General features: G+C 51.9%; 6 protein-coding genes across 6 annotated transcripts; 4 read left to right on the plus strand and 2 right to left on the minus strand.

Moving 5' to 3' along the window:
* Window positions 1–1,291: 1,291 nt before the first annotated feature.
* Window positions 1,292–20,285, minus strand: IUM83_01973 (Secreted RxLR effector peptide protein; the record flags this gene model as incomplete). Its single annotated transcript, XM_067925868.1, has 2 exons — window positions 1,292–1,710; window positions 19,895–20,285. 2 exons carry the CDS (start codon window positions 20,283–20,285, stop codon window positions 1,292–1,294), a joined length of 810 nt encoding a protein of 269 aa, XP_067800601.1.
* A 2,977-nt stretch (window positions 20,286–23,262) lies between these two features.
* Window positions 23,263–23,778, plus strand: IUM83_01974 (Cleavage induced conserved protein; the record flags this gene model as incomplete). The annotated part of the gene is made up of 1 exon (XM_067925869.1): window positions 23,263–23,778. The coding sequence occupies one exon, from the start codon at window positions 23,263–23,265 to the stop codon at window positions 23,776–23,778; it is 516 nt and encodes a 171-aa protein (XP_067800596.1).
* Window positions 23,779–25,993: 2,215 nt separating this feature from the next.
* Window positions 25,994–26,470, plus strand: IUM83_01975 (high mobility group (HMG) box protein; the record flags this gene model as incomplete). The annotated part of the gene is made up of 1 exon (XM_067925870.1): window positions 25,994–26,470. One exon carries the CDS (start codon window positions 25,994–25,996, stop codon window positions 26,468–26,470), a length of 477 nt encoding a protein of 158 aa, XP_067800595.1.
* A 192-nt stretch (window positions 26,471–26,662) lies between these two features.
* IUM83_01976 (Serine/threonine-protein phosphatase 2A regulatory subunit B'' subunit gamma) lies at window positions 26,663–27,844 on the plus strand (the record flags this gene model as incomplete). Its single annotated transcript, XM_067925871.1, has 1 exon — window positions 26,663–27,844. The coding sequence occupies one exon, from the start codon at window positions 26,663–26,665 to the stop codon at window positions 27,842–27,844; it is 1,182 nt and encodes a 393-aa protein (XP_067800598.1).
* A 170-nt stretch (window positions 27,845–28,014) lies between these two features.
* Window positions 28,015–30,420, minus strand: IUM83_01977 (uncharacterized protein; the record flags this gene model as incomplete). Its single annotated transcript, XM_067925872.1, has 1 exon — window positions 28,015–30,420. One exon carries the CDS (start codon window positions 30,418–30,420, stop codon window positions 28,015–28,017), a length of 2,406 nt encoding a protein of 801 aa, XP_067800597.1.
* Window positions 30,421–46,064: 15,644 nt separating this feature from the next.
* IUM83_01978 (putative secreted RxLR effector peptide protein) lies at window positions 46,065–46,634 on the plus strand (the record flags this gene model as incomplete). The annotated part of the gene is made up of 1 exon (XM_067925873.1): window positions 46,065–46,634. The coding sequence occupies one exon, from the start codon at window positions 46,065–46,067 to the stop codon at window positions 46,632–46,634; it is 570 nt and encodes a 189-aa protein (XP_067800594.1).
* Window positions 46,635–71,519: the final 24,885 nt, after the last annotated feature.

The raw sequence follows: 71,519 nt of genomic DNA on the forward strand, positions 1-71,519 counted from the left end.
GGGGTAGGGCTGTTTATTGAGACGATTTTTACGTCTCACGAGGTTTATGTCTCGTTATGTCCTGTCATATCTGCTGCATCTATGTTGGGTGCTTTCCCTATTTTTGGTAGGCGTCCAATACCCCCACTGCATATTGCTAAACCAACGATTTGTTTGAGCATGGACGAGCGTTGGGGCTTCTTGCACCCGTGGTGCGCCCCGCTGGCGGGTTCACTCTTGTACGATGATCCAGTGGCAGAAGGCTTGAAGTGGTACCCCAAGTAGCAGGTGTTCAAGTGCTCGTGCTCGAATTATTTGAATCGGCCGGAGACTTCTACGATGGAGACAACGAGTTCCAATTAATCCGTGAACCCCTCGCGCTGCTGGCAGCTAGCTGTCAAACAAATGGACTTCGACGAGTGGAGATACGTACTGCTGTAGAGAAACACTGTGGAGTGCCGTTGCCGAGGATAATTTCGGGTACCCGCACCCTACCCGAAGTTCGGGTATACCCGGCCAGGTAAGCATTTTTACCCGGGCTCGGGTACCCGATTGCGAGCTCTGAGGCGAGAGGGACGTTAAAAATTCGAAGACAAAATCCCCGTTCGCTGTGAGTTAATCCTAGATTTCCGCGCAGAGCACGACCTACTCGACATCCTTGCAGGGAAGCCGAAAACGCAATAAGTACTGATTGTTCATCGAGACATCAAATAAGCAATTATCTTTAGTAAGGTCACCAACAATAATAAATAATTGGATTTTCATGATCAGGCAAATAATGTTTTGAACATGTCCAGCTCAAGGGAAAGGCATTACACACCATGAATCAACAACAGCTATACATCTCGATCGTTGGCGTTCACTTGCATATCACTTGAAAAGCAGTATCTCGAGCATCGTCTAGTGTGCCGGGTTCAACAGTCTCTCAGTGAGGGGGGCCACATTGAAAGTTGGTGAGTAATAAATTACGGGTACGTGTGGTTGGGCGAGATAAATTATTAGATTGGCGCTGGTGTTTCTTGAAAACTCCGCATGCAATTTCTCTCCACAGCCACGATGAGACAGAAGAGTTCACTTCGCACTTGACGTATCCGATTATACTTGGTCAGTAGAAAATTCATCCGCTACGGACAGAATGTCATCCTTGGGCCTACTGATCGCAAAATATCCGCTGGGGCCAGCACGATGAAGTATCAGATTGGGATATCATTTACACTGTCTTTTTCATGATGAGGATTCGTTCGTGTGCGATTGGTTAAGTCCTCACCAGCACCCTTTTTCCTCGAGGGCATCAATTTAGTCGCTTTCTGAACTAGATGGCCATTTGAAAAAAGCGGTAGTTCTCGCGGATGATATCCCGGTGAAAGTACACTCGTCGAATAACTGGATCAGCCGCAAAACCGAAGATCTTGGAGAGCACGAGCTGGTCGAACTCATTAACAGGTCCATTGGCTCGAGGTGATCCTTGCCTGGACCGCTTAGTACTCGTTTCCGTGAACGCCTTACGAACTGACACGACACTCAAGAATGCAGCCTTGTTCTCTAGAGAAAGAGTCTCTCGAGGAGCCCACATGGCCTGGAGATGGTACGCCCGGAACTCATCGAAATACGAGTCGTATTCGAGCGGTGCAACAACCTCAAGATACTCCAAAGTGCGATTGGTCTCCAGTAGTTGAAGCAATGCAGCCACATCTTCTTCTGTACGACACCGGTAATTGGCGGTCTGGTCGTCTGGCACACAGCGATAGAGATGAACCCGCAACTTTTTTAAACATCTCGACAATGGGTTACTCAAGTCAGCAAAGTCCGACAAAGATGCGGCAAGGTTGGCCCAATTGTACGTCAGGGTTGGAAGCTTTCGCTTGCTCTCATGATATTCAGAGAAGTTGAGGCGGGTATCCACGGCACCTTCATACAGTACTAGCTCCTCAAGAAGGGGGCAGCATTGAAGTACGACGTTGTCGTCAAACTGTGCCAGGTCGTGAAGACAATGCATCAGGAGGCAGTTGAATCAACGGAGCGACAACCACCAGCTACACCACCACCAGTTGGAGAAATCGAGCCGGAAGCTGAGCCCTCCAAGAACAAGGGCCAGAACCCGGAAGGGATACCAGAGGAACAAGCCCCCTTCAGTGAACTGGTGGTCGAGATGGAGAGAACATTTGATCAAGGTGAACAGATGAATGAGCAAGAAGAACACACACGCAATCAAGTCATGCAGCAAATGTTCACGATGGCGTTCAAGCAACAAGACCAAAAGGAGCTGTCAGAAGAAAAATCTCATTATCCCATTCTCCAACAAGAAAAACTTCGAGGTCTGATCCAGCTCTTCAAGTTAGAAGTGGTGCAGCACGATGGTACGGCGCAAATATGGCTACGACGACTCAAGGGTCTTGCTGCATCCATTTTCGACAGTAGGCGAACTCTACTGGATGGTATTTCTTTGAAAGAAAGTGAGACCAAGGTACACTACGCACGCAATGAAAAACCATGGTCCAATAACCCGTTGCTCAAAAATACCCACGAAGATGACGACGATCCGATGGGAGAAGAACAACACTCAAATATTGTTCGATTCAAAACCGCTGTATACTCGCCAGAAGATATCGCTGAAATGCGAGTCGTCTACGATACGCCGTACGGATTTCCAACCGAACTGAGAGAGCCAACTTTAACAGAAAAAATAATTATTCAAGACCTGCTAGATGGCACAATTCTAGCTCAAGAGCTACCTCAATTTCTGAAGCGCACATGCAACAACGAGATGCTACGAGTAATTCAAAATACTATCCACGCTCAGGTTGAAGGAGAACTAATGTTTCGACTTCCGGGCCAATTCCCTGTTTACCCGGATTTTCAAAATCGAGATCGGCTATGCAATGCAGTGCTTCAAGGAGCGACTGGCCGAGGGTTCAATATGGAGCAGTTGACACAAATGCTAGGCGAGACAAAGCCGGTGTGCTACAATGCCCAGCAACACTCGGTCCACCTAATTTATTGGACTAGAGAAGCTGCAGACAAGTGGTCAAAAATTTACAAGTCCATCCCATTTCGAAGCAGGTGGTTTGTATTAACAAACGTACACCCTGAAGTCGCTTCTGGAGATGGAACACCAAGTGACAACGCAGCACGAGTTTGGGCGCGCCAGATAGGGAGAGATGGTATCACCAATGAACGTCAACATGATCGCTACAAAATCAAACTACTCAATATCTCGCGATTCATAGATGAAGCAGCCGTTGATGCATTTCTACGATCGAGATTGATGGAGAATGTAGTACGTATCAAGAACCTACCTCGGGACACCAGACACTACAAACCGTAGCGCGGGAAATTTTCTTTCGATCCCCAGGATGCCCGCCCTTTTTGGAGGGGATCAGATTTATTAACTGGTTGGGAACCAAACTATTAGTCCATCGCGTTGGTAGCAGTCCTGCTTCTCCGTGCTACAATTGCAGTAAGCCTGGCCACACGATTGTTCAATGCCGAGCTTCAACAGATCAATGGAAATCTGCAGCAAACTGCATTACAGTAAATGCACAAGATTTCACCACACTTATCATGCAAAAATCAACGATAACTAGCTTCGAAGAGCTTGAAGGTATGTGGACGAGCCTACAGCATCGCCATGATGTAACAGAGCATCCTATTACTCCGCTAGCCACGGACAATAACGACGGAAACAAAGACGAATCTCAAGCGGAAGTCCCAAGTGCGGTACCAGCGCCTATCTCAACGTGGATCACACCGAAGTCGCGAGGAAAATGCAGTAATGCCAGCTACAGTCACATCCAGAGCAAGAGTTTATCATCGTCAGAACTACAAGTGTCCACAGACAACCATCAACAGAACGTGATAGATCTAGTCAGCGAAGACGGATCCCAGCCGGAATCGCACGGTCTACCGGAAAAGGAAGCTGTAAAGCCGACAGATAGTGGCCCTCGACAAATTCGTCGACCAGCAGCACTGTCCAAACAACAGAGATTAATCATGGAAGCGATAAGTCGCAGCAACCCGGAACCGACGTGGAAGGACACTGAACAATTACGCAATCTTGTCATTGGTGACCTGGAATGGGCAACGACAACAGGCCACCAAGTCCTTGAATACTGTGGTCTAAAGGACGTAGCCACACCAGGAACAGGAAATTGCCAATACTATGCTATCGCAATGGCGCTACTCAACACAGATTTCGCCACAGCCGAAAACCAGAAAGCCATCGAGAACTTAACCGCAAAACTAAAGAAAGGTTTGCAAATTGCTATGATGCATGGGTTTGACGAGGAGTACCAGCACGACGAACGTAAGTTACGATTACTAGTTTGCATGAAAAATACGAGTAACTTATCGGAAATGGAATCGAAGCAATTACTGATGGAGTACATGGAAGATATAGCTCAAACGAGCTCAAAGAGCGCAGCTTTCATCGCCAGAAGCTTCTGGGGCTCTGATTTTACGCTACGACTAGCTGCCAAGTTGCTACAACGCCCGATCGTTGTAGTAGTAGCACGGAATGGACTTACAAAGCCAAGCTACCAGATCTTTGATCCGTACACAGCTAAAACAGCGAACTTCATTTGGGAATCAGCTGAAGAAGTAATGGTCCCTGAACCAGAGGCACAGTTGTGGCTGGAACGCCTTCAGGCAGAATGCCTGAATCCCAGAGGAAAAGAGCATCTGCCTATTCTACTAAAGTATGGTTCGGAGCACTACCAGTGGCTACAATTTGGAAACCGTCCGGTTAACCAACCTCAAACAGAGGAGGAGTCATGTCTTGACATGCCCCCAGAACTTGGTGAAGAAGAAAGTAAAACCGAGGACGCAACTCCTCCACAGCTGAACCCACTAGAAAACATTAAAACACCAACGAGCAACACAGATGCCCAGCCAATTGCTGTTTTAAACCAGCCAGGTCTTCCAGAGGGTGGTCGACAAGAGTCGAAGAAAATCAAAGAACCAGGTGGACCACGAACAAAAGAATCGCTAGAGTTCTCGAATATGGGAGCGTTTGGCCTTGCTCCAGTAGTACAAAAGTTACTGCTACAACTTGATTGGAATAACACGTCACAGAGTCAGGCTTTGGAAACAATGACGGGGGCCAACGCTGAAACTTTACAACACTGGCAACAACAACTTCATGCCAACGGAATATCTAGCGTCAGCACGCCAGAGGACAGCAACGTTGAAATGGATGAATCGCAAGAATCATCATGGTCGCCCCCACCGGAGATGGCAAGAAGCGACGCAAAGCACGACCCAGTCCCTCCAGATATACACCGAGACGATTTAACCACTCCAAGAGGAGGAAGATTTACAAGCCATCAGAAAACGGCTTCTGCTGATCGGCGGGGGGAGATTAGCCAACGGGAGCAATGGAATGCGCTGGAACCTGATTGGAAGCAGATAAGCAGCCTGAATGTTCCGGGTCTTCCAGCAGACACTACCACATGGAAGAATGCGGTTAAAGCTCACCCTGTGAAACTATTGCAAAGCTTGCAAGCAGTAGACTCACCCGAATATATTATTCGCTCAATAAATGCAAGCGTTATACAAGACTGGACGAAAGGATTTCGAATCGACTGTCTAATTCAAGGCCTAATCGAGGTTCGCACTGCTCAACATGACGAACTGGCACAGACTGAACTAGACAATGAGATTAATTATCTGAAGACGGAACGCGACGGAATGATAAATGATTTCTATATTCATGGGCGGGACTACTGGATCAAGCTTCGAAAGTATGACGCTGACAAAAATGAACTACTCAAGATCTGCAAAAAAGCTCAGGCAGCACACCTTACTCGATTGATAATTGCAGCCTTCGCTTACGGTCTTGAGCTAGCTAGAATCAGTGGGAGGCCATTCCCTACAAACTCCATGGTAGTACCCTTGATCACAATCTTACAGGGTGCACTCAAACAGGATTCCAGGCTAAAAAAGGCATTCTATGGGCAAGATTCCGACGGTGACCTAGCTAGCTTGGAATCGACGTTAGCGCATAGGTCAGTTGACCCACCGCAACAAACCCCGAACATCCAATAATTATTCCAGCTCAGTCAACCAAGACGGCAACAGAATTATTCCCGGATCTGTATGCAGTCCTGCATAACGTTGCAGAAATGTTTTACACTCCAGGGTATTTGAAGCGAAATGGAATAAAGGGAGAACAGCACTTCAGGTTATTACACAAAATTTACAAGGATTTATTAGCAAGCGTCGGGAGGCATGGTTGCGCGGGTGGACACAACGCCCCGACGTGGCTCCCGCAGAAATTATTTTTGTTCAGGACACACATTTGAAGACGAAGGCAGACATTGTAGAGATGACCGAAATGTGGAATCACGTGTGTGGGGCAAAACAACCGCCTCATCCTCTTAGTTACTGGACAATTACAGCAACCAACTCAGGAGGAGTAGGAATACTATTACTACCACACGCTGCCGCACGAATTCATCCATGGAAACAGAATGATTGGACTGACAGAAGAATTGCGGTACAATTTGATGACTGGTGCTTGGCAAACATATACGCACCGACATATAGAATCAAAAGAAATGATTTCTTCTCTGACTTGAACGATTGGATGGACTCAAATATATCGACATTACTTGGTGGGGACTTCAATGCGGTACTCAATCCTCGGGTGGATCGTCTTGTTGATGGACTACCGAGTTTAGGTGTCTGTGAAAGCAAAGAACTTAATCATCTCATTGATAATCTTAATTTGATGGATGCCGTGACACTTTCATCTCACGCAGATGAAGACAATATTTTAGACCCCTTACTCACTACACATACTGGCGAAAGCGCTCAGCTAGCAGGATCGATCGGTTCTACGTTAGCAGTGATATTGCCGGAACAGTGCAGTGGGTTGAACCACGTGAACCAGTTGGCTACTCCGACCATCAGGAGCTCCGGTTATGGCTAACGATGCAAAATTCACAGACTCGAAAACGCAAAGGGGTTACGCGATATCCATTCAGTAGTTCGAGGACAGAATGGGTGCGAACTCAAATACAAGAGCGACTAAATAGTTTGACCACTGAATTCCAGCGCCAAAGTAGTCCCGCCGTAGACTGGGATACTTTTGCGGGGCAACTTTCGTTAATGATTGGTGAAGTAGGCCGTATGGACCGTGAACACACCGAACATTATTATGACCGTTTACAGACAAATCTCCGATCGCCACCATAAACAAGAACTGAAATACTACTCAAAACACAGCATCACCGGGTACGACAGAGTAGTCGATCTTTTGGTCGATCTATACAACCTACTGCTTCTAATTTGAAGAAGTGTTACAAGAAACACGCTAACTGGCAGCGGGACCAACACGTAACAGGCATTGATCCATCTCCGGGACACTTCTATACTGAGAATATGTCTACAGCAGAAAGAATGGCATCAGAATGGAACGATATATTAGGAGCATCTCATGCAAAAGTTAGCCCCGATAATATTCAAGATGCTCTGAAAAAATTCCACGAAGTACCTGAACAAAACCGACTACAACCAGAGGATCAAACGAAATTGACAAGACCAATTGAAGAACAGGAAGTTCTAACCGCAATAGATCAGCTTCCACGGGATAAATCTGGAGGCTCCCCAGGATTATTTCACGATTTCTTCAAGGATTTCAAAGACGAACTGGTAGGAATCCTCACAGCGGTTTACCAGGATATTCAGAACGGTGCCGCAGTCCCGAAATCGTTCCTGGATGCGGTGGTAGTACCGCTTCGCAAAAAAGGTGATTCAAAAAGCGCAATGGACTATAGACCAATATCTCTGTTGAACACAGCATACAAGATATTGGGAAGAATTTACGCTAATCGAATTCACCCCTTCTTACCACGACTAATTAGTAGTGGGCAACAGGGATTTGTAAGGGGAAGATTACTAACAAGGAGTGTAACAATGGTTCAAGCGCTGTTACGTACAGTAATAGACGATCCTACTATTGATTGGGCAGATTCCCCTGCGATTTTTTGTGTTGATCTCCAGAAGGGATTTGTAGATGACAGTACAATATTTCTTTCGGCAACGAGAGAATTAGCACCTGCCAACGCAATTATAAATCGTTTTGGTCAGCTCTCGGGGTTGAAAGTCCAACCGAGCAAAAGTATATTGATACCGCTCAATACAGCTTGGCATCAGACTAAATGCCACGGATATCCAGTATTGGCTCAAACGGCTACAACACGAATATTGGGGTACCATTTCGGAGTGAAAGATACTACAGACCTTAATTGGGAGCTTCGAGTGGAAAACATTAAAAAACGACTGCAAGTGGCAACACAAGTAACCAACTCTGTTAAACAACGAGTGGTTTTATTTAACACGATAGTACTGCCAGCGATCCAATTTACAGGCCAGCACATTTTGATCACTTCAAAAATGCTTCGCCAATTAGAACAGCTCCAGAAACGATTCATTTGGAAAGGAACAATAGGAGAGGAACAAGCTCGACATAAGTTAGCCCCCGGATTGGTATTTGTTCCTGAAGAACAAGGCGGATTGGGTCTACAAAACATCGAATTGGCGCTTCAAATCACACGTATGAATCTGGCAGAATATTGGATGCAATCTACACCAGATAGCTACACAGCGGCGTGGCACTCCCTTGCTCATCCCGACCAAATCAACTCGCCCGACTGTTGTGTATTTACACCTACGTTGAGGAATCGGATACGTTCTTGTCAAAGAAACAGGAATAAAGGAACTAGAACAACTGTCCAAGAACTGGGACGATATGAGGTTTGGGCAGATCAAACGGAACGGCTGCAACTTCATCCATCTTCAGGAACTGCTGATAGAGTCGCAAGCAACAAAGATACTATGATCTGCTATTGGCATCACAGTGGATCTCTCCAATGTGCGCTACAAGCGCCTACTCCAGGGGAACCGGAAGGCGGGACTGTCGGGCTTCTATAGCAGGAAGCTGGTGCGACAATACGTGTGTTGTTGATCACAAAGGAAAACCACTGCAAGCGAGAGATTTCCCGCTGATATATCCATGATCATTATTACATCTCCAAATATCAAGCTTAGGACCTGGCGAATTTATTCTGATCCCACCTATTCGCTTCCGCCTATTGAAGATACAGCACCATCGTCAAATACGTAAGTGGTGCGCAAGCATAGTTTCGAGTATTCCCGATAAGGTTTGGTCCCAACTGCCAAATCCAGTAACCCCATGGTTTGAAATCAGAGTATCAATGGGTGTCAACGTGGTAACATAAGGTGACTGCATTTTCTCTCACAGTACCACGAGAAGAAGCTTTTCAACTTGATCAACACAACGATGGATGGACATGGAAAATCACAGAGCGACACCATGACACTCGATATGATGAAGATTTCGCAACGCTGCGGTATGTCGAAAGAACTAGCGGGATTGCCTTCCAACACAATCCAAGTCTGTATTCAACACCATGGGCAGCCTCGCCAAAAACCTTGGCACGAAATCTACGTCAAACTATCCGAAAAATCCGAGCTAAACGCCTTCGGCGAAAACCCAATTTCTCTGTACGACATATCCTCAATCGAATGAGAGATGCCGCGAAAAAAAAAAACATGGATAGAAGCTACACAGCGGCAAAGCCCAGCCGCAATTTGGGACCATGATGGTATCTTGACAGACTACCAGTGATGGACGATCTACAGAATTTGCATAAGAACTTTGAACTTCTTTCATGCCGGATGGCCCAGTAATCGACGTTGTTCGTATGAACACTGCACAACATCACCGGAGACTGTCGAACACATCCTCTGGGATGGTGCAAGAGCGCAAAGTGTTTGGCTAGCCTGGATTCCATCATGGCTTGGCCACCATCCAACGCATCAGGAGATGACCGAGTTGCGAAGCTTTACAGCAGATAGATCGACTCCAGCAACCACTCCAGACTTTTTGGCAGCTGCAAGAAGCTCAATCTCTGAATGGTTGCACGAGCTTACCGAGGCGAGGCAAACTCTGTGGCGTATTTGGACGACAAGCACACAATACATGTTATGGAGAATACGTAACAAGGAAATCTTTGAAAATGTCCAGATACATTAGAAAGAAGCCGAAAAGATAGTTTGGAAGGCAGCAGACTTTCAGACAACAGCCGTAATTCTGGCGTGGACATCCAATACGGCAACCTATAATCAAGGATTTAGACTTGCCCGATGCTACAGCGTATTCAAGGGAGTGTCACCTTTGCAGCAAGCGATATTTCTACAAACATGGATCATTCAATATCACATAGTAAAACAGCCGAATGAATATCGCGGGGCCTGGATACTCCTAGGACCCAGCCAAGTGAACAGGATCACAATCGAAGTCATTGGAATACACGAACGACGTGTTTACTGTTCGACTCAGGATTGGATAGGAGAAATCCTTCAAGTAGCCCTGCAGAAGCTCCGTCAAATCACACTCTCCAGCACAGTACATGTCATGATTCAAGGTGCTGCACCGGCGACCCAACGCCCAGATGACCCAAGCATCTTCAACAAGTTCAATTCATATATGTGGGAGACAACCAGAGTTCAAGAGGTGTCAGGCCCGGCGAACTCAATCTAACTGTCGCGACGAGGTACAATTACCCCAGGGATGTATGAGTTCAACAGCTTACCTCCAATGTAACGGGGTTACACGTACAAGTGGCTACAAGCCACTTGTGAATTTAACAGGTAGGATATCTGTTAAAAGTTTTAGATACTTCCTCACATTGGTGTAAGACACACCAATGGATACATTGAAGTGGACCACCACAATTAGTGGTCCACACATACCCAAAGATCCTATTGGTAGAAAGCAGCATCTTTCTACCAATTAGAGACATGTATATTAGCGGGGCTCTGACAGCCAGCCGCTGTCAACCCCTTTCATAGATGATAAACAGTTTTTAGCAGTTCTAGGAGGAAGATCAATTTACAAACAATACAGTTCTCATTTTACCTAATCTAAGTCACTTGGAGTCTTATCTGATTTAAATTATATTTGTGTATTCAAATATAATTAACTCAAGTACTTACTAAGTACTTACGCTTCCTCATACACGTAGCGCGACGTGTAAGCAAAAGTAGTGAGTCAAGTTAGACCAACTACACCTGGTAGCACTTTGTAGTCCGTCCAACGACCGACTGCTTGACGTTCGTACGGGGTGTACGAACGCGGAGCCGAGAACCCCATGAGCACGGAGGTGCCCATGGAGAGCTCCAACACGCCTGCAACGCATGTTGCACGCGCTTACTGCCCCCACCTGTCTGACCCAGAGTGGGAAGCCCTCCAATGACTGTCAACAGTCATTGGAGAAGCGGCGATAGCTACGATGTTGCGTACGCTATCGCCGACGGAGCAACATGGTGTTGCTCCGGGGTTCATCATGAAGGAGCAGCGTGATGCTGCTTCCTCAGTGACGGCATCGTCAGGGACGACACCGCGTGCTCAGTCATTGAAATTGAGCGTAAGCAATTACGTGGGAAGAGAGGACGAGCTTCTCCTCTGGTGGCTTGTCGAGCTCGACACAGCCATAGCGGCTCGACGCATCGTCGACCCGCTGTCGAAGGTCGCGTTCGCCATGTCCTGCCTTGGTGGACTCGCAAGGTGTTGGGCGTATGGACGCCGACTCTCCGATCCTACGTGCTTCAGCACGTACGAAGTGTTCAAAGAGGAGCTCAAACAAGCGTTTGAGCCCCCGCAAAACGTGTTCCGGTCGAGGGCGGAGTTCCTCGACCTACAGCATGACGTCCATGCTTACGCGCAGCGCGCACGATACTTGGTCTCAAATATCGTGACCAATCCAATTGACGAGGCGACTAAGGTCGTCACGTTCATGAAGGGGCTTAGAGATGGGCCTGTGAAGACCTATCTCTTCCGAGAGTACCCGAGTACTCTCGAAGCTGCAATCACCCTTGCCATGCAAGAAGAGTTTAGCCTGCGGCAGGCTAAACTCCATGCGAACGTGCCGAGGTCGCAACCGCGCCCGGTAGTGAGCACAGGAGGTCCGGAACCAATGGACCTCTCGAACGCAACAACTGCTGGTTACCAGCAGCAGGGAGGCAACGTGCGATGCTTCCGTTGCGGAAGGATTGGTCACTTTGCACGGGAGTGCACAGCTCCCATGCCCCCTAGAGGTGGCCGTCGTGGCGATGCTAGGCATCGCCGCGGACCAACAAAAAACGCGAACATCCAGTAGGCGCGGGGCGCCCTACTGGTAATGCAGTCGCGCGTGCCGACATCGGGCACGCGACACTGAGGACTGCAGCCCGTTAGTGAGACTAGCTCTCGCTGCAAGAAGCAACATGACAGGCCGATCCTAGTCATCTTGAAGGTTTACTCGAAGAGAGCGAGTGACTCTCTTCGAGCTTTGGTAGATTCAGGCGCGTCGAGCAACTCGGTTCGACTACGGAGCCTGCCAAAGCTTGACTTCAAGGAGGTAAATGTACCTCGAAAGTCTTCTGGAAGTTCGATTGGCAACAGGTGCCATCGTGAAGACCGAGAAGCGCGTCGTGAACGTGCGCTTCTCGTACCAAACAACGAGTGTTTGTCGAACACTTTATCGTCCTGGACCTGGACGATACGTTCGACGTTGTTATGGGCATGCCGTGGCTTGCGCGGCATGATCCGGTAATTGACTGGAAGAAGCGCACGCTCGTGCGCTTCGGTCGCGACTGCGGAACAGCGAGCGATGGCCCTGTTACCGCAGCGGACGCACCAGCAGGTGCGCGCGGCTCACCAGTCGAGACTGCGCTTAATGCTGCTGTCCCGGAGTGCCCAGGAAGTGCGCGAGGGCGCGCACAAGTGCGACCAACGTCGGCAAGGCTGCCGACGTCAGAAGAAAAAGATGTACTGGTTCCGGGGACCAATACCCACGTTCAAGCGTGTAAGGGACAGTCCCTGACCCGGAGAGGTCAGGTCGACAACGACGCGTCGGCTCCGGGAGCCGACGCACCATCGGTCATGAGGGGCTCCGTCAATGAATGGCGTCGAGGTGACGAAGGCGTGTCAACTCCGGGAGTTGACGCTGCAAACAGTGCGGACGGTTGCAAACGTACCGCACTGACGCAATTTGCATGCTGTCGTGCAGCCGGGCTGCACGACGAAGCGCCATGCGATGAAGCCGAGCTTGATATCGCGCGCCCGCAGACAGGGTCTGCCGGCGAAAGGACACACTACCGTGCAACCGGACTGCACGAAGGAACATACGGTCAAGCTGGGCTTGATACCGCGCGCAGCGGACAGGGTCCGCCGGCGAACAACTGTCCACGGCCGGGCCTGGACCAGAAAAACAACTGTGCGGAGCCGGGCTCCGCCAACAAGAAGACAGCGCATGCGAAGAACGCTGCGCAAGTCTAGGTCCGGGACCGAGACGCAACAAGAACAGTCTGCTGGGCAGACTGAGGCGGCAACGCCGGACGTCGAGACGCTAAGCGTCTTGACGCACACCGATACTGGATTCCAGTATCGTGAGATGGAACGCGCTAATCCTCCGACGACGGCGTCGGGGTTGACTTCGCTTCCAGTCATGAGCTGGAAGCGCTTCACGCGCGACTTGCACGATGGACGCATCGAGCAGGTCTGCGTTCTTTCGAACAGCGAAAGAACGGAGAGCGAGAGCGAAGAGCTGAGACAGCTTTCATGGGAAGTACCACTGAGAGTGAAGACACTCTCAGTGCGAAGACGAAGCGAGAGCGCTTCGAGGAGCAAGGTTGGGACTCGCTGAAGTCGAGTCCCTATTACGAATTATTGAGGGAGTACAAAGACGTACTCCCGGAAGAGATTCCTGCGGAGCTTCCGCAGGATAAGGGCATTCAGCACGAGATTGATCTCGTGCCGGGCACGAAGTACTGTGTCACGCGGCAGTGGCCACTGCCGCGAGAGCAAGTAAAAGCAATCGACGACTTCTTTGAAAGTCGTCGCAAAGCAGGACAAGTGCGGGAATCAAAGTCCCCGCACAGTGCTCCGACGTTCTGTGTCAAAACGCCACAGGGCGGACGGCGCATCGTTCATGCGTATAACAAGCTGAACGATGCGGCGGTACCGGCGCAGACGCCGATACCGCGAAAAGATGTTATCATCGATTCGATGGCTGGGAGCACCGTTTACAGTGCTCTCGACTTGCGAGATGGATTCTATCAGATCCTAATGCATGAGAGCGATATCCCTCTCGCGGCAGTGAGCACGCCAAGCGGCATGCTCTGGGAATGGCTAGTGATGCCACAGGGGCTTAAGAACGCCCCTGCGATTTTCAATAGGTGCGTGACGCACTTGTTGCGCTCGGTGCGCGACTTCGCGCCGAGCTATTTCGATGATGTGTTCATCCACAGCCGGGCTGTGGACGGGAAGACCGACGTAGAGATGCACAGGGTGCATCTCCGGAAGTTCTATGCGAACCTGAAGAAGTGTATCTTCGGGGCGAGCGAGATACCCGTCCTCGGGTGTCTCGTAGGGAGGAATGGTATTCGCCCTGACCCGGAAAAGGTCAGAGTGATCAATGAATGACCAACGCCTTAAAGTGTCAAGGAAGTGAGGCAGTTCCTTGGCTTGGCCACGTACTTGTGCAAGTACGTGGAGGATTACGCGGGCAAGATCCGCCCGCTATCACAACTTCTTAAGAAGGAAGCTGTGTGGAATTGGACAACCGATCGCCAAAAGGCATTCGATGCAGTCAGGCGGGGCTTGACGGAGGCGCCGATCTTGGCAGTAGCTGACCAAGATCGCCCATTTCACGTAGTGTGTGACGCATCCGATTTCGCGATCGGATGTGCGTTGATGCAGCACGATCACGAGGGCCGTGATCGTGTCGTCTACTACCAATCGCGTCAGCTGAAGCCAGCTGAGCGCAACTATCCGGTACATGACAAGGAACTCTTGCCATGAAGTATGCACTCGCAAAGTTCCGAGTGTATCTACTTGGAAGTAGACCATTTGTGGTCTACACCGACCATGCATCACTGCGCACCGCAGTGAAGTCGCCACACATATCACAAAGAATGGCGAGATGGCTCTCATTCTTTGCAGAATATAACTTCCGGGTCGAATACAAACCCGGAAGATTGAATGTGGTGTCCGATGCGTTATCACGTCGGCCTGATTATGCAGAAGCTGCTGACGTCAATGCCATTGACGCCATGCGAACGAGCACACCCACGTCGTCTCTGTTGGACAACGTGAAAGCCGCGTACGCACACGACGCGGACGCGAAACTCTTGCTGGCCTATGGCACAGCGCCTTTTGACAAGTCCCGTCAGAAGCTCACCAAACACCTTCGTGCGCGTGCACGACGGATTACTGCTTTACAATGCAGTCGACGACAACGCGGACCGCATTGTCGTGCCAAATGACCATGACCTGCGCCTCAGGATCATGTACGAGTATCACGATGCCCCGTCTGCGGGACATCTCGGACGTGAGAAGACATATGTCCTTCTCACGCGTGACTTCTACTGGCACCACCAGTACAAGTGGGTGCGCAAGTACATCCGTGCTTGCGAGGTATGCCAATGCGTAAAGCCTGCGCCATTCGCGCAGGCTCCGTTACAATCACTACCGACTCCGTCGGAGTGTTGGAAGTCCATGTCTTTGGACTTCATCTTTGGTCTTCCACCGGACAGCGGAGGGAATACCGGTGTTGTGGTCTTCGTCGACCGCTTCAGCAAAATAGTACATCTTGCTGCGGTGCCGGCAGAAGTGACCGCGAAACAGACGGCCCGTCTGTTCGTAGACATGGTGTTCAAACACCATGGCATGCCGACCGACATCGTGTCGGACAGAGACCCGTGCTTTACAGCGCACCTGTGCCAAGAAGTGTTTACACTTCTTGGGAGCCAGCTTTCAATGTCGACTGCGGACACCCGCAGACGGACGGCCAAACCGAGCGCGTGAATCGCGTGCTCGTCGATATGTTGAAGAGCTACGCTCACTCGTTTTAATACTGGAGCGGGCATACACCGTTCTACGTGAATGCCATGCGGCATCCACGCCTACCGAGTTTACTCGGAGTGATGGCTCCCACTTTAAGTGGGGGAGGATCTACGACTGCAATACAGCAGCCGCAGAAAACCGCTGACACTTGCACAGTGTCAGCTGCAACAATGGACAAACCACATGAGTCTGCGCCCTGCGCAGACTCCCCCAACAACAAGGACAACGACCACGGGTCTGCGCAGGGCGCAGACACCGCAAAGAACCACGCAGAGGCCGGGCCTCTAGCGGAGAGCGAGCTGAATGACTTCAGCTCGGATGCAATCAGTTTCATCACCAAAAGACAAGCCGTAATTCGGTTTGTCCAAGACACAATAGCAGCTTCTGTTGATCAACAGAAGCTGAACGCAGACAATGCGGGCACAGGCAACACAAATGAATTCAAAGTGGGTTCATTGGTTTTGTTAGCTACGCAAAACCTGCCTAAACATGCAGTTTCGGACTTCGGAGCAAGTACGCTTGCTCCGCGCTTCATCGGGCCGTTCACTGTGTTGGCACGGCACGGCAACGCATACACGCTAGACATACCGTCTAGCATGCGCCTCCATCCGACCTTTTACATCGGACGGCTGAAGCCATACCTGCAGCACGAGCCATCTAGCTCGGCTGACCCGAAGCCTCGGCAGGAGCCGAGGCAGAAGCGGAAACCTTGGCCTCGGCGACGAGCAGCCTCTCCTCCAGCGCGCGGACGCGCTGGAGCAACCTCTTCATCTGGGTCCCCAGCTTGACCTGGATATTCGAGGCGGTCTGCGAGACCGCCGCGACTTGGGCCTTCTGGTTCGCCAGCTCCTGCTTCAGGGCGGCAAACTCAGCGCTCTGCAAACGCTCCACGGCGGTCACCCGGTCGTGGAGAGGCCCATACTGATCAGCCCGGGGCTGATCATACCCGGGGCGTGTTCCCACCCCCGCCACCGCCGATCCGTGACGCCCGCGGCTCAACCCGCTGGATTGTTGAGCGGATTGTTGACCATAGTATCCCAAAAACGAACCCTCAAGGGGCTCGTTTTCGTATTCGTTGGAGAGGATTTCCTCCCCATCAAGATACATGGGAGCCGCGGAACGTCTTGCTGGAGGACGTTCCGGAAATGGTGAGGGCGTACGAGGAGCAGTACGCGCTGGCACAGCGGAAGTAACACGAGCGCTGCGATCATCGCTAGCGCCCGAACCCTCACCTGCTAAGAACTTAGCACGGAGCCCTTTGAGACTCTCGGGCACACGGAACGACGTGTACCCGTTCAGGTCGCGGTCGCTCAAGCGGACCGCGCCTGGGAAACACTTCGTGCACTGATAGCCCTCGGGCACAGCGCACGGCACGTTAGCCGCCTCCACAGCAATGTGGAGCTGCTCCACGCTTCGAGTACGTCTCGAAGCAATCACGCGCTTGCTTAATCCGTTCACGGTAAGCATCCGGCTTCTTGTTGAAGTTCTCAATAAAAGCATTCCAACTTTGACAAAGTGCCTGCCACTCGGGCACTTTGCTGCGAGAAGAGGTCTTCTTGCTTTGAAACCATCGGAGCTCATGGAAGAGTCCGATGTAATAATCGCGCCTTTGATGCGTTTCCGCATCAAAGTGCAGCTCGGCAACCACGCATCATCTTTGATGGCGCTGCACACGTACAGCGGCACCTCATTCGGAGGTACCGAGTTCCCATACCGGTCTGTGATCTCAGACGCGGGCGGCATCCATGGATCGCGCGCTGCGCCTGCAGCGCGAGGAGAGCCTTGATCTTTGGAATTACCCGCTGCAGCAGCAGCGCGCGGAGTACTGAGAACCCCAGCGGAAGCGAGTGGGGTATCACTCTCAGTTCGCGAACGCTTCGAACTCGAAGCGTCCGATTCGTCCCCTTCACGCGGGCGAATGTTCTTGGCATGAGGGTCGAGCGATTCGCTCGACACTGAGTCTTTGCGCTTTGAGGGCGAGTCATCCTCGCCCTCCATGTCTTCATCGTCGTCGTCGAAGTCGACGACGTCGCCATACTTCGCCTTCTGGCGTTCGAAGTAGTCGTCGATGGAGAGATGACTCCCCACCGACTTTGAAGTCTTCTTCTCTTGCGGCGCGCTCATCGTTGAATGAGCGCGGATTTCTTCTCCAAACGCGGAGAATTGACGAATGGTCAATTCAGAAGATTGGCGTGCGGAGACCCCGCGCGTCTAACCTTAAGGGGGGATGGTGTAACGGGGTTACACATACAAGTGGCTACAAGCCACTTGTGAATTTAACAGGTAGGATATCTGTTAAAAGTTTTAGATACTTCCTCACCTTGGTGTAAGTTACACCAATGGATACATTGAAGTTGGCCATCACAATCAGTGGTCGACACCTACCCAAAAATCCTATTGGTAGAAAGCAGCATCTTTCTACCAATTAGAGACGTGCATATTAGCGGGTCAGCCGCTGTCAATCCCTTTCATAGATGATAAACAGTTTTAGCAGATTTAGGAGGAAGATCAATTTACAAAAAATACAGTTCTCATTTTACCTGATCTAAGTCACTTGGAGTCTTTACTTGATTTAACTTATATTTGTGTATTCAAATATTATTAACCTAAGTAATTACTAAGTACTTACGCTTCCTCATACACGTAGCGCAACGTGTAAGCAAAGTAGTTAGTCAAGTTAGACCCACTACATCCAAGGCTTAAGGAAACATTAAGTCGGCGTTGTATTCGAGAATCTAGCCCAAGATGGCCACCGGATAACGCATCAATTAGGCAAAGCCTACAGAAATTTCAGGACCCTATAGTTAATTCTTAACAAAATAGAGGTTCTCTGACCCCCCCCCCCCTCCCCCGAGCTGCCTCCGGGCTTGGCATGCCTAGGCGGCGTAAATACACGAACAGGAGGAATTTAAATGCCCTCCAAGCACAGGCAGGCTTAACGGTCGTGGCTGCAGCAGCTGCCGCCCGAGTACACCGCTCTACTTTGTAAATACCACGAGTCCTGCCCAGCCTCTCTCTTACCACGCCTGACGAGAAACGAGCGCTATTATCGCGCTTTGGCAGTGAAGCGTGGGATCAGATTTTGTTGAATGAGGAGGCGCGCAGCGCGCGCCCCGTTCGTAGAATGGCAGCAGGCAGCGCCTATCTGCCAGTCGAGTAATTGAATAATGAAAGAAAAATCTAGTTAAGGTGTTAATATTTATATTAACAAGTACGAGAGGAAAATGTTCAGATCGCCAGCTGCGATCTGGATCGTACAGACAGAGAGCTGCCTGCCATCCATAGTGCGATGACGGCAAGAGGCCGAGGAGTGAGCTGTCGAGGATGCAGTCTGAAGACGAGCTCACTTCCTCTTTTGCCTCCAGGTACCGAGCACGGACCTAGAGTAGTAGGCATAGGAATAAGAGGTTAAGAGTAATATATTGTACTGAGTTATCTACTGTATTCTGTTCATTTTAACAGACTTCAACTGAAACCATTACAAAAAGGTTTATAAGTGCAGGTATTACCCCTTTCGGTCCTCGCGATAGCCAAGGTAGATTCCGTGTTGCGGATCTCTCGTGAGCACGCTCCAGTCGTGCATGCTGCTGAAAAGAAAGCTTCGTCTTTGGAAGGGGTGTCACCCCTAATATTATGTGCGGTCTTGCCCTTTTTATTACTAACCCGTGTTGCTTTACGAGCGTCGCACTCAATCCGATTTTTACGGTAGTGAAAGGTATTTAGCGTTTTCACTATAGTAAAATACGCTGTTGTACTGAAGAACTGGTGTTTTAAAAGTAGCGTTTTTGGTGGTGCAGTAGTGGTAGTGAAAACGCCTTCGCAACCTCTATTTCTTCAACGCGAAGGATAGGGCAACGCTCCCGAAGACGACTAAAAGGCCGACCGCGAGAAAGATGTACGCTCCGTGGTTGACCCAGAGATTTTTCAAGAAACCATTCCTCGTGCCCGAGGACCTGACGGCGACGGCTCCAATTTCCTTGACGTTGTTCGTGGTCAACGGCTTACCCTTCATTCGCTTTGCGATGTGCCTGATGCCAGGGAGCCCCCTCAAGTGATCAAGGAGCCCCTTCTTCTTCCCCAGCTCCTTGACGGCCTGGCCGACCTTGGGGTCGTTGATGGCCTTGGCAATCTCCGGGCTGCTCTGCACGGCGCTGCTGATCTTGGAGTTCTTCGGGAAAAATCTAGTCAGGAAGCCGGGCATCTTGAAATTTATTCCTCTCTCTTCATCCACCGCAGCGGCGGCGTTGACTATCGCCGCGTTGCCCTTGAGATTGCGGTGAGTGGTGTCGCCGTTCACGGCGTCGGTGGCTCGGATGGCATTCTTGGCGTAGGTGACGTCCGACGCACACGCTGCGAAGGCGACTACGACGAGTAAGAGCAAGTTCCGCTGGTACATCGTGCCCGGACGCAGCGAGGTCTTATATCAACGATGCGGGAACTGGAGTCAGCGCACTGCGCACACGGAGGTCGATTCGGAACTGGGTCAGTTCAACTGAGCGACATTCACAATCCCAATTCCGCTGTGCCACACCCCTACGTATTATCCGAGCCAGTTGTCGCGACAACTGGGAAGAGAGTACGCTCCACACGTTCCCTGGGATGGTGAGTCTCCATGCTGGGGCAAGGTGAAATGGGCAGGGGTTCATTCGTCGTCGCGACATCAACAATTTCCATCAAGGCAAGTCCGCCGGAATTTCACGTCGAGGCGGTCGTTTGAGGTACAGTGAGCCTCCGTCAGCCCATTTCCGTCACATACAATACCTTGTAGCTTAATGAAAGTGCAACTACTATGTCAGCTTGCTCAATTAGCCACAGACTCGATTGACGTTGATTTTTTAATTGTTATTTTCTTTTCTAATAGAATTTTGTGTGCATGTTTATTGTTGTGATTAACAGGACGCCAACGTGGACGTGTCGATCGTGTCGATGTTCCGACCAGCCAGAATCTTTGCGATCGTCGATAGCACGTGTTGGTCAACACGGCAACAAGGCGAGTTTGGCAGTACCACTTCGCATTTGTCCCTCTTGCTGATCACCACCGAATACCCCTGGGTGCAGCTACACTGAGAAATGCGAGTTTGCTGGTCATGGGCAATGATTTTCGCGGGCGGCTGATGGGCTTGTGGCGCGAGTTTGTGGTATTCAGGAGGTGCAAGGACCTCTAAATCCTTGAGTTTGTTGTTCACTTGCAGCATTTCCAGAAGCATTTGCACTTCTGACTCCGTATCTGAATTCGCTTGTGGTGGTATCGACCATGACAACTTGTGCAGGTAAATTCGTGCTCTACGAAGGTACATCGATAAGGGGTTGTTCTTGTCCGACAAAGTTGCTGCAATATCTTGCCAGGTGTACGGCAACAAGCAAAGAGCCTGCTGGGCCTCGGTGAAATCAAGGCGGGTGGCCACAGCGTCCCTCGAGACAAAAAGATAGATCCGTTAGGTTGGAGCACGATCCAGGAATCACGTGCTCATCCAGCATTAACGCGGATCCAGACAGCGTGAAGTGCTTTAGTGGTTTACCAACTGCCTTTAAAAGTTGCAGGAGGCCATCAGAAACCACTTACTTCTCCCAGTCGAACTCTACTGCAAGCGATGTGATCCCTTGAGCAAGCATCCACTGAAGTAGGCTCAACAAAGGTCAAGTCTTGACGTCGCAGGTAGCATCGACCATATCCAGGACCTAGTGTGTTGACCCAATCACTTTGTCCATCGTCACCGAACGTTCGAACGAATGGCACAGCGACGTCAAGGATAAGCGTAGGAGACATTAAAACGGGACTACTACAGGCATCGAACGCTGATCGGATGGGAGAATCAACTTGTAGAGTTGCCTCTCTCTCCTTAGACTGACCGTGTGCAGTTAAAGAGTGCTTCTTCGGGATGCTCGGTTTCCAACAAAGCAGAAAAGGCCTCGATGGTTGCCACGCTCATGTGGCACATTGAAACTAGCGCTAGCGACTACAACTTGGAATGCGCCCGTGCTCATCGAGAAAATCGGCCACATGCAAGCCATTTCCACCAGCGTTCTAGGGTTGAAAACCTCTGGATACAGGATCTGGGGATCCTCTGGAGCGAGAGCTGTTGCACTTTGTTGTAAATGCCAGCGTCGACCCCATCTCTTCGATATCGACGCCTGCCAGGTTGTAGTAGTATTCGAAATAAAGAGCCCCAACTTGTACTTGGGGTCTCCCTCCAGCGCTTGGCATCTTAGAACTCTGAATAGAAAGACGCGCAAGGGGCTGACCAAACATGTTCTTCGACAAACACACGATCGCTTCCAGCTCTGGGCTCATAGGAAGAAATAGCGCCCTCCAACACAAGCGTGACTTGGAATGATCTCGAGACTGCAGCTCGTTTCTCTTGGTCTGGCTCATACGCAGCCCACTCTTTTCGTACTTCTCGCACTGCAAGCGCAAGATCGATAAGTTTGGGCAGCGATCCACGACTTGACGCATCCACGTCTGCTGGGAAGTAGACTTTTACAGGCACTTTGATGTCAACTCGAGGAGGTCTCTCGGGTGGAGTTGTGTTTAAGGTTGCAATTCGTGCCGATGTGGCCGAATAGGCTTGGCTGACGTTGTGGCGCTGGTCACCACCGCAGAGTCGTAGTTATACTGACCTTCAATGGGTTTCTCATTCTGGCTTGTATTGATGCTCAGCTCCAAACGAACCGTCCTAGATAGACGTCGCAATGCACTCAGCAGGTCGTTATCGACGTGCGCCACTGCACACAATAAAGCTAGGGCTCTCGCACCTTGTGAAACTCATCGATTCCATCGTAGCCTTCCAAGGGGCAGTCCACCCAATAGTCGAAACTTCCACGTTGGGTCGGTACTGCCACCTCTAGGAAGTATTCACTGGCGAACCATGGTAGTTGTCGGTACCACGGGGCCATGTAGCTGACACAGTTCTTCAGCTCCGCACACGGCGGAGATAAATGACATCCTTTAGTTTCATCTGCCTCCTCGACCTGTCGGACCGATGGAGTGGCTGAGATACTCAAGAAGAAAAAACAAAACTGTAACCAAACTCTGTGGCTCAAACAAATTTTTAGGAATTTTTCCGGCATCACTGCTCAAACCCGTTGCTACCCGTAGTAGAAAATATTCTCCAAAATACACATTGCGAGCCTAGGACTGAGGACGTAAAAACAAGTGGTAGGTGAGTTTCAGTTTCCATTTTGAGCTTGTCGTCGTCGAGTCTGGTCTACTGTAATCGCCTATGAAGCAGCTTTGCGTCCCTCATACCAAAATCCGAAGCTCGCCGCAAAACCCACCAAGTACTTCACGCGCGACAATGAAGCCGTGTTACCTTGCAATTGCCGTCGCAGCAACAGGATGTGCGTTGCTGCCTTCCGTCGTCGACAGTGTGCCGATGTATGTGACGAGGATCCCAAACGGAGCCAATGTTCCTGGTATCAAGGCGCTAGGCCACGTAGACTCCACGGGTGAAGAATCAGCTCGGAACGTATTCGGCATCGCGTTCGAGGAAGCTGGCACCGAGTGGACCAAGGAGCTGTGCGAGGCTGATTCCGATGAAGACGGTCAGACAAATGGCCAGGAGTTGGGCGATCCGTGCTGTGTCTGGGTAGAGGGCGGCACACCGCAATGGACTGATGGTGTTTCGCACCCCGGCGACAGCTCGAAAACGTCGGACAGTTCTTCCTGGGCGAACTTGGATTGCGAAGCCGTGAGAGCGCAAGCTGAAGCACAGGCACAAGCTGAGGCAGACGCGGAAGCAAGCAAGAACGATCCAAACGAAGGCGAAGACAGCGAGGTCGATATCTCTATGGGTGACGGACAGTCTGCTGCCTCAACTTGGAACCAACCTGCCGTCATTTCGACGCTGCTGCTGGCTATCATCCCCGCCGCGTTGCATCTTGCCTGGTAGTTGAGAAAGACAAGGACCGACAGGCATTTATTTACCTATAAACGTGTAATAGAGTCATGACTGCACTTCTCTGTAGGCGTCCAACACTTCATCGCAGTGTTGGGATTACGCGAAGGCAGCTTGACTCTACCAGTTCGGACAGGACACGCTGTCCCATGGCTAATTGCGAAGGCTGTGACTGTGAACTGCAACTTCAAGACCGGAGTTCAAGGGATCTTGAAGTATTTGCTCATTCTCCTAGCTTCTTAGTCGAAACAAAGGTCGATATGATGCTAACACGATCACGCATTTTCACTGCAGCCTTGCTGGGTTTCCCTAGCAATGCCTTGCCAAACTACGTCTGGCACGTGCCCAATGGCGCCAATGTCCCTGACTCCCCCGCCATTGGCCACGATATGACTGACTTCCCCACTCGCAATGCGTTCGGCCAAGACTTCGAAGACGCTGGTTTAGTGTGGACCAAGGAGCTGTGCGAGGCCGACTCCGACAAAGATGGGCAGAGCAACGGCCAAGAGCTCGGCGATCCGTGTTGTGTATGGAAGATAGGCAAGTCTCCACTCTGGACCACGGGAATCTCTCACCCAGGAGATGTCACGAAAACTGGCTCAGATAGACAAGAAACCTTCTTTGGCATCTTAGGAATCAACTTTTCGCCAACAGCAATCAGTACGACAACATATAATCCCCCTTCAGCGTCCTAATGATGCCCGGTGCAGCAATTGTTGCGCTGCCATTGCTGGTAGCGGTGGTAGTTGCGTACCCACGATTCGCATCGCGAATTCCAAATGGGAATAACGTGCCCGGAGCCCCGGAGCTTGGTCACGTCGTGCACGATTGGCCTGAACGCAACGCGTTTGGTCAAGATTTCGATGATGCCGGACATCGCTGGAGTGAGAAATTCTGTCGCGCGGATTCGGACGGAGACGGTCAAACTAATGGTCAAGAGCTGGGGGATCCGTGCTGCGAATGGAACGCGATATCGGGCAACCCTCCACTGTGGAGAGATGGTCTCTCACATCCGGGAGATCCAGGCAAGACTTCGGATGCATCACGGTGGGAGAACCTCGAGTGTGCTAATGACGTCAAGAGTGAGCTATAACTTGTTTTTCCTTGCGGGGATGCCCATTTGATGAGTATGGATGGACTATGGTTACACGATTGATGCGATGTGGCTTAACGTTCAACCGTTTACTCTTCGTGGTTCACTCTGCAAATTCCAAGCAAAGGCACCAGAGGATATGGCGTCACGTGATGAGATCTGGAAGCTGCTGGCCCAAGGCCAGTACCATGCGATGGAAAAGCTGCTCCACGAGTCGACCGATGTGGAGAAAACCTTGGAGTACATCTTCCGGGTGGAGTCGGATTGGAGTCCTCCAATCCAGCAAGACGTCGTGCTCGACTTCGTGGAGGCACTGTCGCAAGATGAATGGATCATTTCCATTTGCGAAATCATGTTGAAGCAGAGCGGGCAATGGGACTGCTGTGCCGTGGCGCTTGCACTCCGGAAGGTTATGCAGCGTGCGGTTGGGCAAACGCTAATGGAGGCAGAAATCGTTTGGGTTCGGGGGCTCAGTGTTACCGCTGGAGCTCTAGCATGTAGATCACCGGTTACTATCACCTCAGCTATCGATGATAATATGCTCTACGTGGCTGGTAATTCGTACGCTTACGACAACAACAATTCGTCTCCATTTTGTTGGAGAGGCACATGGACATGGGACAACAAGAAAGAATTGTGGCGGCTGATTTCAGCCCGAACAGGGCCTTCCGACTACTATATTGTCAGTGTGTTTGCTGAGGAGTACCTCTACGCGTCCAATTATCCTGTTTCAAGTGATGCGGATGGCTTTGCGATGAAGCGCGTTCTTGTGAAGCATTGGAACGATCTTCCCGATGCTTCTGGGATATGGCGTTTGCAATTGTTAGCAGGGGGGAAGTGTACAATCTACAATGCCCGACACGATGCCTTCCTCAGCTCCCCGCCCGATGCTAACGATGGACGTCGCCGCACCGTGGTGACCGCCCCATTCCGCCCGCTTGATGACAATTCCGCCCGCTTGATGACAAAAGATCTGAGAGTCGAGAGTGGAAAATCAACGCGGTTCCGTCGAAGCTAGAGACATCGCTGCGGCAGTTTTTCTCTCGCAAGTACAACGAGGCTATAGCGTCGCTCACCGGCATTCTAGCACAAGGCGAGATATCCGCTTCGGGTCGCATGAAGGTCCTAGGCTATCGAATGGCAGCAAATTTGCTCATGAAGAACGATGGATGCTTCGTGCAGGACTTTGCCTTAGCGACGGAGCTAGGTGGTTACCCTAGTTATTTCTTCGATACGTTGGCTGGCAAACTGCCCGAAGATAAGAAGATGATAGACCGACACCATATCATTGAGGAAGACTGGCTGATGGAGCGCAAGCGAGCTAGCGAAATAAATGAAGATGAACAAGACGACACTGACGAGCGGGCGGACGATTCTACGGGCAAGGCTTCGAGCGCGGAGAAGAAACCCGTGCCGTCGGCGTACAGCTTTTTCTACCAAGAAAACCTGCAGCAGGTGCGCGACGAGAACCCGACGACTAACGTCGCGAGAATCACCCTGCTGCTGGTTGAGAAGTGGCGTGCGCTGTCATACAAGGAGCACGCCAAATACCACAAGATGCACGAAGACGCCAAAGCCGAGAGTGAGGACTGAATGACAAGGAAGGTAGTGACAGCAGCGTCATTACTTGACAATCATGAACCTTTTGATTCGTTTTGAACTGTCAAGGCCCTTTCCCAATGCAATGCATTTCCCCCCCGAACGGTATGGTCAAGTTCCGCCGTGGCCTCATTCTCTCTTTTGCCGTCACTTCCTTTCACAACGGCGAAGAATTTCCCGAACGAGATGGAACCTGACGAGAACGCAATCCGTTGGGCTGGCATTCAGTTAGGCAGCATAAATCCCGATGCAGTTGGTCAGGCAGTGACTTGCTTCCTCGCGATACGTGACGTCGAGTACCGCGGGGATACTTTGCTGAAAAACTTGCTATCTACCAAGCGGGTGCAGCTTCTGGCGCTGCAAGATGCCGTGCTCCATTTCCTAGCGAGTCTCCCGAACCAAGAGTGGACGGTAGTCGGCTGCCAATTCCTGCTCGAAGCTGGAGGCAGGTGGAACGCAGTGGCCGTGGCGTCGCTGCTGGACAAAGTGATGGCTCAAGCTGGAGACAAGACGTTGATGTTAGCCGAAATCTGCTGGATTCGCAGCGTCTCGCCTGCCTCGCGTGCGTTGGCGAGCAATGCGCCAGTCATGCTATCATCCGCCTTGAATGACGACATGCTCTTCGCAGCCGAAGACTACTTCCTGTACGACGAAACGCGTCGATGCGTGTTCTGCTGGGCTGACGAGTGGGAAGCCGACCAAAGCAAGGAGATCTGGCGGTTCGTCCCGGCGAGCCCGAGCTTCACGGACTTCTACATCCTCAGCGTGTACTCGCAGGAGTACCTGATCGCTTCCGACGTGGCGGCGTCCGAGACAGCGGAAGGCTATGGCGAGAAGAGAGCTTTCACGTGGCGCGGAGGTGAAGTTCCTGGCGAAGGAGGTTTGTGGAGACTGGTCCCAGTCGACGGCGCGTTTGCGATCTACAACGTGGCCCAAGACACGTACTTGATCTCTCCTCCAGCCTCGGGGTCTGCCTTCAGACGCTTGGTGCTCACCAGCAACTACCGTCCGCTGGATCAGTCCTGGAACGAGTGCCACAAGTGGGGGATCAAGCCCGCTGCGCCGTCGCTGCTGGAACGCGGCCTCGATGCTTTTTTCGAGAAGGACTATACTGCTGCGACCAACTTGTTCACTGCGCTCTTGGAAGCGGGCAAGCCTTCCCCTGCTGCGAGCATGAAGGTGTACTGGTACCGCCTGGTGGCGAACCTGCGCCTTCAGAAGAAGGACTTTTTCCGTGAAGATGTCGAGTTGCTGAACAAGCTGGATGGATGTCCGAAGTATTTCTTGGACGTCACTAAGGAGGTGCTGGGTGAGGACTTGACGGCGGCGGAGAGCGTGGAACTGGCGCAGCGCATTCACTACAAGTAGTGCGTCACGGCTCATGGTGGAGGAGAAAAAAGCTGTATCCGGGTAGTGTGGCTTGCCAAAAGAACCACAGATCGTAGAGAGGAAGGGTAGAGAGACATGCGAGCGATGCAGCTCATGTGTATTGTTTCCAATGAAGTATATAGTTTGCTGATTCATCTCCTCCAAAGCGCCTAAATCGGCAGTCGCTCAGGCTCATCCAACTCGTTGCGTGGTGGATCACGCAAGTACACCTGTCGAAGGACACGAGGTGCTGCGAACTCAAATATTTTGGACAAGACGTGCTGGTCCAGTCGACAAAGAGGGCGGATATCAGGCGTCGCCCTCGTCACTCTCTTCTTGTGTCTCTTGCTGGCTTCCGCCAGTTTCTCTCGCGACGAGAAGACGCTCAAGAAGGCGATCTTGGTCTCCATCGGCAGTTTGTTAGCCTTGTTGATAGGCTTCAAGTGGTATTTTCGAAAGTCATCCAGGTAGATGAAGTGCCCGAACGGCACGATCACATCGAGATACTCCAGCGTCTTGTTGACTTCAAGCATTGCAAGGAGAGCTCTCAAGTCGCCCTGAAACGCGGGACGGTTGTTATGGTCGGCAACGATGATACCCCAAGCAGCCCACTGATCGACGTGGTAGACCCGCAGACGTCGTAGACATTTTGTCAGTGGGTTGTCTACGTTGATGAGCTCGGTTGCTAGCGCAGCAATACTGTCCCACTCGAACGAGAGCACTGGACTAGGCTGGTTTCTTCTGCGGTACTCGGTGAAGTCCATGCGCATGTCCACCATCTCGCCACCGCAAAAGGTCAACTGCTCGAGTTTGGGACAGCTTCGAAGTAGTGCGTTCCCGTCCATCTCGATGTGCGTTGTATCAAGAGTCAAAATCTTTAGTGACGAGCCGATAGCCGCCAGGAAATTTGGCAGGCCGTCCGAGACTGACGGATCAACTTTGTCGAAGCCAATGCGAAGTTCTGTGGCGCCGAAAGATCTCTCAACTGCAGTGATAGCTTCTTGAAACTCCAAATCCGCACGACGAACATGGCACCTCCCATACCCTGGAACCAGCGCATTCACCCACTCACTCACGCCGTCATCACTGAAAGTCCTCGCATACTTGATAGGGAACTCGCTCGTGACAGCTCCGGAGCCTCGACGAGGTCTACCCCGACTGTTCATCTCCCAGAAGAGCGTTGCACCCGCCTTCACTGTCGCATCTCGATCATCAACCTCACCACGAGGACAGCCAAAAAATTCTTCTTCAGGATGATCAGAGGCCAGCACGGCTGCAAATGCTTCAATGTCTTCAACACTCATACTCCGAATCGAAATCAGAGCAAGAACTTCCACAGCTGAATGTGCTTGCGATCGCCTCGAAAAGAGCGCGTACGCTAGCCATTTCCACCAGTGCACGCTCGAGTCGCCGTCCATGTCCATTTCCAGCTGCATCGAGAGCTTCTTGGTCGTCTGGCTAGTCGCAATCGCAGAGCATAATGACTCAAAATTGCGAAGCCCGATCAAGCTTGTGCACTCCAAGTGAACCGTGCCCATTTGAAGTGGCTCCGACTCACCGCTCACCTGCACAGCTGGGGGGAAGTCTCTGCCACTCGCGAGTTCAGGAGTACGACGGGTGCTGTCAAAAACCGACGCCATGAGCTGACTAAAGACGGCTCTCCCCTCGTGCTTTTTCTTCTCCAGCTCACGATCAACGTGCGTCCACAGATTAATCTGCGAAAAGCGGGCATTGCCCCGCACCATCGCTTGCATCTTCTTGGCTACCTCCACGGAAATCGGCGTGTCGTGGAAATCCGCGATCATCGGTCCCAGCACAAAAGTGCACCTGAAGTTACCGAGCTCCACCTTCTTCTTCTTCTTCTTGGGATTGTGCTCGTACATCTCCCATTCCTCTCGGATGGCCAATTCAGCAGCCCGAACGTCCTCCAGCGGGTCCAGAACGTTGCTCAGGACCCCGTAGGACATGAAATCCATGACTCGAAATCCGACTTGAACTGGGATCTCAATGTCGACTCCAGTGCTTCCAGGCTTCAGGTTCTCCGCTACCGCCGCGATTTGCTTCAATGCCTTGGTGTACGCTCGGCTGGGGTGTTCGCGCTGGTGCACCCCGCAGAACTGAATAATATCATCTTTGAGAGACTTGACGTACTCCCTGTAGTCCTCTTTATCGTTGTCCTCGATCAGGAATAAGAGGAAACGCACGGGGATCTCTTCTTCGTAGACCTCTTGCCCTTCGATGCCGATCTCCGTGTAGCAGTGCACATTCAAGAGATATCTCCAGCCTTCCTGGTCCACGTGCGCCACGGCGGACAATAAAGCCAAGGCTTCCTGTAGTTTTTGATATCCTTTTTGGAAGGCCTTTTCATCGGAATAGAGAGGTCGCGGCTCCTCCCAGTAGTGGCGGTGCACCTCCTTGCGTGTGGGCAGCTCCACCTCCAGCCGCCGCTTGGGCGCGTCCCAGACCTCCTCCTCGCGCTCAGCCCACGCGTAGTGGACGCGGCCCTCCAGCGCCTTGCACCACGGCGTCAGGAAGCCCCAGCGCTGCCTCAGAACGGAATCAGACGTCAGCACCATCCGCTACCTGTCAAAATTTAGACTAGGCAATTGAACATTTATAATGTTTTGCAAGTATTACTCAATGGTTTTAACAGTTATATTAAATATACTGATGTGGTATATATTATTGACATTTGGTGATTTTTTTTAATCGTACTACAGCGGACTTTTGCAGTATACATGTAAAGTGATGGGCTAAATTTGAGGACCCCCCAGGTGATATTTTATCCAATCAAAATTGAGGGTGAAGTTGGCAGCCATTTTGCTTTTGGACGCGTGGATAGCCATGATAAGACTGCTCCTAGCACGACAGCCTACGGAACCATTAATTGGGATGAATTGTAGAATCAAGCAGTCGAGACACCTATACCTGGCGTCGATATCGTCGGGTGTGATGAAGGAGGTCTGGCTGAAGTTGCACGGCCCATGGAATTTGTGACAAAGATCTCAACGTCGATGACGTGGTCGTGTTCAAGGGGGAGGCTACAATTGAGAGCTAGCGTGGGTTGTCACAGCCTACGTATTTCGCTCGGGTGCTCAGGTGCCATGTCGGCTACTTTCCTCGTCAGCTTTTGTGTGTATGAGCTGTCTACGAAAGCAGATGCTGTTGTTGAGAACTTGAGGAAATCGGACTACGGCTAAAAACGACGTTGGTCGTCACCGTCATTTCCTGCTTTCTTCGTTTGTTCTATGATCCAGGCCGACAGTTCCCCCTCGAGCTCTGTGTTTGCGCGAAGGCGCCCCATGTCCAGCGATCACCCGCGGGATTCATCTCCACGGCAGCTTCGAGCCCATTTCGGTCTTTTATCCATCGTCTCACTTGACCAGGCAGAAAACCACCATGACGGGCAGTCCCATTGATGGGTGCCCTAGCAGCTGTAGCCTCGATCACTATCAACAGCTTTTTCCGCGCAGTGTACACCGCCCCCACCGTGGGCTGAGTTTTCAACTTCACGATGTGCCGTCCCAAATGAGTTTTTTTTTTTTATCGATTTTCTGTCAACGACATTGAGAGCGACTGTTTAGCGTTTCATCGTTAAGCTGGACCCCTTTGGCGATGTACCACCGGGCTCCAGCTTTTCGACTAATGCGGTAGTAAGCGGCACCCTGCCCGACACGCTGGTAGTCTGGGATCGTTTGATTGTTCAAAATGAAGCTAGGACCCAGGGCTAGGTGACTAAGAAAAAAACAGAAATCCGCACTTACGCGTTAACCCCCCCCTCCCACCAAAGACCAAGGTTATATGTACAACAAGTTTTAATACGGATTGGCTCGAAAAACAGCCAAAGTATAGTGAAACACGTATAAGCACATCCCTCATAAAAATTCGGTGCTCCGGTGTGGTCAAATAATAAGGTAATTTTGCCGTTAGAAAGGTACTCATCTGAATTTGTAATTTATGTACCAGCACTCGGACGGATGTGGCCACGATCGCGGAGGCACCCGCTGCACTGAACAAACCGGGGAGAAATTGTCGTATCCGGGTGTACAGACACTGTGAACGGTGGTGTTGCATGCGAGGACAACGACGCGTACTACCCATAGAAACCAAACAGAAGGCGCCGATTTGAGGAAAACACCGTCGAGTTGACGTAGGGGACCAAAGAAGATGAGGACACCGACTGCAACGTCGGCGGGACTACGACTCCAATCGGGTGTACGACGCGGTCCCACAGGCGGTTGACATGCGTGAAGATCATCGGTACTTCAGGGGGGGGGGGGGGCTTCGGAGCATCGGGGACATGTGCAGGAGTTACGTCGAGGGCGGCTGACTTGTCGATGATATGCTCGTAACTAGAACTTTGTAGACGCACAAACATATGTTACGTGACCCTCTGATCATATATGAGAGGGATTTTATCAAAAGTATCACTATCGTGTTTTTGAGTTTCTTTGTGTAATTGGCCTTGAAGGTTGGTGATTGGGTGAGGAGTCCAGTTTCTACGAAGCTGAGAAAACGAAAAAAAAACAAAACGAACTCTGAAAGCATGTCTGACAGCAGCGATGGAGGATGGGTCCGATGGCCCCGGAGGCGACAGCAGCTCGAGTGAAGAAGAAGCCGTGCCTCCCGTGAGTGCAGGTGATGCTCCTCCTGTCCCTGAGGGTGGCCCCCTTCTTGAGGAGCTGAAAGACATCGCTGCTCGCGTGCAGAAACTGGAAGGCCAAGTCGAGGTCTTAAACCGGGAATAAGATAGGCGAGACTAGGTGTAGGGTGGGATTTGCTATGACCAGTGCTAAAGTTAAAACTCAGATTAGAGGCAAGTTAGCAGTCCTTAGAGGACGAGAAAGTCCGAATGCCGCCAATCACCCGGCCATTTGGGGTTTTCTTGCTTAAAATGACTTACTCCGAAGACTTAAGGTGGAGGGCTGTTATTTTGCTCTATGCGTACGACATTCCTGTACATATGGTATCTGTCGTGCTCGACATTGCGGAGCGTACTCTTCGGCGGTGGCTACTGCGTTTTCAATCGACTGGTAATGTTGACAAGAAGAGCAGCATTTCACGAAGTATTACACTCGAAGATTTTGCCGTTTATGAATCCTTGGCCACTCCCCCGCTCAATTCTGATATTGGACAATGCCCGTATACACGTGTACCGTGAGATCGAGGACCTAGTGCACTCAACGGGCGCGCTTTTGCTTTTTTGCCGCCTTATTCTCCTGAGTTAAACCCAATCGCAGTTCAGTTTTCTTTATTGAAAAGGTGGATACAGAAGCATGCCAACATGGCATTTCGAAAAGACCCGTTGGCAGTGTTACACGTGGCGATGAATAAGTGCACCAAGAGTAACGATGCTGTAGTGAAGTTGGTCTAACTTGACTCACTACTTTTGCTTACACGTTTTGCAACGTGTATGAGGAAGCGTAGGAGTTTATTAATAATTTGAATTAAGTATACTTGAGTCCACAAGTATAATATAAATCCGATAAGACTCCAAGTGATTTAGAATAGGTAAAATGAGAACTGTATTGTTTGTAAATTGATCTTCCTCCTAAATCTGCTAAAACTTGTTAATCATCTATGAAAGGGGTTGACAGCGGCTGGCTGTCAGAGCCCCGCTAATATGCACGTCTCTAATTGGTAGAAAGATGCTGCTTTCTACCAATAGGATCTTTGGGTAGGTGTGAACCACTCATTGTGGTGGCCCACTTCAATGTATCCATTGGTGTGACTTACACCAAGGTGAGGAAGTATCTAAAACCTTTAACAGATATTTATCTATTAAACCATAAGCGACAATTGTTATCCACAAGTGACTGTTGTCACTTGTGTGTGTAACCCCGTTACACCATCCCCCCCTTAAGGTTAGACGCGCGGGGTCTCCGCACGTCAATCTTCGGAATTGACCATTCGTCAATTCGCCGCGTTTGGAGAAGAAATCCGGGCTCATTCAACGATGAGCGCGCCTCAAGAGAAGAAGACTCCAAAGTCGGTGGGGAGTCATCTCTCCATCGACGACTACTTCGAACGCCAGAAGGCGAAGTATGGCGACGTCGTCGACCTCGACGACGACGATGAAGATATGGAGGGCGAGGAGGACGCGCCCTCAAAGCGCAAAGACTCAGTGTCGAGCGAATCGCTCAACCCTCACGCCAAGAACGTTCGCCCGCGTGAAGGGGACGAATCGGACGCTTCGAGCTCGAAGCGTTCGCGAACTGAGAGCGATACCCCACTCGCTTCCGCTGGGGTTCTCAGTACTCCGCGCGCTGTGCCTGCAGCGCACGATCCGTGGATGCCGTCCGCGTCCGAGATCACGGACCGGTATGGGAACTCGGTACCTCCGAATGAGGTGCCGCTGTACGTATGCAGCGCCATCAAAGATGACGCTGTGGCTGCCGAGCTGCACTTTGATGCGGAAACGCATCAAAGGCGCGATATTACATCGGACTCTTCCATGAGCTCCGATGGTTTCAAAGAAAGAAGACAGCTTCTCGCAGCCAAGTGCCCGAATGGCAGGCACTTGTCAAAGTTGGAACGCCTTTGTTGAAAACTTCAACAAGAAACCGAGTGCTTACCGTGATCGGATTAAGCAAGCGCGTGATCGCTTCGAGACGTACTCGAAGCGTGGAAAGCTGGGGCAACTCCACGTTGCCGCGGAGGAGGCTAATGTGCCGTGCGCTGTGCCCGAGGGCTTTCAGTGCGTGAAGAGCTTCCCAGGCGCGGTCAGCCTGAGCGACCGCGACCTGAACGGGTACACGTCGTTCCGTGTGTCCGAGAGTCTCAAAGAGCTCCGTGCTAAGTTCTTAGTACGTGAGGGTTCGGGCGCTAGCGATGATCGCAGCGCTCGTACTACTTCCGCTGCACCAGCGCGTACTGCTCCTCGTACGCCCTCTCCATTTCCGGAACGTCCTCCAGCAAGACTTTCCGCGGCTCCCATGTATCTCGATGGGGAGGAAATCCTCTCCAACGAATACGAAAACGAGCCCCTTGAGGGTTCGTTTTCGGGATACTATGGTTAACAATCCGCTCAACAATCCAGCGGGTTAAGCCGCGGGCGTCATGGATCGGCGGTGGCGGGGGTGGGAACACGCCCCGGGTATGATCAGTATGCGTCTCTCCACGACCGGGTGACCGCCGTGGAGCGTTTGCAGGGCGCTGAATTCGCCGCCCTGAAGCAGGAGCTGGCGAACCAGAAGGCCCAAGTCGCGGCGGTCTCGCAGACCGCCTCGAATATCCAGGTCGTGTTGGGGGCCCGGATGAAGGAGTTGCTCCAGCGCGTCCGCGCGCTGGAGGAGAGGCTGCTCGTCGCCGAGGCCAAGGCTTCCGCGCTTCTGCCTCGGCTCCTGCCGAGGCGTCGGGTCAGCCGAGTTAGATGGCTCGTGCTGCAGGTATGGCTTCAGCCGTCCGACGTAAAAGGTCGGATGGAGGCGCATGCTAGACGGTATGTCTAGCGTGTATGCGTTACCGTGGCGTGCCATCACCGTGAATGGCCCGATGAAGCGCGGAGCAAGCTTGCTTGCTCCGAAATCCGAAACTGCATGTTTAGGCAGGTTTTGCGTAGCTAACAAAACCAATGAACTAACTTTGAATTCATTTGTGTTGCCTCTGACCACATTGTCTGCGTTCAGCTTCTGTTGGTCAACAGAAGCTGCTATTGCATCTTGGACAAACCGAATTACGGCTTGTCGTTTGGTGATGAAGTTTATTGCATCCGAGCTGAAGTCATTCAGCTCGCTCTCCGCTAGAGGCCCTGCCTCTGCGTGGTTCTTCGCGTGTCTGCGCCCTGCGCAGACTCGTAGTCTTTGTCCTTGTTATTGTGGGAGTCTGCGCCCTGCGCAGACTCATGTGGTTTGTTCGTCGTTGCAGCTGAACTGTGCAAGTGTCAGCGGTTTTCTGCGGCTGCTGTATTGCAGTCGTAGATCCTCCCCCACTTAAAGTGGGAGCCATCACTCCGAGTAAACTCGGTAGACGTGGATGCCGCATAGCATTCACGTAGAACGGTGTATGCCCGGTCGAGGCATGCACTGAGTTATTGATGGCGAATTCCGCCATCGACAAACACTCGCTCCAGTAGTGGAACGAGTGAGCGTAGCTCTTCAACATATCGACGACCACGCGACTCACGCGCTCGGTTCGACCGTCCGTCTGCGGATGATCCGCAGTCGACATTGAAAGCTGGCTCCCAAGAAGTGTAAACACTTCTTGCCACAGGTGCGCTGTGAAGCGCGGGTCTCTGTCCGACACGATGTCGGTCGGCATGCCATGGTGTTTGAACACCATGTCGACGAACAGACGGGCCGTCTGCTTCGCGGTCACCTCTGTCGGCACCGCAGCAAGATGGTACATCTTGCTGAAGCGGTCGACGAAGACCACAACACCGGTATTCCCTCCGCTGTCCGGTGGAAGACCAAAGATGAAGTCCAAAGACATGGACTTCCAACACTCCGACGGAGTCGGTAGTGATTGTAACGGAGCCTGCGCGAATGGCGCAGGCTTTACGCGTTGGCATACCTCGCAAGCACGGATGTACTTGCGCACCCACATATATCGCATGACGTCAATGGCATTGACGTCAGCAGCTTCTGCGTACTCCGGCCGACGTGATAACACGTCGGCCACTACATTCAATCTTCCGGGTTTGAATTCGACCCGGAAGTTATACTCCGCAAAGAATGAGAGCCATCTCGCCATTCTTTGTGATATGTGTGGCGACTTCACTGCGGTGCGCAGTGATGCATGGTCGGTGTAGACCACAAATGGTCTACTTCCAAGTAGATACACTCGGAACTTTGCGAGTGCATACTTCATGGCAAGGAGTTCCTTGTCATGCACCGGATAGTTGCGTTCAGCTGGCTTCAGCTGACGCGATTGGTAATAGACGACACGATCACGGCCCTCGTGATCGTGCTGCATCAACGCGCATCTGATCGCGAAATCGGATGCGTCACACACTACGTGAAATGGACGATATTGGTCAGCCACTGCCAAGATTGATGCCTCAGTCAAGCCCCGCTTGACTGCATCGAATGCCTTCTGGCAATCGGTTGTCCAATTCCACACAGCTTCCTTCTTAAGAAGCTGTGACAGCGGGCGGATCTTGCCCGCGTAATCCTCCACGTACTTGCACAAGTACGTGTCCAAGCCAAGGAACTGCCTCAGTTCCTTGACAGTTGAGGGCGTTGGCCATTCGTTAATCACTCTGACCTTTTCCGGGTCAGGGTGAACGCTATTTTTCCCTACGAGACACCCGAGGACGGGTATCTCGCTCGCCCCGAAGATACATTTCTTCAGGTTCGCGTAGAGCTTATGCTTTCGCATAAGCTCAAGTAGCTTCCGGAGATGCACCCTGTGCATCTCTACGTCGGTCTTTCCGTCCACAGCCCGGCTGTGGATGAACACATCATCGAAATAGCTCGGTGCGAAGTCGCGCACCGAGCGCAACAAGTGCGTCACGCACCTGTTGAAAGTCGCAGGGGCATTCTTAAGCCCCTGCGGCATTACTAGCCATTCCCAGAGCATGCCGCTTGGCGTGCTCACTGCCGTGAGAGGGATATCGCTCTCACGCATTAGGATTTGATAAAATCCATCTCGCTAGTCGAGAGCACTGTAAATGGTGCTCCCGGCCATCGAATCGATGATAACATCTTTTCGCGGTATCGGCGTCTGCGCCGGTACCGTCGCATCGTTCAGCTTGTTATAAGCATGAACGATACGCCATCCGCCCTGTGGCGTTTTGACACAGAACGTCGGAGCACTGTGCGGGGACTTCGATTCCCGCACTTGTCCTGCTTTGCGACGACTTTCAAAGAAGTCGTCGATCGCCTTGACTTGCTCTCGCGGCAGTGGCCACTGCCGCGTAACCCAGTACTTCGTTCCCGGCACGAGATCAATCTCGTGCTGAATGCCCTTATCCTGCGGACGCTCCGCAGGAATCTCTTCCGGGAGTACGTCTTTGTACTCCCTCAACAATTCGTAATAGGGACTCGACTTCAGCGAGTCCCAACCTTGTTCCTCGAAGCGCTCTCGCTTCGTCTTCGCACTGAGAGTGTCTTCACTCTCAGTGGTACTTCCCATGAAGAGCTGCCTCAGCTCTTCGCTCTCGCTCTCCGTTCTTTCGCTGTCCGAAAGAACGCAGACCTGCTCGATGCGTCCATCGTGCAAGTCGCGCGTGAAGCGCTTCCAGTTCATGACTGGAAGCGAAGTCAACTTCGACGCCGTCGTCGGAGGACTAGCGAGTTCCATCTCACGATACTGGAATCCAGTATCGGTGCGCGTCAAGACGCTAAGCGTCTTGACGTTCGGCATCACCGCCTCAGTCTGCTCAGTAGACTGTTCTCGTGGCGTCTCGGTCCCGGACCGAGATTTGCGCAGCGTTCTCCGCATGCGTCGTCTTCTTGTTGTGCGGAGACCGGCTCCGCACAGTTGTTCTTCTGGTCCAGGCCCGGCCGTGGACAGTTGTTCGCCGGCGGACCTTGGCCCCGGGCGCGCGGTATCGAGCCCGGCTTGACCGCATTTTCCTTCGTGCAGCCCGGCTGCACGGTAACGTGTCCCTTCGCTGGCAGACCCTGTCTGCGGGCGCGCGATATCAAGCCCGGCTTGATCGCATGGCGCTTCGTCGTGCATCCCGCCTGCACGACAGCATGCAAATTGCGTCAGTGTGGTACATTTGCAACCATCCGCACTGTTTGCAGCGTCAACTCCCGGAGTTGACACGCCTTCGTCACCTTGACGCCATTCATTGGCGGAGCCCCTCATGACCGAGGGTGCGTCGGATCCGGGAGCCGACGCGTCGTCGTCGACCTGACCGCTTCGGGTCAGGGACTGTCCCTTACACGCTTGAACGTGGATGTTGGTTCCCGGAACCAGTATCTCTTTTTCTTCTGACGTCGGCAGCATTGCCGACGTTGGTCTCACTTGTGTGCGCCCTCGCACACTTCTTGGGCACTCCGGGACAGCAGCATTAAGCGCTGTCTCGACTGGTGAGCCGCGCGCACTTGCTGGGGCGTGCACTGCGGTAACAGGGCCATCGCTCTCTGTTCCGCTGTCGCGGTCGGAGCGCACGAGCGTGTGCTTCTTCCAGTCTATCACCGGATCATGCCGTGCAAGCCACGGCATGCCCATTACCACGTCGAATTTATCGTCCAGGTCCAGGACGATAAAGTGTTCGACAAACACTCATTGTTTGTACGAGATGCGCACGTTCACGATGCGCTTCTCGGTCTTCACGATGGCACCTGTTGCCAGTGGTACCTCCAGAAAACTTTGAAGTACATTTACATCCTCGAAGTCAAGTCTCGGCAGGCTTCGTAGTCGAACAAAGTTGTTCGACGCGCCTGAATCTACCAAAGCTCGAAGAGAGTCATTCGCTCTCTTCGGGTAAACCTTCAGGATGACTAGGCTCGGCCTGTCATCTTGTTTCTTGCAGTGAGAGCTGGTCTCACTGGGGACAGCATTCCTCAGTGTCGCGTGCCCGATGTCGGCACGCGTGACTGCATTACCAGTAGGGCACCCCACGCCTACTGGATATTCACGTTTTTTGTTTGTTCGCGGCGATGCCCGGCATCGCCACGATGGCCGCCTCCTGGGGGCATGGGAGCTGTGCACTCCCGTGCAAAGTGATCGATCCTTCCGCAACGGAAGCATCGCACATTACTTCCGTGCTGCTGGTGACCAGCAGCCGTTGCGTTCGAGAGGTCCATTGGTTCTGGACCTCCCGTGCTCACTACCGGGCGCGGTTGCGACCTCGGCACGTTCGCATGCAGTTTAGCCTGCCGCAGGCTAAACGCGTCTTGCATTGCGAGAGTAATCGCAGCTTCGAGAGTACTCGGGTACTCTCGGAAGAGATAGGTCTTCACAGGTCCATCTCTAAGCCCCTTCATGAACGTGACGACCTTGGTCGCCTCGTCAATCGGGTTAGTCACGATATTTGATACCAAATATCGTGCGCGCTGCGCGTAAGCATGGACGTCATGCTTACCCTGCTGAAGGTCGAGGAATTCCGCCCTCGACCGGAACTCATTGTGCGGGGGCTCAAACGCTTGTTTGAGCTCCTCTTTGAATATCTCGTACGTGCTGAAGCACGTAGGATCGGAGAGTCGGCGTCCATACGCCCAACTCCTTGCGCGTCCGCCAAGACATGACATGGCGAACGCAACCTTTGACAACGGGTCGACGATACGTCGAGCCGCAATGGCTGTGTCGACTTCGACAAGCCATTGGAGGAGAGGCTCGCCCTCTCTTCCTACATAATTGCTCACGCTCAATTTTAATGATTGAGCACGCGGTGTCGTCCCCGACGACGCCGTTGTTGAGGAAGCAGCATCACGCTGCTCCTTCATGATGAATCCCAGAGCAACACCATGTTGCTCTGTCGGCGATAGCGTACGCAACATTGCGGCTATCGCCGCCTCCCCAATGACTGTTGACAGTCGTTGGAGGGCTTCCCACTCTGGATCCGACAGGTGGGGGCAGTCCGAGCGTGCAACATGAGTTGCAGGCGTGTTGGAGCTCTCCATGGGCACCTCCGTGCTCATGTGGTTCTCGGCTCCGCGTTCGTACACCCCGTACGAACGTCAAGCAGTCGGTCGTTGGACGGACTACAAAGTGCTACCAGGTGTAGTTGGTCTAACTTGACTCACTACTTTAGCTTACACGTTGCGCAACGTGTATGAAGAAGCGTAGGAGTTTATTAATAATTTGAATTAAGTATACTTGAGTCCACAAGTATAATATAAATCCGATAAGACTCCAAGTGACTTAGAATAGGTAAAATGAGAACTGTATTGTTTGTAAATTGATCTCCCTCCTAAATCTGCTAAAACTGTTTATCATCTATGAAAGGGTTGACAGCGGCTGGCTGTCAGAGCCCCGCTAATATGCACGTCTCTAATTGGTAGAAAGATGCTGCTTTCTACCAATAGGATCTTTGGGTAGGTGTGAACCACTCATTGTGGTGGCCCACTTCAATGTATCCATTGGTGTGACTTACACCAAGGTGAGGAAGTATCTAAACCTTTTAACACATATCCTATCTGTTAAATTCACAACTGGCTTGTAGCCGCTTGTACGTGTAACCCCGTTACATGTAGGGATTAATCTCTATAGATAATGTGGTTACAGTGACACAAGACTAACATTCGAATAAAACAAATTGTAACGTACATTTAAATAAAAATGTTAGCTTTCAACTTTCAAACAAGAACTAGCCATCATCATCTTCTTTGTGTTCTTCATCGTCGGTGTCTGTGCTCTCAGACAACGGGGAGCCAACAGACTCACGACGTGGAGCAGTAAACGGAGGTCGCAAATTCCAATCGGGTAGGCCCAACCCGCGGCGCAAGTCCCGAACGTTCACTCGAACCGGAACCTCAATGTCGTGTAATATGATATGAATAAGCGGATAAGCATTGCTATGCATCTCGGCCGCATTCGCATCGATAATACGTTGCTGTTCGTCAATGTACTGAAGCTGTCGAAAAGTCGCAGTTGTCGGCACCTCCAGTGGAGCACCCTGTGGTTGTCTAGCCTGTGTTGTAGTCATGTAGAGTGTCGTAGCAGGCCCAGCCGACACTTACCTCTCACGCAGAAATTCAGCAACACGGGGTATCTGCTCCTGGATACGTGGCTGTGTTGCACGTCTTATAGTTGTTGGAGGGGCCGATTTCTTTATGTAAATGAATAACTCCAACTCGAACTCAGACCAGCCACGCAATACCATCTCGATCTGCTTAGTTAGCTCTTGATTGGAACTTGCAACAGGCTCGTATAGCTTTTGGGGGGACATTGTTGCTTGGCTTCAAATACACTATCATAGTTGAGTCAAGCGGCTTCCGTACAGCTGACTCGAACTTGGTCGCTACCTTCGCCCGCAAAACGTCAAGCCCATCACCGGCTGTGAAATCAAATCTCGCCACACGTCCCTTGTCATGGCATCTACTCAGTGCTTCACCTTTCTTTATCGTCATGCAGCAACGAACGTACTAGGCATCGTGCTTTCTTCTGCTCCAGCGAGGAGGTCTTGCATGTTGCTATCCAAAGTAGTTTTGATTGCTAAAGTTATTCGGACCGACGTGTTTCATAATCTAATTTTAGCACCATGGTGATGATGCTCAAAGTCTGATTAAGAAGCTCTGATAGGGTGGCAAAATTAGTGAAAGCGGCAATAATTTCCACGTCGATTAACCACTTTTTACTCGATTCGGGGACCTAAACCCTTGGGCTGATTTTGCGTGGGGCAAGTACCCCCTCCACCAATGTATGCAATACCACAGGGCGGTCATGCATATGGCGAGTTTTGCAAATTGGTGGGATGGCAATCGCGCGGTTTTTGCAAGTATGGGAAAAGCACCATTTCTTGCAAATCGCCACAGTGTGTAATAAGCTTCCCACGAGCAGAGGGTCAAGCAAACTTAAACACCTTAACTTGCGAGCTCTCGCCGATCAAGCGAGCACATACATTAAGGTTTTAGAGATCCCCTACTAAGTACGCCCGAAATGAGAAGAAGCACTTCGCCGGCGGTGTGCGATTTTGCGTCGGGTTAGGTATATTTGAACAGGCAGAATCAGAAAGGTTTGTATACAATAACACAGCGTAGAATCATACATAGGGTAAGGGGAACAGCCTTTTCGTCACCGTTGCTGCCCTGAGGTGGGTTCAGCTCGCACGAGGCGCATCCGGCGATGGCTCTGACCGGAAAAAGCAGCGCTTCATTATCGAATCTCCCACGAAGCCCCCTGCTCTACTGGTGCGACCAGCCCGAAGCGCACGTGCGACATACTTTTAGAGCCGTAAATGTGTCGGACCATAATTGATATAACGCAATTAAAAATTGATGTTATTATTTTGTCTTTATAGGATGGATATTTCTAGAGAACATGCATGCACTACGTGCCTGCACGACTTCCGACGCTCCGATAACCTGCAGCGTCATCTGCGGCGACCGTACAAAGGTCTATCAGAGCTTCCTCGCGAGCTCTGCCAGATCTGCTGGCAGTGAATTAAAGGCAACCGCCACCACCTAGCCCGTCACCAGAGGTCGTCCCGGTGCCGTACGATTACGTAACGTGTCGAGCACCTCATGCATGTCCCAAACACGGCGACAAAGCGACTTCAACAGCGAGTCTAACGACTCAGACGAGGACTACCATTTCGGCGATGACTGATGTGTCCAGGTAGATCGTGCATAACACTTGCATTAATATACACTTTTATTCGTTTTTCTATTAACAATTGTATACCGTACAGTTGAGGACGCCAATACAATTGAGGACGACGGTACAATTGATTACGACAGTGCAAAGGAGGACGATGGTACAAACGATGCTGATAGAACAAATGATGACGCCGGTACAATTGATGATGATAGTACAATTGAAGACGACGGTACAATTGTTGATGATGATATACAGTCGAGGCGAGGGTACAATTGAGGACGAGGGTACAATTGATGACGACTAGCCCTCCGTTCGCCTCCTTATCCGGATAGCGGTTAATATCCTGTTCACAGTCACCTCTCCCTGCAGGTCGCCTGCGAATTCTTTCTCAAATAACTCCTCATCGTTGTTGTACTCATCATGAATAAACGCGGCGTTGATTTTAGTTCGGGAGAGACGCGATCGGTGGGGTTTCCGCTCATGTGGAAGCATATCAACGCCCACACGATACTGGTGACACGCAGGTCTGGCTTTCCAGTATTGATTGACATAGTCTCTTCATGGTTTTGCGTCAGGAAGCTCAGACACCAAATGCGTGGCAACGACATCAGTCACCGTAGCAAGATCTTCCAGTACCGTTTTCTGCGGTGAACCTTGTGTTTCTGCGATATTATTCACCATCTGCCGGAGACCTTCCAGCAGCGACTTCAGCTCTCCAATACCGGATTCGGACTCGTGCTCGTCCGATGCGCTTGTAACTCTTCGGTACCATCGCTATTCATTTGAGCGTCTCCATAATCGATGCTTCGTATTCTTTCCAGAGCTGCATCGCTGCATGAGACTCACTCGGGCGCCAGCGAGTCACCGAACACGTTTTCTTTTCGGTCCAAAACGTCATCTAGTAGATACCTGGTCACCGTCTCAGCTTCCTCATTTGGTGCCCGACCTGCCCACCATTTCATGAGTTTAAGCGGCCGCCTGCGCTTTTCTGGTGCAAACATAAAGCGGTATTGAGCGCCACCTCGTCGAAAGCAGTGAGATGTAAGCCAAATTTCATCACCGAGCAGGATTTGGCTGATTCTAGCAGCCTCAGCGACGATGTTGAACACCTGAGTGAAATTGCTGCCCGACATAGGCGAGCCCCATTTCACACCAACGCTCGCGAACGTAGTTCCATCTACCGCAGTAGCAGCCCCACCTTTCCGTTTCTTTGAGCCGTTGCGTGGTGATTTCGTAAGCGCAGTAAACGCGTAATCAGTGTCTCGCCAAACGTGATGGAGCTTCGAACTTTCATGCGTAAACCACCTCTCTAGATACCAGGGTTCCGTCCGATCTGGTATCGACAACCCAGCGATCGTGTAGTTGACCCCCATGAGCATCTCCAGCTTCGTGTAGTGACAACTGAGAGCAGCGCGCAGTTTCTCGGCAGGCCACTGACTTGTGTTTGTAGCAGCGAGCTGGTTGACGTAGGCTGCCACAACGCCTGGCAATTCTACAAAGCGATGCTTGAGCGGGTCCGGGTAGCCTTCATTCTGACAAAAGGCCGCGAAATGTCGAAGACTGCAGTTGTAGTCTGTCCGGGTGCGAGTTTCAAGTCGATGGTCTGCATATTTTGTTGCGGCTATGTCTGAGCTGTAGAGTCGACTGGTTGTCGGGAGATCCATGCGTCAGTTGACTTACGAGTCTCCAGAGAGAAAAAACGAAGTGAAGGTTTGTTTTTTATGCCCCCTGCTAATGTCTTCCTCATTTGTACTCGGCTGTGGTCCTCAATTGACCCAGCAGTCGGCCTCTGACGTTCACCATTTAATGCGCCAGTTTAGTGCAAGATCGATAAATACAATAGTGGACCACTGTACTACAATGTTGTGCCAATACTTTTGAGCATTGTTTTCGACCAAGTATACAGCGTCGCACAACCAATTTGGTCCTCGCACCAGTTGGAGAAGTACTCTGCTCTATTTTAACAAATCCCGGTCCAGTAATTTATTTTTGATTATGTTATGTACGGAGCGGGGGATTGGCGCTTCCCTGTCGAATCGAATTCGTAGGGAGCGCTCAAATCTTGACGAGCGCGCTCGCAGGTTTTGCTGCTCGTGCTCGTTCCCGCGAGCAGCGCTTCCGCTCCGCTCGTGGGATGCTTGGTCTGCAGCCTAGAATTAACATTTGTGTGTCGCAACACAGTCTTGAATCAGCTATCCTACGGACGGGACATTTTGCAGCCTGGCTGGGAAACTTGCAACTTGATTGGGAACTGGTGTGCTAGTGTGATATTGATTTCGCAGACGCAGACATTTTAACGGAACCATACGACATTCAACATCTCGCACATGTTCTGGATTTCACCGCTCGGTCTGACTGTTCATTTGTCTGATTCGATGCGAATCGCGAAAAACAATTCTATTCACTTTCGTACTTGACTTGTGTGGTGTTGTTGTTTATGGTAACATGTGTGCCGTATTCCTACACAAAGGTGCAACTATCGTACCATTGAAAGATGAGTGCTGGGCTTTGATCATCAAATCATCGATGCATGTCCATTTTTAAATGATTTGAAAATCTGGCATCCTCTCATTTATGCACAACATATCTCTGATGACAATACATTATACACTTTCGCTCACGAAAATAGACGTGATAAAAGCATGTCCGATTCGTTCCGACCCAAACTCTACTGTTTTTCGAGCTATGTCGTAATTTACGACGTTGGGAACCTAGGGGTTAAATTGAGCAAGCTGACATGCTAGTTGACAGGCGGTCAATTTTACGTGCTATTGTACATGACTGAATTGAGCTGACGGAGGCTCACTGCAACTTAAACAACCCCATCGACGTGCAATTGGTGGACTTGTCCTCTGCCCCAGTATGGAGACTCACCATCCCAAGGAATTGTAATATCTCGCTTACGGTTACAAGGCGACCTGGACATGTAGGTAAACACGGTTGAGACCACAAACTGCTGTACTGGTATGAATATGCACTGACTCAATTTCGAACCGACCTCCACGTGCGCACTCCCCTTTCCGCAGCGTTGATAAGACCTTGGAACGTCTCGCTGCGTCCGGGCGCGATGTACCAGCGGCACTTGCTCTTAATCGTCGTAGTCGCCTTCGCAGCGTTTGCGTCGGACGTCACCTACGCCAAGAATGCCATCCGAGCCACCGACGCTGTGAACGGTGGCATCACTCGCCGCAACCTCAAGGGCAACGCGGCGATAGTCGATGCTGCTGCTGTTGCAGAGGACGAAGAGAGAGGAATAAATTTCAAGATGCCCAGCTTCCTGACCAATTTATTCCGGAAGAACCCCAAGCTCAGCAGCGCCGTGAAGAACAGTCCGGGTATTGTCAAGGCCATCGAGAACCCCAAGGTCGGCCAGATCGTCAAGGAGCTGGGGAAGAAGAAGGGGCTCCGTGAGTACTTGATGGGGCTCCCTGTCATCAGGCACATCGCAAAGCAAGTGAAGGGTAAGCCGTTGACTACGAACAACGTCAAGGAAATTGGAGCCGTCGCCATGAGGTCCTCGGGCACGTGGAAGAACCCCTTGAAAAATCTCTGGGTCAAGGTCGGGGTGGCCTTCTTGCTCGCGTTCGGCATGTTCGTCGTTTTCTGGGTCCCGATTTACTATGTAAATCAAAGCTGAGCAATAATAACATGTTGTGTTTTGCGGCGGCATGAACATGCCGCCGCAAAACACAACATGTTATTATTGCTCAGCTGTGCTTGTTTCATCAAAGTTGAAGGCCGGCAATAATATCAAAAACTGTTTTTTTCTTCTTCTTCTTTTGTCTGATAGTGTTGATGAATGAAGATCCATGGCGCTGTTTTTATCTGTTGATATCAAAATATCGAAAACTTCACTGCTTGGATGACGTTTTGATTGCGAGAATATAGCTAGTACATACCGCTTTACTGTAGAGAATCAACTCCAAACCAATGTTTTCTTAATCGGTAGCCCACGGAAACACGCGTTTAAATACCTTGTCTGTTTTTGTTAGCGATCTCGCCAGATAAAAACAATCTTTGAACGAGAAATTTCCTCCTTGATTGCGTACCACTGTATTAAATCACAGGGTACCACTGTATATACTGATACAACTTTACCACAAGTGCACATGCCTCCGCCAACAGTTTGCCTGAGCATGGAAAAGTGTTGGGACTTCTTGCACCCTTGATGCGCCCCGCAGGCGGGTTCACTCTCGGACGATGATCTAGCGGTAGAAGGCTTGAAGTGGTATCCCAAACAGCGGGTGCTTCAAGTGCTCGTATTCGAATTATTGAAATCGCCTGGGGACTTTTACGATGAAGACAACGAGATTCACTTAATCCGCGAATCCCGCGCGCTGCTGGCAGCTGTCAAACAAATGAACTACGACGCGTGGAGATACTTACTGCTGTAGAGAAACGCTGTGGAGTGCCGTTGAGGCGATAGGGACATTAAAAGTAGAAGACAAAATCCCCGTTCGCTGCGAGTTAATCCTAGATTTGCGCGCCGAGCACGACATACTCGACATGCTGCAGGGAAGACGTGTTTGAAGTCAACCGCGCCATTCCCGTGTCAGTTGCTGACAACAAGGTCTGCTCTGCAGACTATACAAAAGGTCTCGACTTGAGAGTCTCATGTCGGGACCTGACTCAGGTCCAGCAAGCACTCCGGTCGCCAGAGTGCATGCTGTATCTCGAGCCTGGACTCGGTTGCAGTGGAAATAGCCAGCAGGAGACAGTACTGTTGTTCATCGGGACAGTAATTATACCACCAGCAATAAAAAATAATTGAATTTTATGATCAGGCAAATAAATTGTTGAACATGTCCAGCTGAAGGGCTAAGGCATTACACACCATGAATGGGGGGGGGTCAGAGAACCTCTATTTGTGTGTGTGTTTTTTAATTATAGAGTCCTGGATTTTTCTGTAGGCGGAGCCTATTGCGTTGCCGGTAGCCATCATGGACTAGAATCGCGATTGCAACGTTGACGTCAATGTTTCTTGAGCCTTGAAGGCTGTCTTGGTACTCATGCTTGGGGCTTGAAGCCCAATTTCTTGGTGGTGCTCGGACTGTAGAAGTCGGCCACCATTGTTTTTAACAGCTTTACGCTGCCACTTGAGTCGAGTTTGTGTAGAGGTCGTGAACACGCACAGCAGACACGTCAACGCAGTGCTCGCCCCACTTAGCAGTTTTGGGATTGCGGAAGCTCCACCAGAGTGGACTCCATTAAGAGAAAACGCGTTGTACTAAACTAAACTAAGTACCGATCGGGCGGGCGACTACATACACCATACAAACTCGACTCAAGTGGCAGCGTAAAGCTGTTAGGTTACGAGCCCAAAGGGAACCTCTTCCTGTGATTACGAGAACGTGAACAATGTCGCGCTTTCCGTCAATGGCAGATTTGCTCAGTGGTACGGCATCGACACCTGGAAGTCAGCGGATGATGGCTGTGTCAACTCCATCATCGACACCAATGCTAGTACCAGCATTACCGATGACGAGTCTGGCTGAAGTCTCTGTTCTGCAGCCTCCGTTGTCAGCAGTGCCCGTACACCAGTTTGGAAGCGGAGCCCCAGCTGCGAATGTAACTGCGGGTGTTCAAGTTCCTGTCGTGAACTCTGTTTCACAAGTGGCGCCGCCACGTTCATCGACCGACGTGAACAAGACACCCCCAAAGATGGCAGGCAGTTTTAATCTTTATCGAGCGCAAGTCAAGGCTTTTTTGCACCGGTTCAATGCGTGGGGTCTAGTGGATGGCACCATTCTGCGACCTGCTGTAGCTGGTCCTGGTCAACAACAGTATGACCAGTTGGACGGCTTTGTGAAGGATACTTTGCTTCGTGGTGCAAAAGTGGAGGATGCTGAGAGGTTGTGTGATCTCCCCACGGCCAGCGAGATGTGGGAAGATTTGGAAGCTCATCATACTAAAAGAGAATTTTCAAATTTTGTCTGGGTGATGAAGACACTTTTTCATGCTACCTATTCTCGTGAGCAGACGATGGATGCCTGGCTGCAGGAGATTCACGACACTCGCCGTGCACTGGCGAATTTAGGTCGCGTGATAGATGATGATCTTACGGTAGATGTGATCATCATGGGTGTGGTGCGTCAGTACTCGCGGATCATTGCTCCTGGCACACGGCCAACGCTCCAGCAAGTACTGAACTCGCTGAAATCTGAAACAAAAATAGTCTCGTTGAAAAGATGAACAGCATAATGCTGCAGGCCGTTCGCGCGATGTTAGTGACGACAGGATTGCCGACGAGTTTGTGGGGAGAAGGATTGAAATTTGCAGTAACAGTTTACAACTTCTCGCCTACGAAAGCCAATCAGGGTTGTATGCCGTACGAGCTCTATGAAGGTCGGAAACCTGATGTGTCTGGCTTACGTGTATGGGGGTGTGCTGTCACGTATTTTGTTCCGAAGAAGAAACGGAAAGGCAAGCATGCTCCAACAGCGCGGGAGGCACTTTTCCTCGGTTATCCTGAAACGACGACTGGGTATCGCATGCTGGATCTAGTCTCGGGTCGAATTGTTGAGTCACGCGACGTAAAATGTCGTGAACAGTGGACTGTAGCAGGTGACTATGTAAGTCAACTATTGGAGAAAGTATACTCTCATCAGTTAGGTGTGGTGCTACCCGATACAATTCAGTTCGTAAAGTTGCCTATCCATGATTACTCGTGCTCCGATTCTGCCAACAAGGTTGCCGTAGCATCTCACGACCCCGGTGATGAGAGCATGGATGACCAGGAAGTTGGAGACGGAGCCGTTGGCAGGAAGAGAGCGAGAACTAGCGGTACGGGGGAGATTGAGGCGGCTGAAGCTGCCTCTATTCCTAAAAGGCACAAATGTACGGGGGAGCTGGCCCTGAGCGATGATGCGGAGAATTCTGACGATAGTTTACCTGCTAGTGAAAATTCGATCGAGTATGGTGATCAGCAGCAAGACGTTGAAGGTGATCAGCAAGGCAGTCACAAAAAAATGAAAGCCTGGCTCGGTAAAATACAAAGGAACACCCGGCTTGGTCGAGGTGAAGCAGCCTCGTCGTTCGATGAAGACACAGTCTGAGCCTCTCCGACGATCGACTCGTCTTCGCCGACCAAATATTCGACTTCGTGGGTATTCGTTGGCGAACTATTTTATTTCGACCATGGACAAACTGCCTAAGAATGTTCGTGGAGCAATAACTGGTCCTGATCGAGATAAATGGCTAGAAGCATTGGAAGTTGAATTCAACCTCATCCAAAAGAACGAAACGTGGATACTGGTGGATTGTCCGCCAAACAGCAAAGTCATGACAAGTCGTTGGGTTTTCGTAATCAAACGAAATCAACACGGAGAGATTGAACGGTATAAGGCCAGACTTACCCTTCGAGGCTTTGAGCAAGTATTTGGCTCGGACTATTGGGAAATTTATTCACCAGTAGTTAGCATGGAGGCAATTCGTGTGGTGATTGTTTTAGCATTCTATTACGATCTGTACCTTCGTCAAATCGAATTCACTACAGCTTTTCTTCATGGCTGCATGGACGTCGATGTGTACATGGAGCAACCGGAATTATTCAACGATGGGTGTGGTCGTGTTTGCTTGTTGAAGAAAAGTTTGTATGGCTTGAAGCAGGCTCCTCTCATCTGGAATGAAACTCTGAAGAAATACTTGCTGAAACTTGGCTTCAAGGCTAGTGTTATTGCAGATGGTGTCTACGTGAAGTGGATAGACGGCACCTGTAGTGGGCCTCCTTTGGCTCACTACTTTAGCTTACACGTCGCGCTACGTGTATGAGGAAGCGTAGGAGTTTATTAATAATTTGAATTAATTATACTTGAGTCTACAAGTATAATATAAATCAAATAAAACACCAAATAGGTAGTTTAAGGTAAAATGAGAACTGTATTGTTTGTAAATTGATCTTCCTCTAAAATCTGCTAAAAACTGTTTATCATCTATGAAAGGGTTGACAGCGGCTGGCTGTCAGAGCCCCGCTAATATGCATGACTCTGATTTGTAGAAAGATGCTGCTTTCTACCAATAGGATCTTTGGGTATGTGTGGACCACTCATTGTGGTGGTCCACTTCAATGTATCCATTGGTGTGTCTTACACCAATGTGAGGAAGTATCCAAAACGTTTAACAGATAACCTATCTGTTAAATTCACAAGTGGCTTGCAGCCACTTGTGTGTGTAACCCCGTTACACCATCCCCCCCTTAAGGTTAGACGCGCGGGGTCTCCGCACGTCAATCTTCGGAATTGACCATTTGTCAATTCTCCGCGTTAGGAGAAGAAATCCGGGCTCATTCAACGATGAGCGCGCCTCAAGAGAAGAAGACTCCAAAGTCGGTGGGGAGTCATCTCTCCATCGACGACTGCTTCGAACGCCAGAAGGCGAAGTATGGCGACGTCGTCGACCTCGACGACGACGATGAAGATATGGAGGGCGAGGAGGACTCGCCCTCAAAGCGCAAAGACTCAGTGTCGAGCGAATCCCTCGACCCTCACGCCAAGAACGTTCGCCCGCGTGAAGGGGACGAATCGGACGCTTCGAGTTCGAAGCGTTCGCGAACTGAGAGCGATACCCCACTCGCTTCCGCTGGGGCTCTCAGTACTCCGCGCGCTGCTGCTGCAGCGCGTGATTTCAAAGCTCAAGACTCTCCGTGCGCTGCACCTGCAGCGCGCGATCCATGGATGCCGTCCGCGTCCGAGATCGCGGACCGGTATGGGAACTCGGTACCTCCGAATGGGGTGCCGCTGTACGTATGCAGCGCCATCAAAGATGACGCTGTGGCTGCCGAGCTGCACTTTGATGCTGAAACGCATCAAAGGCGCGATTACTACATCGGACTCTTTCATGAGCTCCGATGGTTTCAAAGCAAGAAGACCTCTTCTCGCAGCAAAGTGCCCGAATGGCAGGCACTTTGTCAAAGCTGGAACGCCTTTGTTGAGAACTTCAACAAGAGGCCGAGTGCTTACCGTGATCGGATTAAGCAAGCGCGTGATCGCTTCGAGACGTACTCGAAGCGTGAAAAGTTGGAGCAACTCCACGTTGCTGCGGAGGAGGCTAATGTGCCGTGCGCTGTGCCCGAGGGCTTTCAGTGCACGAAGTGCTTCCCGGGCGCGGTCCGCTTGAGCGACCGCGACCTGAACGGGTACACGTCGTTCCGTGTGCCCGAGAGTCTCAAAGAGCTCCGTGCTAAGTTCTTAGCACGTGAGGGTTCGGGCGCTAGCGATGATCGCAGCGCTCGTACTACTTCCGCTGCGCCAGCGCGTACTGCTCCTCGTACGCCCTCACCATTTCCGGAACGTCCTCCAGCAAGACTTTCCGCGGCTCCCATGTATCTTGATGGGGAGGAAATCCTCTCCAACGAATACGAAAACGAGCCCCTTGAGGGTTCGTTTTCGGGATACTATGGTCAACAATCCGCTCAACAATCCAGCGGGTTGAGCCGCGGGCGTCATGGATCGGCGGTGGCGGGGGTATGATCAGCCCCGGGCTGATCAGTATGCGCCTCTCCACGACCGGGTGGCCGCCGTGGAGCGTCTACAGGGCGCTGAATTCGCCGCCCTGAAACAGGAGCTGGCGAACCAGAAGGCCCAAGTCGCGGCGGTCTCGCAGACGGCCTCGAATATCCAGGTCGAGCTGGGGACCCAGATGAAGGGGTTGCTCCAGCGCGTCCGCGCGCTGGAGGAGAGGCTGCTCGTCGCCGAGCCCAAGTCCTCCGCTTCTGCCTCGGCTCCTGCCGAGGCTTCGGGTCAGCCTAGCTAGATGGCTCGTGCTGCAGGTATGGCTTCAGCCGTCCGATGTAAAAGGTCGGATGGAGGCGCATGCTAGACGGAATGTCTAGCGTGTATGCGTTGCCGTGCCGTGTCAACACAGTGAACGGCCCAATGAAGCGCGGAGCAAGCTTACTTGCTCCGAAATCCGAAACTGCATGTCTAGGCAGGTTTTGTGTAGCTAACAAAACTAATGAACCAACTTTAAATTCATTTGTGTTGCTTCTGCCCGCATTGTCTGCGTTCAGCTTCTGTTGATCAACAGAAGCTGCTATTGCGTCTTGGACAAACCGAATTACGGCTTGTCGTTTGGTGATGAAGTTTATTGCATCCGAGCTGAAGTCATTCAGCTCGCTCTCCGCTAGAGGCCCGGCCTCTGCGTGGTTCTTTGCGGTGTCTGCGCCCTGCGCAGACCCGTGGTCGTTGGCCTTGTTGTTGGGGGAGTCTGCGCCCTGCGCAGACTCATGTGGTTCGTCCATTGTTGCAGCTGACACTGTGCAAGTGTCAGCGGTTTTCTGCGGCTGCTGTATTGCAGTCGCAGATCCTCCCCCACTTAAAGTGGGAGCCATCACTCCGAGTAAACTCGGTAGACGTGGATGCCGCATGGCATTCACGTAGAACGGTGTATGCCCGGTCGAGGCATGCACTGAGTTATTGATGGCAAACTCTGCCATCGATAAACACTCGCTCCAGTATTGGAACGAGTGAGCGTAGCTCTTTAACATATCGACGAGCACGCGATTCACGCGCTCGGTTTGACCGTCCGTCTGCGGATGATCCGCAGTCGACATGGAAAGCTGGCTCCCAAGAAGTGTAAACACTTCTTGCCACAGGTGCGCTGTGAAGCGCGGGTCTCTGTCCGACACGATGTCGGTCGGCATGCCATGGTGTTTGAACACCATGTCGACGAACAGACGGGCCGTCTGCTTCGCGGTCACCTCTGTCGGCACCGCAGCAAGATGGTACATCTTGCTGAAGCGGTCGACGAAGACCACAACACCGGTATTCCCTCCGCTGTCCGGTGGAAGACCAAAGATGAAGTCCAAAGACATGGACTTCCAACACTCCGACGGAGTCGGTAGTGATTGTAACGGAGCCTGCGCGAATGGCGCAGGCTTTACGCGTTGACATACCTCGCAAGCACGGATGTACTTGCGCACCCACTTGTACTGGTGGTGCCAGTAGAAGTCGCGCGTGAGAAGGACGTATGTCTTCTCACGTCCGAGATGTCCCGCAGTCGGGGCATCATGATACTCGTACATCATCCTGAGTCGCAGGTCATGGTCATTTGGCCCGACAACGCGATCCGCGTTGTCGTCGACTGCATTATAAAGAAGAAGTCCTTCGTGCACCCGATAGTGGTGTGCACGCGCTCGAAGGTGCTTGGGCAGCTTCTGACGGGACTTGTCAGAAGGCGCTGTGCCATAGGCCAGCAAGAGATTCGCATCCGCGTCGTGCGCGTACGCGGCCTTCACATCATCCAACAGAGATGATGTGGGTTTGCTCGATCGCATGGCGTCAATGGCATTGACGTCAACAGCTTCTGCATAGTCCGGCCGACGTGATAACGCGTCGGCCACCACGTTCAATCTTCCGGGTTTGTATTCGACCCGGAAGTTATACTCCGCAAAGAATGAGAGCCATCTCGCCATTCTTTGTGAAATGTGTGGCGACTTCACTGCGGTGCGCAGTGAAGCATGGTCGGTGTAGACCACAAATGGTCTACTCCCAAGCAAATACACTCGGAACTTTGCGAGTGCATACTTCATGGCAAGGAGTTCCTTGTCATGCACCGGATAGTTGCGTTCAGCTGGCTTCAGCTGACGCGATTGGTAATAGACGACACGATCACGGCCCTCGTGATCGTGCTGCATCAACGCGCATCCGATCGCGAAATCGGATGCGTCACACACTACGTGAAATGGACGATCTTAGTCAGCCACTGCCAAGATCGGCGCCTCAGTCAAGCCCCGCTTGACTGCATCGAATGCCTTCTGGCAATCGGGTGTCCAATTCCACACAGCTTCCTTCTTAAGAAGCTGTGACAGCGGGCGGATATTGCCCGCGTAATCCTCCACGTACTTGCACAAGTACGTGGCCAAGCCAAGGAACTGCCTCAGTTCCTTGACACTTGAAGGCGTTGGCCTTCATTAATCACTCTGACCCTTTTCGGGTCAGGGCGAACACCATTCTTCCCAACGAGACACCCGAGGACGGGTATCTCGCTCGCCCCGAAGATACATTTCTTCAGGTTCGCGTAGAGCTTATGCTTTCGCATAAGCTCAAGTAGCTTCCGGAGATGCACCCTGTGCATCTCTACGTCTGTCTTCCCGTCCACAGCCCGGCTGTGGATGAACACATCATCGAAATAGCTCGGCGCGAAGTCGCGCACCGAGCGCAACAAGTGCGTCACGCACCTGTTGAAAGTCGCAGGGGCATTCTTAAGCCCTTGTGACATTACTAGCCATTCCCAGAGCATGCCGCTTGGCGTGCTCACTGCCGTGAGAGGGATATCCCTCTCACGCATTAGGATTTGGTAGAATCCATCTCGCAAGTCGAGAGCACTGTAAACGGTGCTCCCGGCCATCGAATCGATGATAACATCTTTTCGCGGTATCGGCGTCTGCGCCGGTACCGTCGCATCGTTCAGCTTGTTGTAGGCATGAACGATGCGCCATCCGTCCTGTGGCTTCTTGACACAGAACGTCGGAGCACTGTGCGGGGACTTTGATTCCCGCACTTGTCCTGCTTTACGACGACTTTCAAAGAAGTCGTCGATCGCTTTCACTTGCTCTCGCGGCAGTGGCCACTGCCGCGTGACACAGTACTTCGTGCCCGGCACGAGATCAATCTCGTGCTGGATGCCCTTATCCTGCGGAAGCTCCGCAGGAATGTCTTCCGGGAGTACGTCTTTGTACTCCCTCAACAATTCGTAATAGGGACTCGACTTTAACGAGTCCCAACCTTGTTCCTCGATGCGCTCTCGCTTCGTCTTCGCACTGAGAGTGTCTTCACCCTCAGTGGTACTTCCCATTAAGAGTTGTGTCAGCTCTTCGCTCTCACGCTCCGTTTTTTCGCTGTTCGAAAGAACGCAGACCTGTTCGATGCGTCCATCGTGCAAGTCGCGCGTGAAGCGCTTCCAGCTCATGACTGGAAGCGAAGTCAACTCCGACGTCGTCGTTGGAGGATTAGCGAGTCCCATTTGACGATACTGGAATCCAGTATCGGTGCGCGTCAAGACGCTTAGCGTCTTGACATTCGGCGTCACCGCCTCAGTCTGCCCAGCAGACTGTTCTCGTGGCGTCTCGGTCCCGGACCGAGACTTGCGCAGCGTTCTCCGCATGCGCCGTCTTCTTGTTGTGCGGAGCCGGGCTCCGCACAGTTGTTCTTCTGGTCCAGGCCCGGCCGTGGACAGTTGTTCGCCGGTGGACCCTGTCCGCGGGCGCGCGGTATCAAGCCCGTCTTGACCGCATTTTCCTTCGTGCAGCCCGGCTGCACGGTAACGTGTCCCTTCGCTGGCAGACCCTGTCTGCGGGCGCGCGATATCAAGCCCGGCTTGATCGCATGGCGCTTCGTCGTGCAGCCCGGCTGCACGACAGCATGCAAATTGCGTCAGTGCGGTACGTTTGCAACCGTCCGCACTGTTTGCAGCGTCAACTCCCGGAGTTGACACGCCTTCGTCACTGTAACGGGGTTACACACTCAAGTGACAACAGTCACTTGTGCACGATAACGGTCACAAGTGACAACTGTCACTTGTGCATGACATTTGTCACTTATGGTTTAACAGATAAATATCTGTTAAAGGTTTTAGATACTTCCTCACATTGGTGTAAGACACACCAATGGATACATTGAAGTGGACCACCACAATGAGTGGTCCACACATACCCAAAGATCCTATTGGTAGAAAGCAGCACCTTTCTACCAATCAGAGTCATGCATATTAGCGGGGCTCTGACAGCCAGCCGCTGTCAACCCTTTCATAGATGATAAACAGTTTTTAGCAGATTTTAGAGGAAGATCAATTTACAAACAATACAGTTCTCATTTTACCTTAAACTACCTATTTGGTGTTTTATTTGATTTATATTATACTTGTGGACTCAAGTATAATTAATTCAAATTATTAATAAACTCCTACGCTTCCTCATACACGTAGCGCAACGTGTAAGCTAAAGTAGTGAGCCAAAGTAGGCCCACTACACCTGGTAGCACTTTGTAGTCCGTCCAACGACCGACTACTTGACGTTCGTACGAGGTGTACGAACGCGGAGCCGAGAACCACATGAGCACGGAGGTGCCCATGGAGAGCTCCAAGACGCCTGCAACTCATGTTGCACGCTCGGACTGCCCCCACCTGTCGGATCCAGAGTGGGAAGCCCTCCAACGACTGTCAACAGTCATTGGGGAGGCGGCGATAGCCGCAATGTTGCGTACGCTATCGCCGACAGAGCAACATGGTGTTGCTCTGGGATTCATCATGAAGGAGCAGCGTGATGCTGCTTCCTCAACAACGGCGTCGTCGGGGACGACACCGCGTGCTCAACCATTAAAGTTGAGCGTAAGCAATTACGTGGGAAGAGAGGGCGAGCCTCTCCTCCGATGGCTTGTCGAAGTCGACACAGCCATTGCGGCTCGACGCATCGTCGACCCGCTGTCGAAGGTCGCGTTCGCCATGTCCTGCCTTGGCGGACGCGCAAGGAGTTGGGCGTATGGACGCCGACTCTCCGATCCTACGTGCTTCAGCACGTACGAGATATTCAAAGAGGAGCTCAAACAAGCGTTTGAGCCCCCGCACAATGAGTTCCGGTCGAGGGCGGAATTCCTCGACCTGCAGCAGGGTAAGCATGACGTCCATGCTTACGCGCAGCGCGCACGATATTTGGTATCAAATATCGTGACTAACCCGATTGACGAGGCGACCAAGGTCGTCACGTTCATGAAGGGGCTTAGAGATGGACCTGTGAAGACCTATCTCTTCCGAGAGTACCCGAGTACTCTCGAAGCTGCGACTACTCTCGCAATGCAAGAAGAGTTTAGCCTGCGGCAGGCTAAACTGCATGCGAACGTGCCGAGGTCGCAACCGCGCCCGGTAGTGAGCACGGGAGGTCCGGAACCAATGGACCTCTCGAATGCAACAACTGCTGGTTACCAGCAGCAGGGAGGTAGCGTGCGATGCTTCCGTTGCGGAAGGATCGGTCCCTTTGCACGGGAGTGCACAGCTCCCATGCCCCCTGGAGGTGGCCATCGTGGCGATGCCGGGCATCGCCGCGAACAAACAAAAAACGTGAATATCCAGTAGGCGTGGGGTGCCCTACTGGTAATGCAGTCACGCGTGCCGACATCGGGCACGCGACACTGAGGACTGCAGCCCGTTAGTGAGACTAGCTCTCGCTGCAAGAAGCAACATGACAGGCCGAACCTAGTCATCTTGAAGGTTTACTCGAAGAGAGCGAGTGACTCTCTTCGAGCTTTGGTAGATTCAGGCGCGTCGAACAACTTTGTTCGACCACGAAGCCTGTCGAGACTTGACTTCGAGGAGGTAGATACACCTCGAAGTCTTCTGGAGGTACGACTGGCAACAGGTGCCATCGTGAAGACCGAGAAGCGCGTCGCGAACGCGCACTTCTCGTACAAACAGCGAGTGTTTGTCGAACACTTTTATCGTCCTGGACCTGGACAATAGGTTCGACGTGGTAATGGGCATGCCGTGGCTTGCACGGTATGATCCGGTGACAGACTTGAAGAAGCGCACGCTCGTGCGCTTCGGACGCGACAGCGGGACAGAGAGCGATGGCCCTGTTACCGCAGCGCGCGCACCAGCAGGTGCGCGTGGCTCACCAGTCGAGACAGCGCTTTATGCTGCTATCCCGGAGTGCCCAAGGAGTGCGCGAGGGCGCGCACAAGTGAGACCTACGTCGGCAATGCTACCGACGTCGGAAGAAAACGATGTGTTGGTTCCGGGAACCAACACCCACGTTCAAGCGTGTAAGGGACAGTCCCTGACCCGAAGCGGTCAGGTCGACAACGACGCGTCGGCTCCGGGAGCCGACACACCCTCGGTCATGAGGGGCTCCGCCAATGAATGGCGTCGAGGTGACGAAGGCGTGTCAACTCCGGGAGTTGACGCTGCAAACAGTGCGGACGGTTGCAAACGTACCGCACTGACGCAATTTGCATGCTGTCGTGCAGCCGGGCTGCACGACGAAGCGCCATGCGATCAAGCCGGGCTTGATATCGCGCGCCCGCAGACAGGGTCTGCCGGCGAAGGGACACGTTACCGTGCAGCCGGGCTGCACGAAGGAAAATGCGGTCAAGCCGGGCTTGATACCGCGCGCCCGCGGACAGGGTCCACCGGCGAACAACTGTCCAAGGCCGGGCCTGGACCAGAAGAACAACTGTGCGAAGCTGGGCTCCGCACAACAAGAACACGGCGCAAGCGGAAAACGCTGCGCAAGTCTCGGTCCGGGACCGAGACGCAACAAGAGCAGACTGCTGGGCAGAGTGAGGCGGTGACGCGCACCGACACTGGATTCCAGTATCGTCAAATGGGACTCGCTAATCCTCCAACGACGACGTCGGAGTTGACTTCGCTTCCAGTCATGAGCTGGAAGCGCTTCACGCGCGACTTGCACGATGGACGCATCGAACAGGTCTGCGTTCTTTCGAACAGCGAAAAAACGGAGCGTGAGAGCGAAGAGCTGACACAACTCTTAATGGGAAGTACCACTGAGGGTGAAGACACTCTCAGTGCGAAGACGAAGCGAGAGCGCATCGAGGAACAAGGTTGGGACTCGTTAAAGTCGAGTCCCTATTACGAATTGTTGAGGGAGTACAAAGACGTACTCCCGGAAGACATTCCTGCGGAGCTTCCGCAGGATAAGGGCATCCAGCACGAGATTGATCTCGTGCCGGGCACGAAGTACTGTGTCACGCGGCAGTGGCCACTGCCGCGAGAGCAAGTGAAAGCGATCGACGACTTCTTTGAAAGTCGTCGTAAAGCAGGACAAGTGCGGGAATCAAAGTCCCCGCACAGTGCTCCGACGTTCTGTGTCAAGAAGCCACAGGACGGATGGCGCATCGTTCATGCCTACAACAAGCTGAACGATGCGACGGTACCGGCGCAGACGCCGATACCGCGAAAAGATGTTATCATCGATTCGATGGCCGGGAGCACCGTTTACAGTGCTCTCGACTTGCGAGATGGATTCTACCAAATCCTAATGCGTGAGAGGGATATCCCTCTCACGGCAGTGAGCACGCCAAGCGGCATGCTCTGGGAATGGCTAGTAATGTCACAAGGGCTTAAGAATGCCCCTGCGACTTTCAACAGGTGCGTGACGCACTTGTTGCGCTCGGTGCGCGACTTCGCGCCGAGCTATTTCGATGATGTGTTCATCCACAGCCGGGCTGTGGACGGGAAGACAGACGTAGAGATGCACAGGGTGCATCTCCGGAAGCTACTTGAGCTTATGCGAAAGCATAAGCTCTACGCGAACCTGAAGAAATGTATCTTCGGGGCGAGCGAGATACCCGTCCTCGGGTGTCTCGTTGGGAAGAATGGTGTTCGCCCTGACCCGAAAAGGGTCAGAGTGATTAATGAAGGCCAACGCCTTCAAGTGTCAAGGAACTGAGGCAGTTCCTTGGCTTGGCCACGTACTTGTGCAAGTACGTGGAGGATTATGCGGGCAAGATCCGCCCGCTGTCACAGCTTCTTAAGAAAGAAGCTGTGTGGAATTGGACACCCGATTGCCAAAAGGCATTCGATGCAGTCAAGCGGGGCTTGACTGAGGCGCCGATCTTGGCAGTGGCTGACCAAGATCGCCCATTTCACGTAGTGTGTGACGCATCCGATTTCGCGATCGGATGCGCGTTAATGCAGCACGATCACGAGGGCCGTGATCGTGTCGTCTACTACCAATCGCGTCAGCTGAAGCCAGCTGAGCGCAACTATCCGGTGCATGACAAGGAACTCCTTGCCATGAAGTATGCACTCGCAAAGTTCCGAGTGTATTTGCTTGGGAGTAGACCATTTGTGGTCTACACCGACCATGCTTCACTGCGCACCGCAGTGAAGTCGCCACACATTTCACAAAGAATGGCGAGATGGCTCTCATTCTTTGCGGAGTATAACTTCCGGGTCGAATACAAACCCGGAAGATTGAACGTGGTGGCCGACGCGTTATCACGTCGGCCGGACTATGCAGAAGCTGTTAACGTCAATGCCATTGACGCCATGCGATCGAGCAAACCCACATCATCTCTGTTGGATGATGTGAAGGCCGCGTGCGCGCACGACGCGGATGCGAAGCTCTTGCTGGCCTATGGCACAGCGCCTTCTGACAAGTCCCGTCAGAAGCTGCCCAAGCACCTTCGAGCACGTGCACACCGCTTTCGTGTGCTCGACGGACTACTGCTTTATAATGCAGTTGACGACAACGCGGATCGCGTTGTCGGGCCAAATGACCATGACCTGCGACTCAGGATGATGTACGAGTATCATGATGCCCCGACTGCGGGACATCTCGGACGTGAGAAGACATACGTCCTTCTCACGCGTGACTTCTACTGGCACCACCAGTACAAGTGGGTTCGCAAGTACGTCCGTGCTTGCGAGGTGTGCCAACGCGTAAAGCCTGCGCCGTTTGCGCAGGCTCCATTACAATCACTACCGACTCCGTCGGAGTGTTGGAAGTCCATGTCTTTGGACTTCATCTTTGGTCTTCCACCGGACAGCGGAGGGAATACCGGTGTTGTGGTCTTCGTCGACCGCTTCAGCAAGATGTACCATCTTGCTGCGGTGCCGACAGAGGTGACCGCGAAGCAGACGGCCCGTCTGTTCGTCGACATGGTGTTCAAACACCATGGCATGCCGACCGACATCGTGTCGGACAGAGACCTGCGCTTCACAGCGCACCTGTGGCAAGAAGTGTTTACACTTCTTGGGAGCCAGCTTTCCATGTCGACTGCGGATCATCCGCAGACGGACGGTCAAACCGAGCGCGTGAATCGCGTGCTCGTCGATATGTTAAAGAGCTACGCTCACTCGTTCCAATACTGGAGCGAGTGTTTATCGATGGCAGAGTTTGCCATCAATAACTCAGTGCATGCCTCGACCGGGCATACACCGTTCTACGTGAATGCCATGCGGCATCCCCGTCTGCCGAGTTTACTCGGAGTGGTGGCTCCCACTTTAAGTGGGGGAGGATCTACGACTGAAACACAGCAGTCGCAAAAAGCCGCTGACACTTGCACAGTGTCAGCCGCGACAACAAGGACCAAGACAACCAGGTCTGCGCGGGGCGCAGACCTTGGCAGGAAGAACCAACGGTCAGCGCAGTGCGCTGACCCCCAGAACAAGGAAAACGAGTCTGTGCAGAGCACAGAGTCCACAAGGAACAACGACCACGGGTCTGCGCCCTGCGCAGACACCGCGAAGAACCACGCAGAGGCCGGGCCTCTTGCGGAGAGCGAGCTGAACGAGTTCAGCTCGGATGCGATTGACTTTATCAATAAAAGACAAGCCGTAATTCGGTTTGTCCAGGACACGATTGCAGCTTCTGTGGATAAACAGAAGCTGAACGCCGATAATATTGGCAGGGGCAACACAAATGAATTCAACGTGAATGCATTGGTTTTGTTATCTACTCAAAACCTGCCCAAACATGCAGTTTCGGATTTCGGAGCAAGCAAGCTTGCTCCGCGCTTCATCGGGCCATTCACGGAGATGGCACGCCACGGTAACGCATACACGCTAGACATACCGTCTAGCATGCGGCTCCACCCGACATTTTATGTCGGGCGGTTAAAGCCATACTTCCAGCACGAGCCAAGTGGCTCGTCTGACCCGAAGAGACAGACTCGACAGGGGAAACCCTCTCCAGCGCGTAGTCGCGCTGGAGCAGTTAATACAGTCGGGCCTACAGCCCGACCGGCACGTTCAAGGCGGTCTGGGAGACCGCCAGAGCCGGGACACGAAGGAACAGAGCGGCAACCGCCGCGCTCTGAAAGTACTCCACGACCGTCACTTGGTCGTGGAGCAACACGAGATGAAGGTCAACACGGCGTTGACCATCGGAGCGTGTTTCCACCACCTCCGCCACCGCTGCGAGACGCACGCGGAGAAATTCGCTGGATCGTCCAGCGAATTGTTGATCATAGGAAAACAATTCGAGGTCCGGATTGTTTTCGCATTCGTTGGAGAGGTTTCCCTCCCCAACACGACACGTGGGAACCACGGAACGTCCTTATGGAAGTCGTTCCGGACATGGTGAAGGAGTACGAAACCCAACACGCACTACCAGCAAGAAGGTAGTGCGAGCGCTGTAGTAATCTACAACGCCTGACGACTCGCGTGCTAGATAATTAGCACGGAGATCATTGAAGTTCTCAGGTATACATATAGTATACCTGTTGTGGTCGCGGTTGCTAACATGCACCGCCACCTGGACGGACAGTGCGCACGGCGCACGGACACCAGCCTCCACCGCAACAGCGTGGAGTTGCTAATACTTGCCACTTCGAGAAGGACTCGAAGTGCTTTGGCGCTTGCTTACCCGATCACGGTAAGCAACAGAAATTCGCTGAGAGATGTCGACGCATAGACGCGGTCGACATCGAAGAATCGTACACAGACACTGTGTTGTCTGTCCCCGTGGTAGCGGCGCACCTCGCGCTACCGCGCATTGTACATAGCAACAGAGAGTTTACACTCTGTTGAAATGGTGGTCTTCAGCTTGATCGTGCTCATTGCTGATGAGCACGAAAACCCCAGCACAAACAATTCACAAGCAGTCAATATTAATTGACGTGTCGAGACCGACACGTCTAAGCTTAACGGGGGGATGGTGTAACGGGGTTACACACACAAGTGACAACAGTCACTTGTGCATGACATTTGTCACTTATGGTTTAACAGATAAATATCTGTTAAAGGTTTTAGATACTTCCTCACATTGGTGTAAGACACACCAATGGATACATTGAAGTGGACCACCACAATGAGTGGTCCACACATACCCAAAGATCCTATTGGTAGAAAGCAGCATCTTTCTACCAATCAGAGTCATGCATATTAGCGGGGCTCTGACAGCCAGCCGCTGTCAACCCTTTCATAGATGATAAACAGTTTTTAGCAGATTTTAGAGGAAGATCAATTCACAAACGATACAGTTCTCATTACCTTAAACTACCTGTTTGGTGTTTTATTTGATTTATATTATACTTGTGGACTCAAGTACAATTAATTCAAATTATTAATAAACTAGTACGCTTCCTCATACACGTAGCGCAACGTGTAAGCTAAAGTAGTGAGCCAAAGTAGGCCCACTACAGTCACCTCGACGCCATTCATTGACGGAGCCCCTCGTGACCGAGGGTGCGTCGGCTCCCGGAGCCGACGCGGCGTTGTCGACCTGACCTCTTCGGGTCAGGGACTGTCCCTTACACGCTTGAATGCGGGTGTTGGTTCCCGGAACCAACACATCTTTTTCTTCCGACGTCGGCAGCATTGCCGACGTAGGTCTCACTTGTGCGCGCCCTCGCGCACTCCTTGGGCACTCCGGGATAGCAGCATAAAGCGCTGTCTCGACTGGTGAGCCACGCGCACCTGCTGGTGCGCGCGCTGCGGTAACAGGGCCATCGCTCTCTGTCCCGCTGTCGCGTCCGAAGCGCACGAGCGTGCGCTTCTTCAAGTCTGTCACCGGATCATACCGTGCAAGCCACGGCATGCCCATTACCACGTCGAACCTATTGTCCAGGTCCAGGACGATAAAAGTGTTCGACAAACACTCGCTGTTTGTACGAGAAGTGCGCGTTCGCGACGCGCTTCTCGGTCTTCACGATGGCACCTGTTGCCAGTCGTACCTCCAGAAGCCTTCGAGGTGTATCTACCTCCTCGAAGTCAAGTCTCGACAGGCTTCGTGGTCGAACAAAGTTGTTCGACGCGCCTGAATCTACCAAAGCTCGAAGAGAGTCACTCGCTCTCTTCGAGTAAACCTTCAAGATGACTAGGTTCGGCCTGTCATGTTGTTTCTTGCAGTGAGAGCTGGTCTCACTGGGGGCTGCAGTCCTCAGTGTCGCGTGCCCGATGTCGGCACGCGCGACTGCATTACCAGTACGGCGCCCCGCGCCTACTGGATATTCACGTTTTTTGTTTGTTCGCGGCGATGCCCGGCATCGCCACGATGGCCACCTCCAGGGGGCATGGGAGCTGTGCACTCCCGTGCAAAGGGACCGATCCTTCCGCAACGGAAGCATCGCACGCTACCTCCCTGCTGCTGGTAACCAGCAGTTGTTGCATTCGAGAGGTCCATTGGTTCCGGACCTCCCGTGCTCACTACCGGGCGCGGTTGCGACCTCGGCACGTTCGCATGCAGTTTAGCCTGCCGCAGGCTAAACTCTTCTTGCATTGCGAGAGTAGTCGCAGCTTCGAGAGTACTCGGGTACTCTCGGAAGAGATAGGTCTTCACAGGTCCATCTCTAAGCCCCTTCATGAACGTGACGACCTTGGTCGCCTCGTCAATCGGGTTAGTCACGATATTTGATACCAAATATCGTGCGCGCTGCGCGTAAGCATGGACGTCATGCTTACCCTGCTGCAGGTCGAGGAATTCCGCCCTCGACCGGAACTCATTGTGCGGGGGCTCAAACGCTTGTTTGAGCTCCTCTTTGAATATCTCGTACGTGCTGAAGCACGTAGGATCGGAGAGTCGGCGTCCATACGCCCAACTCCTTGCGCGTCCGCCAAGGCAGGACATGGCGAACGCGACCTTCGACAGCGGGTCGACGATGCGTCGAGCCGCAATGGCTGTGTCGACTTCGACAAGCCATCGGAGGAGAGGCTCGCCCTCTCTTCCCACGTAATTGCTTACGCTCAATTTCAATGATTGAGCACGCGGTGTCGTCCCCGACGACGCCGTTGTTGAGGAAGCAGCATCACGCTGCTCCTTCATGATGAATCCCAGAGCAACACCATGTTGCTCTGTCGGCGATAGCGTACGCAACATTGTGGCTATCGCCGCCTCCCCAATGACTGTTGACAGTCGTTGGAGGGCTTCCCACTCTGGATCCGACAGGTGGGGGCAGTCAGCGCGTGCAACATGCGTTGCAGGCGTGTTGGAGCTCTCCATGCGCACCTCCGTGCTCATGTGGTTCTCGGCTCCGCGTTCGTACACCGCATACGAACGTCAAGCAGTCGGTCGTTGGACGGACTACAAAGTGCTACCAGGTGTAGTGGGTCTAACTTGACTCACTACTTTAGCTTACACGTTGCGCAACGTGTATGAGGAAGCGTAAGTACTTAGTAATTACTTAGGTTAATTATATTTGAATACACAAATATAAGTTAACTTAGACAAGACTCCAAGTAGCTAGTTTGAGGTAAAATGAGAACTGTATTGTTTGTAAATTGATCTTCCTCTAAAATCTGCTAAAAAATGTTTATCATCTATGAAAGGGTTGGCAGCGGCTGGCTGTCAGAGCCCCGCTAATATGCATGTCTCTGATTGGTAGAAAGATGCTGCTTTCTACCAATAGGATCTTTGGGTATGTGTGGACCACTCACTGTGGTGGTCCACTTCAATGTATCCATCGGTGTGTCTTACACCAATGTGAGGAAGTATCCAAAACGTTTAACAGATAACCTATCTGTTAAATTCACAAGTGGCTTGCAGCCACTTGTACGTGTAACCCCGTTACAGCACCCCCATGTTTCTTACAGTCTACGTCGATGATGTGGTCATTGGTGCTAATACCGAACACATCGAGTGGCTAATCGAAGAGCTCAAGAAAGAGTTTCAGCTGAAGGATTTGGGCGAGGTGAACCTGGTGCTAACCATGGATGTGAAAGTTGAGACAGATCGAGTTACACTTTCGCAGGAGTCGTACGTTCGCCATCTTGTGGAGAAATTTGGTGTATGTGACGCTCGTGTTGCACGTACTCCAATGGATATGAAGGTTAGGCCAGCCAAACCCAAAGAACCGTATGGACCTGAGGTGAATCGGTCCGATTTACCTTACCGTCAAATCGTAGGCTCGCTGCAGTATCTAGTACGCTGTCCGCGGCCCGACATAGCAAATGCAGTTTCAATTCTGAGTAAGTTCATGAATTGCTACATGGAAGAACACTACACTTTGGCTCAGCGAGTGTTAGCATATCTGAAAGGATCTGCCTGGTTCTACCGAAGAAAATAGCAAAAGAAGATTTGTCGATTGTTGGCTACGCGGATGCTGATCTCGGCAACGATCCTGCCACTCGTCGTTCAATTTAGGGTCAAGTGGTGAAACTTGGTTATGTCACTGCTTATCAGAGTAAGAATCAAGATGCTGCACTCACCGACACATGTAGTGCAGAACTGACCGCTGCAAGTTCATGCGCCGATCGAATTCGATGGCTACAAAATCTGCTTGTCGAATTAGGAGTGCCTGTGCAGTTTCCTGCAACGTTGTGGATAGATAGCATGTCTGCCGTTCAAGTGATGACACACTCAAGCGGCCACCACAAGATCAAATGCTTAGATTTGGCAGTGTACAAGGTCATTGACTACGTGAATGCTGGTTACATGCAGATCAAGCATTTGTCGTCAGCCGATATGCCAGCAGATGCTCTAACCAAGGCGCTGGGAAAGAACAAGTTCCGCAAACACCGAAAGCTGTTAGTTTTCTTGAGGTCATTTCAACTCTTGTACTCATCTTCCCAACAGCCCGTCGAAGTCGCCACGCTTTCACGAAGCAGCTTGAACTGGTTGGGGCACTCGGGAGGGAACGCGAACCCGTGATCAAGTGTCCGGGGGTTAGTAAATACGTACCTTTAACGTGACTAGCGCGGTTGCTATGAGCTAACACACCCTGCGCGGGACAGGGGGCAGAGGGCCCGGAGGCCGGAACCAATGACTCAAGTCGGAAATTACCCGGTCTAGAACGAGTCTTGCCTGGTCCTGCCATCTTCCGATCGCCGAAATTGACAAACGAGGCTCTTTTGCCAACCTTGGAGAAGACGTCGCAAACGCAGAACTAGTCGCACGGCAGCTAAGAGCGAAGCTGGGGACATACACAAACCGGAGACCGAATTTCAACGAAACTCGCGCGCTCCACGCAATTCACTTCCGTCCAACCACGTCGTTCAAGCGGCCACCCCGACGAAGCTCGCTGAGACGAGGAAGTCCTTGGATTCCAAACCATGCTCACGCGCGGGGTTCACCAGGTCCCACGCGCTTAGGTAGGTGACATTCGGGGGACACACGAGAAGGCTACCGAGTCTCTCGTGTGCTGGCGAGTCTTGTTCATCTTGAGCGCGAAGGGCCCGCCTTGTCCAACGCGCCTTGGTCTTGAAATTGGTGCCGCGTCCGGCAGTAAAGTATCTGGCGGACATCGCCTGGCACGTCACCGCTCGTACCAGACGCCTTGATCTCCTCCTCCCCCATTCTAAGCCCCACGAAGGGGGGGACTTCGCCCGAGAAGGGGGATCCTCAGAAGAGGCGCCAGAGAAGATCTTGGATCCAAGTGCGCCAAAGGCCGTAATTTGCGAAGTGCTTTACACACCATGAATCAACAACAGCAATACAAGCTTCTCGATCCACTTCCACCAGAAGCCCCTATCAGCGCTATTGACCGCAGGTTCACAAAACCGCAGATCCAATGTAATGGTCCTGGGTTGACTGGGTGTGAGCTATTGCAGAGAACGTTACCTCCAAAGCTAGCTCTGGCAACGTCGGAAAGCAAGCCAAGTACAACGAGCCTAATTGTCTCTGGGGCGTCTCTGGGCTTGTCGATCGCAACACCTACGCATCGTTCGCCATAACCTTTTCCAGCGATGTCGAGTTGGATCAAATGATCTTTTCATTTCCCTTCCACACCGAGGGCGTGGCGTGGCGGCTACCCCCAGGATGACATGGACGATGCGACTTGCTCCAGGTTGTGAGTCCTTCACGCGTATTCAGCACATTTGTCGCGAAAGATCCGTCGAGCCCTTCGCAGACACGACCGGATGCTCTTCGAACGCATTAGACAACCAACGACCAAGCAATTTGATGACGAGTCGATCTGCGCCGGAGTTGAGCAGCGCCTCCGATGCGTACTGAGTGGGTAGAAAACCGCGCTGGATCGAGTCCAGTGCTTCGAGCCGCCTGCTTGACTACCTTCGAGACATCGTCGGACGTGATACCTCCACGCCGCATCTTCAGCGCAGGTTCGTCTTCTCGCGTCCCGAAGAAAGCCGCTGCCTTATGGACCCAACGTGCCGCTCTAACAGGCCAGATCAGCGTATCCCTCGACTTATAATGGTATATCTTCTCTTCTCGTCCGATTTGATTGTTCTTTGCTCCTGACAGGGTGATTGCTACTACTTTGGCTATTTTAGGAGTCACGACTTGTTTGTTATCATCGTAAAATTGGATTGCAGAGAGCTGCAGGATGGAGTTGTGGATTCGATTTCCGAAGAAGAGATATTCCGAGCGTCGAAGCAGGAAGACATACCCAAGGAGGAGCCCCCCCCCACAGAAGGTGATCGCGCGGCCGTGTTAAATCTAAAAGGGTGAAGATTGAACGAAGAAGACGCGCGGTCATGGGCTGCTGCTTGATGACCGTGAAGCAGCGTATGCCACGCAGTAGAATGGCATGGCTGACGTTCACCGCGTGATCATAGCCCGCCGTATTACGGTGGAACCAGCGCACCGCGCACAATCTTCTGCTCAAATTGTCGAGTAGGTGTTGCCAATGTGTCTGCGATTCATACCGTACTTCCATAGATAAACAGCAAAAGGCCGAGCGGTTCTGCATTCGTGTCGACGTCAGTGGGAGGCAACCACGGGTTAAACTGCATCATGTTGCACCACGCGATCCACTGTTCCCAAGCGCGTGAATAGTGCTTTCTGGATGATTGGGCTAGAGCCCCCGCTCGCAATAGCGTCCCCAGAGAATCGAGAGATTTCGCGAGTCGTCTGGGGTCTGAACCTGTGTCCGTCCAGAGCTTAAGTTAGAAAATGTGAATGCTAGAGACGGTGATAACCACACCCTGCTGCCTACGTCTGCCATGATATTATCCACACCAGCGATGTAGTGGGTCTAACTTGACTCACTACTTTAGCTTACACGTTGCGCAACGTGTATGAGGAAGCGTAAGTACTTAGTAATTACTTAGGTTAATTATATTTGAATACACAAATATAAGTTAACTTAGACAAGACTCCAAGTAGCTAGTTTGAGGTAAAATGAGAACTGTATTGTTTGTAAATTGATCTTCCTCTAAAATCTGCTAAAAAATGTTTATCATCTATGAAAGGGTTGGCAGCGGCTGGCTGTCAGAGCCCCGCTAATATGCATGTCTCTGATTGGTAGAAAGATGCTGCTTTCTACCAATAGGATCTTTGGGTATGTGTGGACCACTCACTGTGGTGGTCCACTTCAATGTATCCATCGGTGTGTCTTACACCAATGTGAGGAAGTATCCAAAACGTTTAACAGATAACCTATCTGTTAAATTCACAAGTGGCTTGCAGCCACTTGTACGTGTAACCCCGTTACACCATCCCCCCCTTAAGGTTAGACGCGCGGGGTCTCCGCACGTCAATCTTTGGAATTGACCATTCGTCAATTCTCCGCGTTTGGAGAAGAAGCCCGCGCTCATTCAACGATGAGCGCGCCACAAAAGAAGACCTCGAAGTCGGTGGGGAGTCATCTCTCCATCGACGACTACTTCGAGCGTCAGAAGGCGAAGTACGGCGACGTCGTCGACTTCGACGACGACGATGAAGACATGGAGGGCGAGGAGGACTCGCCCTCAAAGCGTAAAGACTCAGTGTCGAGCGAATCGCTCGACCCTCACGCCAAGAACGTTCGCCCGCGTGAAGGGGACGAATCGGACGCTTCGAGTTCGAAGCGTTCACGTACTGAGAGCGATATCCCACTCGCTTCCGCTGGGGCTCTCAGTACTCCGCGCGCTGCTGCTGCAGCGCGTGATTTCAAAGCTCAAGACTCTCCGTGCGCTGCACCTGCAGCGCGCGATCCATGGATGCCGTCCGCGTCCGAGATCGCGGACCGGTATGGGAACTCGGTACCTCCGAATGGGGTGCCGCTGTACGTATGCAGCGCCATCAAAGATGACGCTGTGGCTGCCGAGCTGCACTTTGATGCTGAAACGCATCAAAGGCGCGATTACTATATCGGACTCTTTCATGAGCTCCGATGGTTTCAAAGCAAGAAGACCTCTTCTCGCAGCAAAGTGCCCGAATGACAGGCACTTTGTCAAAGCTGGAACGCCTTTGTTGAGAACTTCAACAAGAGGCCGAGTGCTTACCGTGATCGGATTAAGCAAGCGCGTGATCGCTTCGAGACGTACTCGAAGCGTGGAAAGCTGGAGCAACTTCATGTTGCTGCGGAGGAGGCTAATGTGCCGTGCGCTGTGCCCGAGGGCTTTCAGTGCACGAAGTGCTTCCCAGGCGCGGTCCGCTTGAGCGACCGCGACCTGAACGGGTACACGTCGTTCTGTGTGCCCGAGAGTCTCAAAGAGCTCCGTGCTAAGTTCTTAGTACGTGAGGGTTCGGGCGCTAGCGATGATCGCAGCGCTCGTACTACTTCCGCTGCACCAGCGCGTACTGCTCCTCGTACGCCCTCTCCATTTCCGGAACGTCCTCCAGCAAGACTTTCCGCGGCTCCCATGTATCTCGATGGGGAGGAAATCCTCTCCAACGAATACAAAAACGAGCCCCTTGAGGGTTCGTTTTCGGGATACTATGGTTAACAATCCGCTCAACAATCCAGCGGGT

Source organism: Phytophthora cinnamomi (genome assembly GCF_018691715.1).
Source record: "Phytophthora cinnamomi strain GKB4 chromosome Unknown Contig0, whole genome shotgun sequence".
Lineage (NCBI taxonomy): Eukaryota > Oomycota > Peronosporomycetes > Peronosporales > Peronosporaceae > Phytophthora > Phytophthora cinnamomi.